This window comes from Rattus norvegicus, chromosome 16 (genome assembly GCF_036323735.1).
Source record: "Rattus norvegicus strain BN/NHsdMcwi chromosome 16, GRCr8, whole genome shotgun sequence".
Taxonomy (NCBI): domain Eukaryota; kingdom Metazoa; phylum Chordata; class Mammalia; order Rodentia; family Muridae; genus Rattus; species Rattus norvegicus.
In genome coordinates, this window is record NC_086034.1 from 38,992,410 (window position 1) to 39,064,498 (window position 72,089).

Consider the following 72,089-nt stretch of genomic DNA (forward strand, 5'->3'; position numbering starts at 1 on the left):
TCTTAGTGCTAGGTGAAGAATCACATTTGACACAGTGACCTCTTATGCAGACCCTGGATCCTGGCCTCTAGAGACTGACCTCATGGTCAGTTTTTTACACATTTAAACATAATAGAATTTGGAATTTACCACCTTTACACTAAGAATGGATTTTATTGGCTGATGAGCAGTGTTAAGGGATAAGAAAGACCTGTACCAAGAAGGAGAGATTCTCTGGGTGGAGGATGAAAAAGGACAGGGGCTTCTTTTATATGGATGTGCCCCATTCACTGCAGGCACAGGGCTTGACCATTGATCAGGATATTGGCAGGGTGGGAGAGGGGGCGTTCATCTGGAGGTTGGCTCCTAAGGGACTAGCAAAGAATCACCAGGTTGACTGGCCACTTTCCAATCTGGCATTCCAGATAAATAGGTGGCCTTCGTTTTCTTCTGCTGAAGAAAATCAGCTAGTGTGATTAAAAATCTGCATTTCTCCACTGCTTATTTTAAGTTGTGCCTGCTACAGTGTATCCCTCTTAGGCTAAAAACTGTTTGTTCATTGAAAGATGACAAGTCAAGCACTGTCTACATTTGTTTTCTCTTCTGACTATTTGTAACTCTGTTTTATTCCTAATGGACTCATCTACTAAATGTTTTCTATCTCATGCTAGATAGAATTTATTAATATAGTTTATTAATATTTAATATCAATTATGAATATTTGTTTTTTTTCTCTGTGACCAAGTCATAGACAATAAACAACATCTGGAGGAAGGCTGTTTTTCTGACTCTGGTCGTGAGGGTCTGTAGCCCACCATGTTGAAAAAGCACAGGATCAGGAGCATGAGGTGTCTGGTCAGAAGTCGTTAGCAGTCAGGAAGCAGAGAGGGGTGGTTGATGTCCAGCTTTTTCTCGTCTTTATTTTTTACAACTCAGTCTGAGACCCCAGTCCGCACATGGTGCCAAGCATGTTCAGAATGAGTTTTCCCTTTTCAGTTGGTTCTTTCTGGAAATGTCGTCACAGACACACAGCAAGCTGCGTGTGCCTCTCTCGTTCCTATCCTGTCAAGCTGAAAATGAGCATTCACCATCAAAAGATAGTAGTGAACACAAGTACCTTAGAAAACGTAATTTCTGTTTACACCGGTCTGCATTTTGTGCTCTTATATACTTCAGTTCTATGGATATTGTATTTCCTAAAAGTCATGATTTCCATGACTTAATCTTAACCTTGTTATTCATTTTGATTTTCTTCCTCATTTCCTTCATTTCTCTGGGTGTTTTCCTTGATCTAGAGATTTTTAAATTTTTTTCCTTCTATGTTGAGAAACTCTCCTCAATTCTCCTCTCCTCTTCCTTCTCTCCCTCTCTTCCTACCTTTTGACCTTTTCATGGAAGGAGCTCAGCCAAGTCAGGTGGTACTTGGTGATTTTTATGTTACTTTACTATGTTTTACATATTTTCTTTTGTTTTAGGATTTTTGTACAATGTTGTGTGCTGTCTTATTTCAGACCTAGTTTCAGGTAGCATCAGCTGCATAGCAAAGCACATCCACATTATGGATTCAAACAACAGTCTATTTTTTAAAATTTTTACTTCCGTATGTTGATAATTTGGGTTGTGTATAGTGAAGAATGTTTTCTGCTTTGAGTCAGGCTTGGTTAACTTTGGATGAGATTCACTCATTTTTGTGTAGCAAATTCCTCCAATTTGTAGAATTCCATATTGGAAAGAGGCTAATACACACACACACACACACACACACACACACACACACACACACACAGCACCACCATTACCACCACCAACAGCATCAATAATGAAAGGAAGTGAGGTCATGAATTTGAAAGGGAGCATGATGGGGCAGTACATGAGAGAACTAAAATTTGCAGAATTCATAAAGCTCCTCCCCAAGGTTACAGACACAGTAAATACAGCCAGGGTGGGAGACTGACCAGCCAAGCTGTCTAGAGGAGACTCCCATGAGCAGAATGGCCTAGAAAACATTCCTCTACCTGCTGAGGTGAGAAAGACATGTACAGAGTGCCAGAACCCCAGGTTTCTTGAGTTGTCTCCCATGTTGCAGTGGATTTTTCAGTGATGCAGTTGCCTTGGAAGCACCCCTGCCTCTGTGAGTCACTTCTCAGCCATATTCCTGGAAACAAAGCCAGTATACTCACTGGTTTACCAAGTTGGACACTGGGGTAATAGTTACTTCTGCCTGTGATGAACTGATATGTGTTTCATGTTTCCCCAGGAAGTGTCTAGTGCCAAACTATATGTGTTTTTGAATGGGATGGTTGGGAACTGTCTGAGGAGCTATTTTAGAATGAGTGGTTGAATGGTTTAAATGTCCTAGTATGGGAAAATGCTGTCAAATGCTTTTTCTCTCAGGTATTTGCCACATCAAGAAAAAGCTAAGGCAATGATTTAAACTAGCATTATATTTAAATTTAAAGGACACTAGAGGAATGCTAGATACTTTAGCTCTTCCCTGAGAACCAATGCCTCATATTCTCATTCCAAATGTAGAATTGTTGCTGCAGTGACTTTGCAGGTAGGGATCACATTTCAAAACATCATACCATGCCACCTTTGCTCGTAGGTGGGACTGTTTGTGTTGCTTTTGAAATTACCCTAGTATAGAATGAAGAAGATAGGAAGCAGGTGTGTCCAGGTCCTGTCTGAATAATATAGAAGACTTTGAACCAAGGTGGAGCTGTGGACAGTAGGTGATATGAACCCTTGGACCATTATCTTGATACCATTACCATATACCTACATTGTTAAATACTTTTGTTCAAAAGGAAGTTATGATTCTATTTTGTTAAGACTCTGAGATGTGAGAATGCATTTCCTACAGTATAGTAGTCCTACATTATCCATGGTTTCAGTATTCATTGCCACCAATAGTCTGAAAATATTAAATGGAAAATTCCAGAAATAAATAATCCATAACATTTAGGTCAGTGTCACTTTAAGTAACATGAAAACATTGGGTCTTCTCATTGGGTCCTAAGTAGCATTGTGTCTTCTCATTTTTCTCTTGCATGGGACATGAATAATGTTCAGTATGTCTATACCGTATATGCTACACACTCATTATCACTCATTAACCATATGGCTATCAGCTTGGCAGTCATGGTATCTGAATGCTTGTGTTTATGTAATACTCTTTTTATTTTTAGTTTTTATTTAAAAAAATTAGGGTGGCTGAAAATTTTAATTTTTTTTCAAGTTCTCAAACTCTCTTTTCATGAGTTGATATCTGTAGGTTTTCTGTGCTGAAAAATCTAATTCTATTTTTGAAAAACCTATTTTAATAGTTAAAATTACATATAATTTATATGAGGATTTTCAACGAAAAATACAATTAAGGGAATCAAGGTCCATATTCCGTATTCAATTTAATTATTTCTCCAACTACTATATAGAGATATATTAACAATTTATCTAAAGCTACTTATACAACATAAATTTTAAGTAAATAAAATGTTTAATATAATGTCATAATATTTCAGCTTTGTGTGGTATTTGATTTTAAATGAATTTATAGTTAAATTGGATTTTTTAATTCAAAATATAACATACACAGATATTTAAAATTACAAAATAAATATCCATAAGTACAAAGTTTAAGTTGTAACTTCACTTCATAAGGAAAAAGACATAAGATGATAAAGCACACTACACGTATGTACAGTGCTTGCTGATTGGTCCCTACTAGAATATGCATATGTGTTTATATCTATTTGTAAATCATTTCTACTAAGTCTTCCCGGTTATTGATTGCTGGTGCATGTCAATATATTAGGTGAAACTTCAGACTAATCATTCATACTCAAATTACTCCTTAAAATTAAGCGAATATCTTCATGGAAGAATTAAAATGACGCCAAGTATGCTAATACTTCAGTGTTTGGGAATTGCTCACCAATTTCAAATAGGTGTGTGGGGGGGTGAAGGGGGTGGGTCTTTCTCCACAGTGAGTAGCCTGGACTTTTCAGGCACAATGAATCATTTGCACAACATTTCTTTGAGGAATTGTCTGATTTGAAAACCGTGTACTTTGACTTTTATTAGGGTTAATTACTGCTTGTAAATGGTATTAATCAAATGGTATACATCTAATGATTCTATCTTCAAACATCAGACAATAAGGAGAGCAAAGCAGAACTAGTTATCACTCGAAGTTATAATGAATTTTGAGTCCATGTACAAATACATTTTAAGTTTTGGCTTTGGCAGAATTGCTAGGTTTATATACAAGACTAGGCAGGACAGGAGAGATAGCTCAGAGGCTCTGAGCACTTGCTCTTCTAGAAGACACTGGTTTAATTCCCAGAATCCACATGGCAGCTCATAATTGTCTATAACTTCAGTTCCCAGACATCCAACACCCCCACACAGACCCCAAATCATCACCAATGCACATCTTAAAAAAAGGAATTTAAAAAAAATGTTAAAAACCGAATAGGCAATTTATGTGAATTTGAATACAAGAGTTTTATTGAAAGAGAGGCACTTTTGAAATTGGTATAAATCAACAGAGAAATAATCTGGAAAATACATTTGTATCATTTTATAATACGCATATTATATATATATATATATATATATATATATATATATATATATATAAATTTACATCCACCCCTATTTTGCTATGACTGTTAAAAGTTTCATTCCTGAGTGTTTTGGAGTCCATTACAAATTTTAAATTCAGAAATAAATCATCTTCCTTGATTTGAGGCTGAACTGTGAATTTCCAGTGTTAATAACAGGATCATATTCCCATAGAACAGACTTGTCACTGGGACATGGCTACACTGGAATTCATTCCCTAACACTGGCCCACAAATACAGCACTACTTCAAAGAGTTGAAATGTTTAGCTTGCAGAGCGAGTGCACACTTTCATTACTAAATATTTCCATTGTAAAGGAGCTTCCCCCTTTTGAAGTGCAAACACACAAAGTGAGTCATTTAAAGTCTGCTTTGACTTAAATAACAATTCAAGTATCTCCTTTAAGAAGACTTCCTGAAAACCATTAATATGTATGAGGAACTGTCATAAATATGTTTTCTGAAAGGCAGAATGTCTTTTGAATCTCCTTTGTTTTGTCTTCATATAGGTTATAACCCAGTTTTGGTTTGCACTGCGCTTTTTGCTAGCTTATCATAATCTTTAACTATACATTCAACTAATCATTTGGAAGAATATTAACATCAGATATGTGAAGGTAGATTTCATCCTGCGTCATTCCATTGAAAAAGCTGTATTAGTAGAGCTGCAGTCTGAGTGAGTCACTTGTGCTGATTGTCAGTTATGACTGATGGTGAAGAAGCTCATGGGGCTTTCGAAAAGGATGGAAAGAGGTCATAATCTTGGAAATGAATTCCTTTCGAGGCCGTGATCTTCATAATGGCACCATTGAGAGCATCATCTTCAATGAGATTTATTAATCCATTGGCAATGGCTGATGGGCTAAAAATGAAGGTATTTGTATTTTGAAATTAAGAAATCAAACTAAGTAACTTCACATTATTTTTTAACACACCCACCTCCTATTCATAAGGAAACATACTTCATTAAGGTATTGTTACCTCCACTTTTTATCCATTGAGATAATAAGTAGATTATATAATATATTTAGTGATCATTTGGGAATGTATTTGAGGCCATTAATTATATTGGTAAAAAGCAATCATGTCCTCATTTATACTAGATCAGTAGACATCAGACGTACCAGACAGAAACACCATTGAGGGAGGAGGAGAATCAATTGACAGCATTTATGGAAGATCATCTTATTTGTCAATTGGAGATAACTTCTGGGTTAGGGATGGGGCTTTTGTCTACTTTCCCTCTCAGTTCTGTGACCCCATCTGACCCAGAACTGCCCAAGCCACAGTTTCCACAGTCTCCGTGAGTTCATATTTCTGTTGGTTCATCTATTCTAACTCAGACACAGTTCTCCCCCCTCCTTCCTTCCCTCCCTCCCTCTTCCCCTCCCTCCCTCCCCCTTTCTTCCTCCCTTCCTCCCCCTCCCCTCCCCTTCCTCCTCCCTCTTCCTCTTCCCTCACCCACCTCTGTGTGTGTGTGTGTGTGTGTGTGTGTGTGTGTGTGTGTGATGATCAATTGCTTTTATGAAAGTGGTTAAAATTTTGGGACCATACAACATTTTACAGAGAGAGGTTTTATGTGCTTATTGCTTGAAGTTTTTGGCATGTGAACTATATAATTGCACTGGAAGGTCGCATATAGAAAGGAAATCAAATACAGGCTGATGAAAAGTAAATTCCATAATGTTTACATATAATTCTATTATTTGTGCCTGGTTTTTCTTTTAAAAGGTTTGCCAATTCAAACTTTGAGGTATATACTATTTTCTAAAACTGAAACCTTTAAGAAAATGATTGCTTGTGTAGATACTGCTTTGTTCCATCAAGGAAAGAAAGTTTTACTTACTCCAAAATTCCATAGAATTTCATCATAGCCTTGATCTGGTCCGTATATTCTATATATTGCCCCATATTTTCTTCTTTTTCAATGGATTCAAGGATGGGTGTTTTCACAAAGCCTGGACAAATGACATTCAGTCTCACACCGCTTTTCATAAGGTTAGCAGCCATCTGCCAATCAAAAGAACAGGGTCTCAAGCTTCAGCTTTTGCAACAGTATAGCACAAGACAAATTGGAATCAAAAGTTCTTTAAAAGGCTAATGTAACATAGAACTCTGAACATAGAACAGTTGCCAGTGGGCAGTCACATAGAGCATAAACACATACCTGACACACAGAATTCCTTCATGATAGCTTCACTGAATTAATTGTGTGCAAAGCAACAACACTAGACAGCTCTGAATATTGAAAAGTTATGTAAGGTGCTATTTTTATTGAACTGTGTGAGGACCTGAAGCTAGCCAACTGAGGCTTTATTGAGGCAAACATCATAACAGAAGTTTTATTGCTTGTGAATTCAATATTTCTACAATACATAAAGGGTAACTTTTCTTTAAACAGAAATGCATATTTAAAAAGGCTAAATATTGAGCGGTTGACTAAAATGTGAACCCACGCTTCACTTTTTATTTACCAATTCAAGGCTTACTAATTCAGCATCTGCACGTAACTTTAGAAGACATAACTGCCGGGAACAATGACAGCCAACTGCAGAAATATTCTGCCATAGAGTTAAATTCCTGCTTTGTGATGGTTTATCTTGCTCTAAAACATTGAAATAGTTTCAAATTAAGTACTCGTTTCTAATCAATCCAAATTAAGAGTAAAGGCTGCTTTTCTTCTCAGGATGATTAACACTGACGGTGCTGTTTACTTTCTCCTTGTTAATGGAAAACACTGCACCTCCCTAGCCCTTCCACCCTATCCCGTATCCTTCAGAGACTCCCCAGCTATTCGGGTATTTTTTCTGTGTTAATGTTTTGTAATACATTTTCCAAATAGCAGGCAAAATTCTATTTAAGTGTTCTATTTAAGGACTCGACATTAATATTATAGGAACTGTGTACAATTTTAAAGAATATTTTCCCACTATTTATAGTTAAAATATTCATTAGTATCATCTCTTGTCTATTTTTCAATGATCTATTATTGATGTGGTCTTTTATATGATTGAAAATGCTTTTATAATAAAGATTTTAGTAAGACCTCTTTTACATCTTTTAACTGGATATATTGAATTTTGAACTTCTGTTCCTCTACTCTATAAAATTTGGGTTTCATTTATGAATGCAAGGAGGAAACAAGTTTTTGATATGATTTCCTCACCGCTGCTGAGCGTGTGAATCCGATTATGCCATGCTTTGAGGCACAATAAACAGGTTGCTGTGCAACAGGCATGAGCCCTGAAACAAAGAAAAATTCTAAATAAGTTGATGTTTTTCAAAGTGGACTGTATTATAAAGACTTACCAATGGTGTTTCATGGTCACATCAATTTAATGTTAATCTTTAGAATATACTTGTGTGAAAGTATACACTTCTGTACAATAGCAAAACCCAAAGCCATCTCAAATAAACCAACATCCTTCATAACCTCTTTATTGCAACCATGATTATTGTCAAGCTTATTCCTTATATCCATCAAAGCCAAACAGACAAATCTAGTCAGTTATATATTCTGTGCCTAATAAGTTTCTTACCTTAACTTAATTTTCCCTTTGACACCCTCTCCCTGTACAGCTCAGTCTGCCTTTGAACTTGTAATCCTCCTGGTTTAGCCTTGCAAGTACCAGGATGATGGATGTGTACCACCTTGCCTGGCTTAGGTGATCTACTTTTAATTCTTATAAAATAATGTAATTTCTCAGTCAAGAAACAGTGGCTGACCCCTGGTTACTGTGAGATTCATGCCAAATGTCATATGAGTGTTAAATTATTCTGCTGAGATGTGACAATCTCCACCCAGCTAACTAGTCATCACACACCACAACCACACATCCGTGAGTGTCATGCCAAAGTTCAGCAATAAACACAGACCTTAACTGCTCCCTGAGTGCCTTCCAGGCTTCAATTTCTGAAGCATGTTTGCTCAAGAGCAGTTTAAATCCCCGACGATGGTAGATCACACCTAGTACACAGTGATCTCAAGGTACTAGAGCATGCTGGTCCTCTTGTTTTGGGTCGGGGAACTTGCAAGTTAATTATGTATATCAGTGACAGTCAGCAACAATTTACAATGTCAACGGAGGGTACACAGGAATTTAGAAGTGTAAGATAAATGAACAAGTGGGCATAGCTAGTTGGTATTGTTTATAACCCCTGTCTTACCTTCTTGTTATAGGTTTATGGGACAAAGGCAACTTGTGGAGGATGGTGTTCACATCTTGCAGGAGTCAACAAGTGCATCTTAGTGATAGGTAAGCTAATCGACACAGCCATGAAAAGGTTAAGGATATTACTCATAATATCAGTAAAGATGATGATGGATTTTTGTTGACAAACTTACGATCTATAGTTATTTCAATAGAAGAAATATATCTAATAGTGTTTTGTTGTCTGTGATCATTAGCAAGCAGAAAATACTAATATTATTTCTTTAGAAGTAGAATTATAAATGCCATAATCAGAATACCAAAAAACTTGTTTGCCTTTATATATATATATATATATATATATATATATATATATATATATATATATGTTCTATCTAGACATACAACCAACCAACCAACTAACCAACCAAACAACTTACCAACCAATCAAATAACCACCCATCCAACCAACCAACCAACTAACCAACCAAGGTTCTACTATGTACTACAGATTGGCCTCAAGTTTTCTATGTAGCATAAAACTTGCCTTGAGCTTTCAACCTTTTCTGCCTCAACCCTGTAACTGCTAAGTTTAAAAGCATGAGATACCATACCCCAGTGGACTTCTTCTTATAAAAACAATAGTATTGGGTTTATGAATTTATTCTAACATTCTTAAGTTTTCATTGTGTTAAAATGTTTACAGTTTTACTGTGTTATAATTGAGGTAAAATAAAACAGCAAATTATTTTTTCAGGTATACAATATTTGGTAACTTTTGACATATTTATAAACAAATGAAGCTATGGCCACAATCAAGACAATGAACAAGCCCATCACCCATGACTTTTCTAATCCCTTCCTTCTACACTTTTCTCATGACCCAAAAAAACTACTGATGTGCTTTATGTCGGAATTTGCATTTTCTAGAATTTTATGTATATGTAATCATTGAAGTTGTTTTTGTCTGATTCTTTTGCATTTACGATAATTATGTTGAGATTCATTTATCATTATTCTTATGATTTTTCTAAAGAAAAATCCACTGACTGATATAGCATTTATCTATACATTATTCTACATTCATTTGACAATAAATATTTAGGTTCTTTCCAGTTTTATGGTAATAAAATTTAAAATAAAGAGGATTCTACTTTCCAGTAGGTCAGGGTCCTGCTTCCTCACATATACTAGTATCTGCTCCTAGCTGCTCTCCTTGGCTAGATCTGTAATGATGCTGAACAACTCTCGACTTGTCCCTGACCCTGTTTTGGTGGATGTTCCTGTTCTGGATGACTTTATCAACTTTTTGCCAAAATACAGTCTTTCAGTTTCTCTCTTTTTGTTTCATGTGCATGTCTCTCTATGTGTATGTATACACAGACACATACAGAGAGAGAGACAAAGAGACAGGGACACACACACAAACACACATACACACACACACACACACACACACACACACACACACACACACGGGGGTGGGTGTGTGTGTCAATTATTCTCAAATTTAAACTGCAGTTTTCCAGCATGACTTCTCATCTGCTATGCATTCCTGACAGAACCTTTTCTTAATTACTGTGACCTCTCTTGCCAGTTTTCGTTACTAAAATTGTAAGTATACTAATTTAAATATTTGGGTTGCCCTGAATTCATTTCCAGTACATTCATGAGTAAAATTAAGCTCAAATAAGACCATATGCAAGTTAAAAGGCATATAACCAATGGGGTATATTAGATAAAATGTCACCTCTTAACTCTATTTTATCGTTTAGATATGACTTCTTCCCTTTTCCAAAATCTAACAACTTTCACATAGACTGGGAGACTTCTAAAAATACATATCTGCTAAAGAAGTGGTAGCTAAGCATACCTAACAAAACTTAAAACTGAACAGAAAAGAAATAAACAATTTTTTAACACGGATGGAAAGTACCTTTTTGATGAAGATACTGTGTGTGTGTGTGTGTGTGTGTGTGTGTGTGTGTGTGTGTGTGTGTGTTGTGTGAAAGGGGTATATGAAAATATGTTCAACCCCATTCAATTATGAAACTGCAAACTAAAGTGAGCTACCCCTCCACTTCCCAGTGTTGTCTCTGCTTCTCTTTGTGCACATGGTTGCTGGATGACATATTCTCAATTTCTTTCTCCTTGTCACGTGCACACAGGCAGCCACAAATTATTTTTATACTTAGATTTTAGTTCACTAGCCAGAACGAATTAAAATAGCCCAAACACACACCAACAGTTGTGAATGCTGGTGAGATAGAATAGAATAGTAGGATTTCCTATTCATTGCTGGTGGGAAGGTAAAATGGTTTAGGCACAATGGAGTGGGCTTGGCAGTTTTTGACAAAATGTATTTTTGCAATACAAATGTTTCTTGACACTGACCCAAAGAAATTGAACACTTATGTCCTCACAAAATCCTGCACCTGGACACTTCCAGTGGCCTTATTTGCAATTGCCCAGACTTGGAGGCAAATGAGATGTCTTTTCACGAGTGAATGAATAAATAAACAGTGTACACTGTACTCAGCACTAAAACTAGATGAGGTATTTAGTCATGAGTAGACGAGACAGAAACTAAACCATTGGGCAGAAACAATGCTGAACTGCAAAAATGGCACACACTGATTCAAGCTATGACTTCCTAAAATAGGTAAAATGATGGAGACTGTGAAAAGGTCAGTGTTTGCCGGTGCTGGATAGGGGAGGGATGAATGGGTAGAGTGAAGGACCATCATGGCCATGAGTGGAGTATTACAATAAGGTAATAGCCAATGTAAGAAAGTCATTGCTTATATGTTCAAGTATTCACCAAGAGTGAGCCACATAAGAAAGTCACAGTACCACGTTTCCATTCATGATCAAGGGAATGCTAAATTTCAGTTAAACTTGGAAAAAGTTCACTTCCTGGATCTCTTAATCGAATCAAACATGTTTATGTGGGTGGTGTTGGTGGAGGGGATGGTAGGGGAATGAATCCTAATATATGTAATCAATGGTAAGTGATAATGTATCAGGATATAGTTATCTATTATAACAAATGTACCACTAGAGTAAAGTTGCTGATAGTGAAGGACACTGTTACTAAATTGTGCTGGGAATGTATAGAAATTCTCTGTATTTTGTGCACAAATCTGTTTTTTTACCGAACCCTTCTCTATAAAATAAAGCCTACTGAAAACAATGTTCTTAGTTTCACTTTATGTGACACAGATTCTAGCTACATATACCAGCTTGACCTGGATCTCGCTATTTAACACAGGTTGAATTCAATATACTCCTGATTAACCATTTGAGTGGTGGGGTTATTATAATGTACCCCTTGGTTAGGCAACAATATCATTTTAATTAAATATATTAAGAAATGTTACTAGCACAGTGGATTGGATTGTGGGTGTCAGGCACACTTAGTTTAATTCTTCAATATAGAATTATGAGCCCATGAGACATGTCAACCTTGCAGAGATAAAGTGTTCCATAGAGTAGTGCTTTCTTATGTATGCTAGGATCACACGATAGCTATTGTGAGTCTACAATAAGGCAATACACAGAGTATGCTTAATATGATGTTCCACACATAATAGCCATAACCGTGAGGGTTAATCTTTATTATCAATTTGATTAGACCTAGAATTAGCCAGAAGCTGGAAAGAACCCAGATGTCCCTCAACAGAGGAATGGAAACAAAAAGGTGGTACATTTACATAATGGAGTACTACTCAGCTATCAAAAACAATGACTTCATGAAATTCCTAGGCAAATGGATGAACTAGAAAATATCATCATGAATAAGGTAACCCAAACACAAAAAAACACACATGGTATGCACTCACTGGCAAGTGGATATTAGCTCAAAGGCTAATACCCAAGATGCAATCCACAGACCACATGAAGCTCAAGAAGAAAGATTACCAAAATACAGATACTTCAGTTTTTCTTACAAGAGGGAACAAAATATTCACAGGAGAAAATACGGAGATAAAATTTGGAGAAGAAACTGAAGGAAGGCCATTCAGAGACTGTCTTATCTGGGAATCCAGCCCATATAGAACCACCAAACCCAGACAATATTGCTGATGCCAAGAAGTGCAAGCAGACAGGAGCCTGATACAGCTGTCTCCTGAGAGGCTCTACCAGAGCATGACAAATACAGAGGCAAATGCTAGCATCCAACCATTGAACTGAGAACAGGGTCCCCAATGGAGGAGTTAGAGAAAGGATCAAAGGAGCTGAAGGGGTTTGCAACCCTACAGGAAGAACAACAATAACAACCAACCAAAGTTCCCAAGGACTAAGCCACCATCCAAAGAGTACACATGGACAGACCCATGGCCCCAGCTGCATGTGTAACAGAGGAAGGCCTTGTTTGGCATCAGTGGGATTTGAAGCCCTTGGTCCTGTCAAGGCTGAATTCCCCAGTGCAGGGGAATGTCAGGGTGGAGAGGTGGGAGGGAGTGGGAGTATAGGTGGGGGAACACCCTCATAGAAGCAGGGGGAGGGGGAATGGGATGGGGGGTTATGGACAGGAAAGCAGGAAAAGGGATAACAATTGAAATGTAAATAAAAATCCAATAAAAAAGAAAAGTTTTAAGTTATTGATTTATAGATATATTTACCCATTCATCAGTTTGCATTTTAAAATGAAATGATCTTTTTTTTCTGAAATGTTACAAATCTAACACATCATACTGATTAGGAAAACATGGACTGATATAAAGTCCTCATTTATGGAAATGGATTCATGTAAGAACTACAAATTTAGTTCCCTTTAAGAACATAATATAATGACATCATATTTTAAATATATTTAGCTGCAAGAACTGAAAAGCAATGAGGGGTGAGTGAATATCCAGTTGATTTCAATTTAACATTACAAGGAGTTTTGATAATACAAGGACTCATAAGGTCTTATTGCTGGGTTGAATATTGTTTTAAAATATATTACATGAGCCAAATAAATTAGTTTGTCCTTTGGTAAAGGTTTTAAAAGCAACAACAACAACAACAACAAACGGTTATGCTGGGACTGGAAGATGGCTCTGCATCAGAGAGTGTACTCTGCTCCTGCAGAGGACCAGATTTGCTTGCCAGCATCCATATCGAGCACCTCACAACTGCTTACAATTTCAGCTTCAATCTTGCTTTTGCCCCTCTGAGCGCATCTTCACTTATATGTGTGTAACACACACACACACACACACACACACACACACACACACACAGATAAACTACACGTATATACATAATGTATGAACAAGCGTTTAGGACATGAGCAAGGCCATGTCAAGAACTCTAAAACCTCAGACCTATGAAATGGCAGGACCTTTGTCAGGTAGGACTTGGGGAATGGCTCAGTCTTCTCCTGAGTTGAATAATAACCTCAACAGTGTGTGCAGAAAGTATCAACCCCAGGTTCTTCCTCCCTGAGAACTTCACTTTTGGCTGCTCCCTTGCTGAGAGACTCTCACACACCTCCTCTTTCAGCTGCATGTAATAAACCTTCCATTTCCTGGCTGCTGGTACATCTCTATCAGAGCTCATGGTCCACTCAATCACAATTTTTCTGTACAGGTGTTCATTTTCCATCTCCCAGTCAGGTCAACCCCAAAGCTGTGCAAGTCATAACACAGCAGAAAGAAAAACTCTTCACACAAACAAATATTTTTTATGACCATTCAAGAAACTGATAAATGATGCCTAACTAATAAAATACTTTATACTATATAAGAAAAATGAAATACTTGAAATTACTGATGTATGTATAAATTCATTTAGAACCATAAAGTGAAAATTTTATCTTCATATTATTCTTTTGTTAATATTTTTTACCCATACTTGTTAAAGTCAGCCTTAATATCTACATCTCCCCCCAAAATAAACAACTTATTTTTTTTTAATTTGGTACAAAATTAACAATTTCCTTCACAATTTGAAAAATAATCTTGTAGATTTTTCCACAACAGGAAGGGATCATTAAAATGGACTATGTAAAAATATTTGAAATAATTCAATTTATGGATATAAACTAAGAATACAAGTAGGCTAGTTTGGAGGTTTGAACAGCAGGATCTAAATCTTCAGCATTTCATATACAACCCCTAAGGAAGCTAACCATGTGCCTATCAGTCTAGTCTCATCTCCACTTCCTTTATGAGGGGCCATGGAGAAGTAGTGGTAGTCTATTTATCAATGTTTATGCCTAAAAGTGACTAAAGCAACTAAGGACTTCCTCATTATCATTTTCCACAGGGCAGTACTTTTAAGGCAGTTTTGCTGGTTTATTTTGTTTGACTTGATTCTGGGATAGAACATAGAGACTGATGCACGCACACACGCAGATAAACTACACGTATATACATAATGTATGAACAAGCGTTTAGGACATGAGCAAGGCCATGTCAAGAACTCTAAACTGTCCTCTCGCTGAGTTAGCTCCATTCTCAGCTCTCGGGTGGCCTTTCTCTGTAGTGTTAGGCTTACTGTGAGGTTATACTTGAACGTGTGGAATGGCATAAAAAGTGACAGAACCTTTTATAACTATTGCATATTTTTAATAAAATATCTTGCCAGGATGATAAATCTGAGGATATGTTCCAGTGATTAGTTTTCAGAAATTTCCTCTTAGAGCTTCCTAAAAGTCCAGCCCTACTGTGATGTCAAGAAACAGAAACAGAGATGGACTATAAGCAGCCAGTTGGTATATCTACACTGGAAGCTGGCTTCTTAAAGAGGTAAATATACCTATCTCTTGTTACCTAAGAACAGAGTTTAAGGATCACCAAAAGTCCTCTTCCTAAGTTTGAAGTGGTGATGTTTATACACATTAAAACGAGAGCAGCACAGCTCTAGAAGACATTTATTTCTCATACTATCAAACAGTTAATCTGTTCACTCCTTAAAAACATATAACTTTCCCTAACAGATCTTTCTCATATGTGTTTTCTTAATTATTTTATGACCAAATAAAATAATCGATACTAGTCTTTCTGGGCTAGCAGGAAGAATTTCAGCTGTATCGATCAGGAAGTGTGGCTCATATAGTCATTTTGGCAGTGTGTACCTGAACAGCTCAGTTCCACAGAACAGGAAAACAGTTCATACATTTCATGACATTCACTAAAATACTCCAAGATGAATTTTCTTTTATTATCACAGATTCTTAAAATGTTATTCATGTGACGTGGTTCCTTTGCGATTAGTGGTTTCACTGAATTTTGAGGATAATCCCATGAATTATCTGAATTACTGAAACTGAAGCTTGTTCTTCTGGGAGAGGCTGTCTGGTTAGTGAGCGATTATCAGCCTCCTATTTCCACCCTTCGGTACTGGAGTCACAGGCATGGGAAGCCATGCCTAGCTTCTTTGCATGAATGTTGAAGATTTGAATGCACATCCTCATGTTTGTACATCAAATGGTCTTACTCTGTGAACTATTTCCCCATCCCAAGAAACCCACCTGACTAGTTGGGCTGTCTTATCCCAGTACAGTTCTCTGTTGTTCTCTCCAACATTGTTTTATGTGCTGACGAATGAGTATGACAAAATGAATGCTTGTATGTCTTGTTTAAAGAAAAACTCCTTTAGAAGAGTACATGTGGTCAACCAGGACCAGAGTCTCTTCTGAAGATGCAGATGGGGCATATTTATAACTCCAGTCAGGCTCACCTGGCTTTGCTTGTTAGATCCATTAACTGCTTTTGAAACTGCGTCAGTGGGCATTACTCATTAGGTTCTCTGCCCAAGCCAGTATGACAACTTGAGGCTTTGCCCTAGCAGTGAAGGACTCTACAATTCACTAAGGAATCATAATGACCTGAATGTGGCCTGCAACTCTGCCCTGGAGTGACCAGAAAAGAAACCAAAAACAAAGATCCTGTAAAAGGAAGCTGGCAAAACAGCTGGCAGGAAGCAAATGTTCAGGGTGTAATTCCTTTTTTTTTTTTCTTTCTTTTTTTTCCGGAGCTGGGGACCGAACCCAGGGCCTTGCGCTTGCTAGGCAAACACTCTACCACTGAGCTAAATTCCCAACCCCCAGGAAGCAAATGTTAAAAGCAGTTTTAGTGGGAAAAATCCTGTTCTCCTTTCCGTTGCTTAACCAATACCAAGGGGTTAGACCTGAACACATAGATACAGGCGACATGACACAGGATGAGCAGCTTACATTTAGAAATTATATGCATGTAATTACAATTAATAGAAAAAGAGGTCATGAACTTAAAATTGAACAAGAAGAGGTATGAGGGAGAAAGGAAAGGGACGGAAATGGTATAATCACAATATCAAAAACAAAATTTGAAAGTATTTTCTATTTAATAATTCCTCTAAGATTTTTTTATTTAGTTTGATGACCTGAATCTGTGCACTGTGCCTCAAGGTCATACAGTTTTTGATAGTTTCTGGGAAAATTACAAGGAATAAGGGGTTCTCCTTCAGCTTTTATCATTCTAAAATTCTGTTTGTGTGTACTTATGTGCATGTGTGCGTGCGCAAGCATACATGTGTGTGCATGTGTGTTTGTGTGTTTGTATGCCTGCAAATACATACATACACATGTGCGCACACACACACACACACACACACACACACACACACACACACACACACGTGCGCACACATTTATTCATGCCAGGCAAGTATTCCTCTACTAAACTATAAGCTCAACTTTTTTTCTTGCAGAAAGAGTCTCCGATGAGCTCAGACTGTCTTCAAAGTGTCCATCGACCTATTTTCTCCTCTCTAAGGTTGGAATTAGACTCTGAAATTTGAATCAAGTTAACCTACTCTGTCTAAGTTGGGCATTATTTGATAAAAATACAAGGCTGCTTTAAAACTTCCGTGATGACATCATGTCAATGAAAACTCTTGGTGGGAAGAGTGCTAGAGAGAAGACTGACTAATGAGAAGGAAAGAATGATACCAAGCAAGGTAGGTGTGGAGGCTGCATTGTGTGTGCCATGGAATCGGAGCAGGGTGGGCAGAGAGAAGCTTAGCCCACTGCTTAGCCTTTTAAAACAGTGTTACATGTTAGGATGAACATCAAAGAGAGAAGGAATTTTGAACAATGCAATAATCATTATGGTAATAGTGCCAGGTGGTTAATTAAAAATTCAAACTGAGTTTATCACTGAATTTATAAAAATGCATAAGGAAACATTTTACTGTTGAAGTATTTGCCCCTAGCTAGCTCCCCTGGCTCATTTATTTTTATAAAGACTCATTTGTGTGTGTGTGTGTGTGTGTGTGTGTGTGTGTGTGTGTGTGTGAGAGAGAGAGAGAGAGAGAGAGAGAGAGAGAGAGAGGCAGACAGAGTTAAAGAGAGGAGGAGGAGGGAGGGGGAAGGAGAGAGGGAGAAGGGAAAGGGAGATGGGGGTGGGAGAGAGGGAGCTGGGGAGGGAGAGAGAGCAGGAGTAGCAATCCAGAGCACATGCTTGTTTTCAGATGCTCACAGAGGATAAAACAGAGCATCAGTTCCTCTGGAAGTGGAGATGCCTTTGACTGTGGGCTGCCTGATGGGACTCCCCTCTTATGCAAGAGCAGCAAGGGTTTAGCTGCTCAATCAGCTCTCCAATTCACCTCTTTTATTTAAAAATAACATTTGAGACAGGGTCTTGCTTATTTACACAGGCTACTCTTAAATGTATCGTCTAACCCAGGCACAAATTGATATTGTGATCTTTCTGTCTTAAACTCACTGCTAAGAATAGAGGCCTATACCATGAAGATATACTTATCGATTATCAATTATCAAAATTATCAATTGATCATGACCTCAGGTTTCATGTGTTTGTAATTTCAAGAAAATAGGAAATATCCCTTTTCAATTCACTAACCATTTACATAATTTTCTTATAATTTCATCTCAATAAATACAGTAAAATCAGTTTTGCCAATTTGTCTTTAGGGTTTAAGCCTATATACTAAGATTTGTGTCTTTCTAAAGCATGACTACTTTTTTTTTCTTTTTTTTCGGAGCTGGGGACCGAACCCAGGGTCTTGCGCTTGCTAGGCAAGTGCTCTACCACTGAGCTAAATCCCCAACCCTAAGCATGACTAGTTTTAAGTAGGGTTCCCAAGCTCTCCTTTTAGTGTATTCATAGAAGTGAACCATTGCTATTTATAGGTAGATACCATAGGAGAAAAAGTAACTCAATTATCCTTAATGCTTTATAGAATTAGCTTGTAATCATGTTAGACCTGACATTCTGTTTTTAAGTAACCCAGAAAATAAGATGTCAGTCTTACTTCAGAGTTCCTAAAGAAGGGTATTTACAAAAATAAAAGTGGTAGTTTCCTAGTGGCTCAAGGGTCACCTGATAATAAATGTTGGAGGAATTAGAAACCTTCTGAGAATCAGGGATTGACTGAGTCATAGATAATTCCAAATACTACTGCTGGCCACTCCTGCCTCACTGATAGTGCTCGAGAAAGAACAGTTGTATGGTCTCTCTCTCTCTCTCTCTCTCTCTCTCTCTCTCTCTCTCTCTCTCTCTCTCTCCACCCCCACCAACGTGTGTGTGTGTGTGTGTGTGTGTGTGTGTGTGTGTGTGTGTGTGTGTGTTAATTCTTACCCTGAAGTTATTATACTGAGACAAAGCAGGTACTTTAAGGTCTTCAGTGTTGTAGCTTTGACTTGCTATCAACAGTAGTCAGGTTTCTTAAATCTTATGACTCCACTAGTCCCCTTCCTTCTAGAAGCATTGATGGATTTTCCATAGAATTCTTGTTGCTTGTTGGTTTGTTTGCTTGAGAGGGGACACTGTTGCTGGCTAAACTGACCTCTAACTCTTATCCCCTCTATCTTAGCTTCACCAAGTGCTGGTGTTATGGGTACAAAACAACATATCCATCCCTAACTGGAGTTTTTACAGTATAGTTTCTTGACTAAGTTGCTCCAGATATTCCTGGCTGTTATTGAAGAACACAAATATTTAGCTGATAGTAAACCACTTTGCTTTGAATGAAAAACACATTTGGATTGCTTGTATAGTGTTTATTCTCCAGTCTTTGGTGTGGCAAAAAGTCATTCTGCTGAATGATCGTGCTGAAACCATTTTTCTTATATGTACAACTGGAGTATACTTTCCAGATTTTCAGGTATCTAGAACCGTTGCATCAAATTCTACACTGTAACTTGAGCACAGTGAGGTCTTCTGAGGCTTGGGTGGTTTTAGGGTAGGGGTTAGAAGAGCTGTAATATGTTCTCCATGTGCCCTTCTGCCTTTTACTGGGCAGTAAGGAGTCTACTCATTGCAGTGCAAACCTAGAAGCTCCATTGTCAGCTAGGATTTCCAAATTGTCCATATAGAATAGTTACTCAGGAGTTCTATAAGAAAGCAGTTTGAGCAAGCCATGACAAGCAAGCCAGTAACTAGCACTTTGTGATCTCTGCATCAGCTCCTTCTTCAAGTTTCCTAATCTTTGCGAGTCCCTACCCTCACTGCTTTTGAGGATGAACTGTTACAAGAAAATGTGAGCATATAAACCATTTCCCCCAAAACAGAATAGGTACCCAGGGATAAGGATCTTACCCTTGATAATATACAAGTGTTTTCTAAACTTATTATATTTTGAAACTAGGGTGTGTTTGGCTCTTTTCATTTTACCAGTTTAGCATATACCATCTAGTACAAATGCCATGTTTTTAAATTACACACTCCTACTAAATTCACAAAGGAATAGAAGTCACTTCATATCACATTCTTAATTTTTACCTTGTCTAAAGTTATTTTACATACATTACTATTTGGAAATGTTCCAATAACCTTTGAAAATTAGTAAGTGGAAACATATATATATATTATATACGCACACACACACACAAACACACATTCACAAAACACATACACAGAAAGACACATACACACAATCACACACACAGACTCACATATACCCACATACACACAAGCACACATACACAAACATGCACATACATGCAGACACACATATACACATACAAACACATATAGACCCACACATACACACCTAAACACATAAAGACATACAAACACACACACACACACACACACATACACACAGGCAAACATATACACACATACTAAAGAAATACCCACAGTGAGAAAACTTTGAAAAGTATCAGATGCATTGCTCAAAATTTTTGTATTATGTATAGAAACATCTAAAGAATCATTAAGGCAATAAATAAAAAATTCAGATTTAATTCAATCTTCTCTTGAGGATTCATAATATACCTCACAGATTTACTTTTGTGGTCCAAATGAGCATTATGAAAACTTCCAGTTCAAATAGGAATTGCCTTACCTGCTATTGAAGAAATATTGATGATGATGCCACCTTCACCTCCATTTTGCTTACTCATGTAATCCAAACCAAGATAGGTCCCACTGATAACAGAAACCTAATCCAGAGCATAAATGAAAAAGTGATACATCTTTATCATACCTTTATCATATGCCCACATACCAAAGACATTGCTAAGTCAGACATATAGGGAGATCTTTAATAATTAGTGAGAGATTTCTTGTGCCTGCCTAATATTAGTGTAGTTATCATATTTCTGCATACTTTCATTTAACTTAGTTGCCCAAAATGTAGTACTTATGATAATTACTCTTGCAGTGTTTTCTTCTTTGATTCACCAGTCTATAACAACTCTATTCATTGTTTTCTTTTCTACATATTAAAGACATATAAAACTTTCTTTTCAGCATGTGCTTCTCACACTGTATAATTATCACTTTTTTGCATTACAGAAGAAGAATGGACGAAAATGATTATACACATATGTTTTGACGTCATATACATATGTATGTATATATGTATGTGCATACAAACTTCCCTCATATATATCCATGTTTCTATAAATAATTTAGGATTTCCCAAATAAGAGAAAACATGTGGTATTCTTTCTGAGCTTTTTGTATTTTCCTCCAAGGACATAAATTCCTTTTTCTTACTTATTGAATGCATTGCATTTAGGTATTACATTTTCTTTGTTCATTCATCTTCTGCCAGACATCTAGGCAGGTTAGCTAGCTATTTTGAGTAATGTTGTAATAAATGGGTGGTGGCAGGTATTCTTGTGGGATGTTGATTTAGAGTACTTTGAGTATACAACCAGAAGTCATAGGAGTAGGCCATCTAGTAGCTCTACTTTTAGGGTATTTTGTTTTGCTTTTTTTTTTGTTTTAAGAAATCTACACAATGATTCCCATCATCTTTTCCTTGTTGAATGGACGAACTATTAGTTCATCTATTTAAATTAAAAACAGTATTGTTTTTATTCAAACCAGTATGCAGGTCCTACATATGGCTGCTTACACAGGCCCTGATAGTTTCAAGATTATGTATGGAATGAAGACTATTCAAAGATAACCTACTATATGTAGAAGAATAGTAAGAGAGAAAGTTTATATATTCTTAATTTCATACACGAACATACTTTCAAATATGTATATGTTAGGTTATTAATTCATTAGTTTAATCTTAATAAATTTAATGGATATTAAATATATCTATACTTTAAATATTTAAAGACAAGATAGATGATGTATCTGTGGCATTTATTTCATTTATTTTCTTCTTATATACCTCTATGTAACTTAGACAATATTCCAACTCTCCTTCAAACATATGACTTTTGCTTATATTCATCTAGTTTTCTTATACAGTGCTGGACCACCTGCCCAGGCATAGCATTGCTCACAGTAGGGTGGGCCTGTCTACTAATTAATTGGAAAAAAACCCACAGATATATCCACATATCTGCTCTGATCAAGGCAGTTCCTCAGATGAGTCTTTCCTTTCAAAGGACTCTAGGCTTAGTTAAATTAATTGTTAAAGTTAACCGGCCAAAACTTGATGTACATTTTAAGGCATTTGATCTGCACAATACAGTAATTCAATGCTAGCAATAGTGATTAAAAATTATGGCCTCTTTTTCACTGTTATTGTAATATATTGTTTTCCTTTTATTGAAATCAATTTTCTTCTCACACAATGTATCCTGCTTACAATTTTCTCCTCCCTCTATTTCCTCACCACCTCCTCTTCTATCAAGATTCACTCCCTTTCTGTCTCTCATTAGAAAACAGGATTCTAAGGGAATATAACATAATATAATTAATATAATATAATGATAAAAGAACAACTACTATATCAAAACAGGATGAAAGAAACAGAAGAGAAAAGCCCAAGAAAAGACACAAAAAACAGATATGGACTCAGAGACCCACTTATTTATATACTCAGGAATCACATAAAAACCACTAAACTGGAAGCTATAATATATGCTGAAAAACCTGTAGGATAAAAAGAGAGACAAATGTGTACACATACACACAGAGAGAGAGAAAGAGAGAGAGAGAGAGAGAGAGAGAGAGAGAGAGAGAGAGAGAGAGAGAGAATATAGTACATGGCACGTGTATATACTATAAATTATAAAATAAAATTAAAATTAAGATATAATGTAAAAAATAAAATTTAAAAAATTCCTGACAAGGCACTATGAGACAAGGAACCTCCAAAAATGTCATTGAGTTTGTTTTCTGTGGTCCTATCTACTTCTGGGCATGCAGCCCACCCATCATCAGTTTCTTTAGGGAGAGTGCCTTGGTGAAGACTAAATTGTCCTTTGTGAGCATATACATTCTTATCAGCAGAGTACAAGGGCTCCCTGTTCCCTACATCCTTGTAAACATTATTTTATTGGGTTTCTTTTTGACAGTCATTCTGACTGTGGTGACATGATGGAGTCTTAGTGTAGTTTTTATTCACATTTTCCTGGTGTTTAAGAGTGCTGAATGTTTGTTTTCTGTTTGAGAGTCATATTTGAATTTCATCTTTTAAGGATTGTTGGTTCACTTCATTATTTTTGTATTTTACTTGTGGGTTTTTCTCTTTGAGTCCTTCATATACTCTGGTTACTAATCTTCCATTAGATCAGTGGTTCTCCACCTTCCTAATGCTGAGACACTTTAATGCAGTTCCTCATGTTGTAATGTCCCTCAATCATAAAATTATTTTTGTTGCTACTTCATAACTGTAATTTTGCTACTGTGGTAATTCTTAATTCAAATATCTGATGTGCAGGGTATCTGATATGTGGCAATTGTGAGAGGATCGTTTGACTCACAACAGGGACCATGACTCACATGTTGAGAACCACTGCATTGGATGAATAATTAGGAAAACATTTTTTTTTTCAGTTCTGTAGGCTGTCTCTTCACTTGGTTGTTTACTTTCCTGTGAAACGTTTGGTTTTTACAAATTCTACTTGTCAATCATTACTCTTATTTTTGAAGGCTTGGAGTCCTTTTTCAGAGAGTTCTTGTGTATGTGTGTATCTCAAAGTATTTATTCAGTTGTTTTCCTTTAACAGCTTTAGAGTTTTAGGTCTTAATAAGGTCTGGGATACATTTTGCATTGGTTTTTGTACAGGGTGAAAAGCAGAGATCTAATTTTACTCTTCTAAATGTATACACCCAGTTTTCTGAACATAACTTGGTGAAGAGGCTTTTTTCTCCAGTGTATGTCTTTAGCATGCCTGTAAGAACTCAGACAGTTTCAGCTATGAGGGTATAAATATGACTTCTCCTATTCCATTCCATTCCATTCCATTCCATTCCATTCCATTCATCTACATACCTGTTCTGATTTAGGTTCATTCTGTTCTGTTACCATAACTCCATAGTGTAACTTGAAATCAAATAATGTGATACCTCAACCATCATTCTCAGGACTGGGATGCCTGTGCAGGGTCTTGTGTTCACTACGTAACCCAAGCTTACTTTGAACTCAAGGCAGAAGAATAGGACCTCCCTAGAACTAATGTAGACACTGACTGCTATAATTCAGTCTGGTAAATTCCATTCTCCCTTATAGTGTTCTGTTTGAGAACAAGCCCAGTTCTGTCTAAGTGAGACCCAAGGTTGAAAAGTTGGAGGTAGAAGTAAAGAATAGGATCTGGTGCCATTTTTGTTGTTGTTCTTAAGAAAGATATAAAGAAATGGCTACATTATCCCCTTGACATTGCTAATAAGTGTTCAGACACTGTAAGCACAGACATGCTAACATCATGTGTAAAACAATATGAAACAAGACAGGTTGGTACGGTAAAAGAAGACTGGATTGTACTGACAGCAGTGATTTTCAGTATCAGATAATCCTATGGCCTTCAGAGTGAGGAAATAACATGACTCTTTTCTAGTTCTAGTTTGAGTGAAGATTTTCTGCCATGTGGACATGGTCTCTAGACGCATCTAATACTTTATGTCCTTCCACGCTGAAAAGGAGTCATTCTCGTAGTCTAATATTTTTCTACCCACATCCTGCAGTGGAAATGCTTTCCACATACATTCTGACTTGAAAAAAGAGTTTTACTACTATAAGAAATAACTTGAGGGAAGATTGATGATACTTTTCCTCTCCCTTTCTCTTTCAGGTCATGCCCTTAAAACATGAAAACTCACTTTTGATACCTTAATTGTTGCTTTATTTATATAGCAACGGATAGGGAAAGGTCAATAGTCTGAGACTGAGAGTCCAGGTTAGTGTGTGCCTTTTCATTTTAAAGCATCCTTTCACAGCAAGTGCCCAGGGACACGCCCCTTTCCTAATAGTACTTTTATGACACAGTTGAAAATTCAGTTCACTTAAGGTATTTTCTAGTGAAGTTTGAGAATGATTAAATTGTCACAGTTCCAATTTAAAGGAAAAAGAAAACTGCTATTGGATTACATAAGAAGGAAAGTCTTTTAAAACCTCTTTATTTTATTTTATTTTATTTTATTTTATATGTATGACTGTCTGTCGACAAGTATATGTGCACTACGCAGGTGGCTGGTCCCTCTGAAGGTAGCATCATATCCCTGGATCTGGAGTTATATAGGATTGTGAGCCTCTATTTGGTGCTGGGGAACAATCCCATATCCTCTGTAAGAGCACTCCAATTCTCTTAACTGTTGAGCCATCTCTCTGGCTGCTTAGTTTTAAAATTTTACAAAGAAAGATTCATTTCCATATTTTCTAGGTGGGTAGAATATTTTCCTCAACCATGTAATTTTAAGAACTGAATAATTTTTTAAGCAAAAGTGTTGTTGGAAGAAACATTAAGTGATATTTAATGTTTGGGTTATACATAAATGGTATTTCGCTTAAGTATTGTAACAATATTTTCCTAGTTCCAGATTACAAACACACACATGCGTGCGCGTGCGCGCGCGCGCACAGACACACACACACACACACACACACACACACACAATGAAAATTTAGAAAGATCATAGAGTAAAATATTTCTTGTTAGTATTTCTTAGATTTGAGCAATACTTTCTGTTTTGTATTGGACCATTGAATCAAATATGTAGATTAAATTATACATGTCTACATTGAATGGAATATAAGTTAGGTTTGTAGTATTATTTAAAGTACATTTTGAATATGGTTAAAATTCTGTTTTTGACTCCAAGAAAAACATTTTCTTTAAATAGAGAAAAGAGAAATTCTTTAATTGTTGACAAAATGATAATGTTCATTCAATACTTTTGGTTGTGAAGAGACAATTTTTATGTATAATCTAAAATTGTAATCATAACCTATTCCAAGTATTAGAAGTTTTTCCTAACTTCAGTATTCTTTAACTTAAACTGTGATTTTCAATTGCCTTTTACTGGGAATAATTCTCTAACAAAGGAAAATTGACAGGTGGCAATATCCTAATTGTGTACTTCCTTTCTCACTAGCCATTGCATATTTCTACAGCACACATACATGATACACATATATGAACATTCAGAAATACAATTTTTTTCACTACTAAAATTCCTAATGTGTCATTTATCTCATTTTCATTCACTCTGAGGTAGTTCATAGTTTATGGATTTTATGCTACAATGTAATGAGAATATTCTGGGCTGAATCACACAACTTTGCTTTTTAGGGCCCATGTGTTTTCTCTAGGCTAGTTCCCAAAGAATATTAATAGAGACAATTGTTTTTCTGAAATCCCCTTTACTGTTTAATTTTTCATGTCTAACTTTTTTGATTTAATCTTTCCTGGTCTCAGTGCTAAACACTGTCTTCTGCTTTGCTACAGATATTTATAATTTATCAAACTCTTTCCAGTATACTTCAACACAACTCTCATTGTTATAGAGTATCAATGGGAGCAAATAGTTACTTGTTTCATTTGTCTGGAGTCAACAAAAGGAAACACATTAAGGACAATGCTTCTTTAGGTCAACTAAAGAGAGATGATGAGTAATTAGCCCTTTAATAAAACTATTTTTGCCTCCCCTAAAGTTCCATCCAAGTGCAGCCCCTAGAAGCCACCATAAGTTTCTTCTGGGTCTACCCATGTCTCTGAATCCTGACTCAGAAAGAAGTAACTTTTCCTTTTTTTCTCTTCCACCTTTCTATTTTGGGTGTTGGCTAAAGTCTAGTCTGCTTTGTCTGATTCTTTGAGATTTTCACTCTTTAATGATACTCTTCCCATCATTTGTCTGGTGTCTGCCATATAGCTGACCTCCACCTGGACTTCACTCAAACAGCATGGCATTTTTCTATTTGTTAAGTTCTCATTGATGGATCCATAATAAACTTATATCTAAAGGTTTTTAAGCAACAAAATTTCTACCTATCCTCTCAATTCATTTCCTTATTAGAAGCATGATTGTGGCAGAGGAATCCACTTTGAATGAAGAAGAGACAGTGTACAAATATGTATTCTGTCACTTAGATGGAAATATGCTTTATTGAATGTCTATGTCATAACACTGGGCTGTATTCACAAAGACTGTGATCCATTTAAGCTTAACTGTCCTTAGAGGCAAGGGGTTTAACTTCTTTCACCAACAGTAAATTCAAGGTCAGATATGTAAATCAAGAGTTCATGAGTTGTTAGATGTAAGACTAAACTTAAGTTTTGACTAATTCCAAATGTGCACCTACCCTCCTGGGGGAGTAGAAACTAGTATTTCTGGAAAGAAAATCACAATAGCTTTCTATTTTGTTTTTTTTTTATTTAAATATACTAAAAGCTTCAGTATATGTTAATTAAACATCTAAATTAGATTGTATTTCTCATCTGCAGGGAGGTGAATAGTTTATGTTTACTAAAGCTTGAAAATGTTAAAAGAATCACATTATAGAATGGCTCTACCAAGAGTCAAGGTTATGACAGATTTGATCAATAGATTGATCTATTTCTAGAATGAGCTTTTGTGCTTCTGAACATACTCACTCTATCTAGAACCTTTCTGGTGTATTCTTGGGCGTAGGGGGTGTTGTAAATGACACAGCTAAATGACAGTATAGAGAAGCTCAAAAATGACTTGTAAAACAATAGACTGGAAAATGTTTGAGTGTGTTGCTTGTATGTGAAAGCCAATGAGATTAGCAGAGTGAGGAATGAGAAGGGTGTAATCTTGGCAAGTAATGGGAAGTGCAAGAACACATGGGACAGTTTGGTGGATCACCAAAGAGTGTACTAAAACACAGAGATGTACACGAAACTGTTACACAGTAATTCTTAAAGTATTCCTTGAACTTCTATTCTATAAGAACACACAAAAAATAATTTTCTGCCTCCAATGAACTTAATTTGAGCTAGTGTTAATAATACATCTAAAAACAATTCTAATAGTATTATCTACTACAGAGTTCTGGGAAAATGGTAGAAATGAAATATGCTGTATGATATTTCTTAGGAGGATGCATTGGAGTAGAGGTACGCAACAATGATATAATGTCTGCTCAGTATATATGAACACTGAACTCAGTCCTTAGTCGGAGTTGGGGGGGAAGGAAATGATGATGTAGGAAAAGAAGGAGGAAGGGGAGGAAAACCTAGGTGATGAAGTTCTTTACCTCAGAGGGTCCTCTCTAATATGGGAGCTAATGGGGGAAGCATTCAGAAGGGAGAAATTTCCTAAGACCAAGGCAAAGAAAATGTATCTAGAGCAGATTTTTTTTTGAGAATGTGAATCATAAATAAATATTTACACTTACACTAGCAGTGATAATCAAGTCGGAGAAAAAGGGGTTGGTCAGGGTGTTTGCTGTCTTGTGAGTGCAAGTACAAGAGAAGTAACATATTTTAAAGTTCTGTGTGAGTTTGCAAAGGTCACAGCAACAATACCTGGAGCTAAGAAGATAGATTATGCCAGCAGGGCCAATGAACAGTTCAGGATGGCTGAATTTCAATGTGGTAGAGTACAGAAGAGTTAGCTGTATAGTAAGGGGCTTAATAAAAATGCCTGAGTCTTCCTGAATTTCCTATTTACAGCTTAAAACATTTTTTAAAAAAAAAAGACACAGACCCGCGGATCCCGGCCTGCAGCAGCTCTCTGCTCCCAGACCCGGTGAGAGAGAGACCCAACCGCCTGGTCAGGTGGGCACTCCTGAGGCTGCAGAGCGGAAGAGACCACCAACACTGCTCACCCCTGCCCACATCCCTGGCCCAAGAGGAAACTGTATAAGGCCTCTGGGCTCCCGTGGGGGAGGGCCCAGGAGCGGCAGGACACCAGCCTGAGACAACACCGGAACCTGAAAGAAACAGACCAGATAAACAGTTCTCTGCACCCAAATCCCGTGGGAGGGAGAGCTAAACCTTCAGAGAGGCAGACAAGCCTGGGAAACCAGAAGAGACTGCTCCCTGCACACACATCTCAGACGCCAGAGGAAAAAGCCAAAGACCATCTGGAACCCTGGTGCACTGAAGCTCCCTGAAGGGGCAGCACAGGTCTTCCTGGTTGCTGCCTCTGCAGAGAGCCCCTGGGCAGCACCCCACGAGCGAACCTGAGCCTCGGGACCACAGGTAAGACCAAATTTTCTGCTGCAAGAAAGCTGCCCGGTGAACTCAAGACACAGGCCCACAGGAACAGCTGAAGACCTGTAGAGAGGAAAAACTACAGGCCCGAAAGCAGAACACACTGTCCCCCATAACTGACTGAAAGAGAGGAAAACAGGTCTACAGCACTCCTGACACACAGGCGTATAGGACAGTCTAGCCACTGTCAGAAATAGCAGAACAAAGTAACACTAGAGATAATCTGATAGCAAGAGGCAAGCGCAGGAACCCAAGCAACAGAAACCAAGACTACATGCCATCATCAGAGCCCAATTCTCCCACCAAAACAAACATGGAATATCCAAACACACCAGAAAAGCAAGATCTAGTTTCAAAATCATATTTGATCATGATGCTGGAGGACTTCAAGAAAGACATGAACACACTTAGGGAAACACAGGAAAACATTAATAAACAAGTAGAAGCCTACAGAGAGGAATCACAAAAACCCCTGAAAGAATTCCAGGAAAACACAATCAAACAGTTGAAGGAATTAAAAATGGAAATAGAAGCAATCAAGAAAGAACACATGGAAACAACCCTGGATATAGAAAACCAAAAGAAGAGACAAGGAGCTGTAGATACAAGCTTCACCAACAGAATACAAGAGATGGAAGAGAGAATCTCAGGAGCAGAAGATTCCATAGAAATCATTGACTCAACTGTCAAAGATAATGTAAAGCAGAAAAAGCTACTGGTCCAAAACATACAGGAAATCCAGGACTCAATGAGAAGATCAAACCTAAGGATAATAGGTATAGAAGAGAGTGAAGACTCCCAGCTCAAAGGACCAGTAAATATCTTCAACAAAATCATAGAAGAAAACTTCCCTAACCTAAAAAAAGAGATACCCATAGACATACAAGAAGCCTACAGAACTCCAAATAGATTGGACCAGAAAAGAAACACCTCCCGTCACATAATTGTCAAAACACCAAACGCACAAAATAAAGAAAGAATATTAAAAGCAGTAAGGGAAAAAGGTCAAGTAACATATAAAGGGAGACCTATCAGAATCACACCAGACTTCTCGCCAGAAACTATGAAGGCCAGAAGATCCTGGACTGATGTCATACAGACCCTAAGAGAACACAAATGCCAGCCCAGGTTACTGTATCCAGCAAAACTCTCAATTAACATTGATGGAGAAACCAAGATATTCCATGACAAAACCAAATTTACACAATATCTTTCTACAAATCCAGCACTACAAAGGATAATAAATGGTAAAGTCCAACATAAGGAGGCAAGCTATACCCTAGAAGAAGCAAGAAACTAATCGTCTTGGCAACAAAACAAAGAGAATGAAAGCACACAAACATAACCTCACATCCAAATATGAATATAAAGGGAAACAATAATCACTATTCCTTAATATCTCTCAATATCAATGGCCTCAACTCCCCAATAAAAAGACATAGATTAACAAACTGGATACGCAACGAGGACCCTGAATTCTGCTGCCTACAGGAAACACACCTCAGAGACAAAGACAGACACTACCTCAGAGTGAAAGGCTGGAAAACAACTTTCCAAGCAAATGGTCAGAAGAAGCAAGCTGGAGTAGCCATTCTAATATCAAATAAAATCAATTTCCAACTAAAAGTCATCAAAAAAGATAAGGAAGGACACTTCATATTCATCAAAGGAAAAATCCACCAAGATGAACTCTCAATCCTAAATATCTATGCCCCAAATACAAGGGCACCTACATACGTAAAAGAAACCTTACTAAAGCTCAAAACACACATTGCACCTCACACAATAATAGTGGGAGATTTCAACACCCCACTCTCATCAATGGACAGATCATGGAAACAGAAATTAAACAGTGATGTCGACAGACTAAGAGAAGTCATGAGCCAAATGGACTTAACGGATATTTATAGAACATTCTATCCTAAAGCAAAAGGATATACCTTCTTCTCAGCTCCTCATGGTACTTTCTCCAAAATTGACCATATAATTGGTCAAAAAACGGGCCTCAACAGGTACAGAAAGATAGAAATAATCCCATGCGTGCTATCGGACCACCACGGCCTAAAACTGGTCTTCAATAACAATAAGGGAAGAATGCCCACATATACGTGGAAATTGAACAATGCTCTACTCAATGATAACCTGGTCAAGGAAGAAATAAAGAAAGAAATTACAAACTTTTTAGAATTTAATGAAAATGAAGATACAACATACTCAAACTTATGGGACACAATGAAAGCTGTGCTAAGAGGAAAACTCATAGCGCTGAGTGCCTGCAGAAAGAAACAGGAAAGAGCATATGTCAGCAGCTTGACAGCACACCTAAAAGCTCTAGAACAAAAAGAAGCAAATACACCCAGGAGGAGTAGAAGGGAGGAAATAATCAAACTCAGAGCTGAAATCAACCAAGTAGAAACAAATAGGACCATAGAAAGAATCAACAGAACCAAAAGTTGGTTCTTTGAGAAAATCAACAAGATAGATAAACCCTTAGCCAGACTAACGAGAGGACACAGAGAGTGCGTCCAAATTAACAAAATCAGAAATGAAAAGGGAGACATAACTACAGATTCAGAGGAAATTCAAAAAATCATCAGATCTTACTATAAAAACCTATGTTCAACAAAATTTGAAAATCTTCAGGAAATGGACAATTTCCTAGACAGATACCAGGTATCGAAGTTAAATCAGGAACAGATAAACCAGTTAAACAACCCCATAACTCCTAAGGAAATAGAAGCAGTCATTAAAGGTCTTCCAACCAAAAAGAGCACAGGTCCAGACGGGTTTAGTGCAGAATTCTATCAAACCTTCATAGAAGACCTCATACCAATATTATCCAAACTATTCCACAAAATTGAAACAGACGGAGCCCTACCGAATTCCTTCTACGAAGCCACAATTACTCTTATACCTAACCACACAAAGACACAACAAAGAAAGAGAACTTCAGACCAATTTCCCTTATGAATGTCGACGCAAAAATACTCAATAAAATTCTGGCAAACCGAATCCAAGAGCACATCAAAACAATCATCCACCATGATCAAGTTGGCTTCATCCCAGGCATGCAGGGATGGTTTAATATACGGAAAACCATCAACGTGATCCATTATATAAACAAACTGAAAGAACAGAACCACATGATCATTTCATTAGATGCTGAGAAAGCATTTGACAAAATTCAACACCCCTTCATGATAAAAGTCCTGGAAAGAATAGGAATTCAAGGCCCATACCTAAACATAGTAAAAGCCATATACAGCAAACCAGTTGCTAACATTAAACTAAATGGAGAGCAACTTGAAGCAATCCCACTAAAATCAGGGACTAGACAAGGCTGCCCACTCTCTCCCTACTTATTCAATATAGTTCTTGAAGTTCTAGCCAGAGCAATCAGACAACAAAAGGAGATCAAAGGGATTCAGATCGGAAAAGAAGAGGTCAAAATATCACTATTTGCAGATGACATGATAGTATATTTAAGTGATCCCAAAAGTTCCACCAGAGAACTACTAAAGCTGATAAACAACTTCAGCAAAGTGGCTGGGTATAAAATTAACTCAAATAAATCAGTTGCCTTCCTCTATACAAAAGAGAAACAAGCCGAGAAAGAAATTAGGGAAACGACACCCTTCATAATAGACCCAAATAATATAAAGTACCTCGGTGTGACTTTAACCAAGCAAGTAAAAGATCTGTACAATAAGAACTTCAAGACACTGAGGAAAGAAATTGAAGAAGACCTCAGAAGATGGAAAGATCTCCCATGCTCATGGATTGGCAGGATTAATATAGTAAAAATGGCCATTTTACCAAAAGCAATCTACAGATTCAATGCAATCCCCATCAAAATACCAATCCAATTCTTCAAAGAGTTAGACAAAACAATTTGCAAATTCATCTGGAATAACAAAAAACCCAGGATAGCTAAAGCTATCCTCAACAATAAAAGGACTTCAGGGGGAATCACTATCCCTGAACTCAAGCAGTATTACAGAGCAATAGTGATAAAAACTGCATGGTATTGGTACAGAGACAGACAGATAGACCAATGGAATAGAATTGAAGACCCAGAAATGAACCCACACACCTATGGTCACTTGATTTTTGACAAAGGAGCCAAAACCATCCAATGGAAAAAAGATAGCATTTTCAGCAAATGGTGCTGGTTCAACTGGAGGGCAACATGTAGAAGAATGCAGATCGATCCATGCTTATCACCCTGTACAAAGCTTAAGTCCAAGTGGATCAAGGACCTCCACATCAAACCAGACACACTCAAACTAATAGAAGAAAAACTAGGGAAGCATCTGGAACACATGGGCACTGGAAAAAATTTCCTGAACAAAACACCAATGGCTTATGCTCTAAGATCAAGAATCGACAAATGGGATCTCATAAAACTGCAAAGCTTCTGTAAGGCAAAGGACACTGTGGTTAGGACAAAATGGCAACCAACAGATTGGGAAAAGATCTTTACCAATCCTACAACAGATAGAGGCCTTATATCCAAAATATACAAAGATCTCAAGAAGTTAGACCGCAGGGAAACAAATAACCCTATTAAAAAATGGGGTTCAGAGCTAAACAAAGAATTCACAGCTGAGGAATGCCGAATGGCTGAGAAACACCTAAAGAAATGTTCAACATCTTTAGTCATAAGGGAAATGCAAATCAAAACAACCCTGAGATTTCACCTCACACCAGTGCGATTGGCTAAGATCAAAAACTCAGGTGACAGCAGATGCTGGCGAGGATGTGGAGAAAGAGGAACACTCCTCCATTGTTGGTGGGATTGCAGACTGGTAAAACCATTCTGGAAATCAGTCTGGAGGTTCCTCAGAAAATTGGACATTGAACTGCCTGAGGATCCAGCTATACCTCTCTTGGGCATATACCCAAAAGATGCCTCAACATATACAAGAGACACGTGCTCCACTATGTTCATCGCAGCCTTATTTATAATAGCCAGAAGCTGGAAAGAACCCAGATGCCCTTCAACAGAGGAATGGATACAGAAAATGTGGTACATCTACACAATGGAATATTACTCAGCTATCAAAAACAACGAGTTTATGAAATTCGTAGGCAAATGGTTGGAACTGGAAAATATCATCCTGAGTGAGCTAACCCAATCACAGAAAGACATACATGGTATGCACTCATTGATAAGTGGCTATTAGCCCAAATGCTTGAATTACCCTAGATCCCTAGAACAAACGAATCTCAAGACGGATGATCAAAATGTGAATGCTTCACTCCTTCTTTAAATGAGGAAAAAGAATACCCTTGGCAGGGAAGGGAGAGGCAAAGATTAAAACAGAGACTGAAGGAACACCCATTCAGAGCCTGCCCCACATTTGGCCCATACATATACAGCCACCCTATTAGACAAGATGGATGAAGCAAAGAAGTGCAGACCGACAGGAGCCAGATGTAGATCGCTCCTGAGAGACACAGCCAGAATACAGCAAATACAGAGGCGAATACCAGCAGCAAACCACTGAACTGAGAATAGAACCCCCGTTGAAGGAATCAGAGAAAGAACTGGAAGAGCTTGAAGGGGCTCGAGACCCCAAAAGTACAACAATGCCAAGCAACCAGAGCTTCCAGGGACTAAGCCACTACCTAAAGACTATACATGGACTGACCCTGGACTCTGACCCCATAGGTAGCAATGAATATCCTAGTAAGAGCACCAGTGGAAGGGGAAGCCCTGGGTCCTGCTAAGACTGAACCCCCAATGAACTAGTCTATGGGGGGAGGGCGGCAATGGGGGGAGGGTTGGGAGGGGAACACCCATAAGGAAGGGGAGGGGGGAGGGGGATGTTTGCCCGGAAACCGGGAAAGGGAATAACACTCGAAATGTATATAAGAAATACTCAAGTTAATAAAAAAAAAAAAAAAAAAAGACACAGCTCCGTTTAAAGCAAATATGCTCCTCTTCGATGAATTATCCAAAACCTGGCACTTTGCGACAATAGCTTTGTTATTTCATGTTTTTTATATTAAGTCTTGTCATTGTGTATTGTTTCTCACTGTTGTTTTTTCAGATAAAGGACACAATAACTGTTCATTAGAAATGCACTGAAGATAAGATGCCCATTCTAAAGTGATAATAATATTCATAGCATTTATGATAAGATTATTAAAGACATCAGTGATGTTGAAAGAACATATCTGGTGTATTGTTTGTGTTTTCTTATGAGGATATACAGAAAAAAAAGTCCTTGAGTTTAGTTGTGAATGGAAACTGGCACATGTTTATAAGAAGATACTCTTAAAATTTTCCAGCTTTCACGTCTTTGTATACTCAAAACTTCTGTTTTATCAAGTAGCAAATGAAGTATATTTTTAAGTAAGTTTTTAACAGAATAAAAATTTACAGATATCCAATTAATTTACAAAAGGAATAGAAAACTAGTAGAAACACTTATTAATTATAAATGCATAAATAAATGTAAGTGGCTTAAATTTACAAACACTAAAAGAAATATTGTTCCTGGACATAGTTTAATAAACTAATATCTCACAGTATAATATCAAGAGAAGACATTTACCTTGAAAGGTTATTTACATTCTCAAAAGGAAATATGGAAAAGGAGACTTACGTAAATAAAAATCAAAAGAAAATAGCACAGAACTAATTTTAAATCTGAAAATAAAAGTTTAATCATCACTCTTCTAGACAGAAATATATATGATCAAGGTATAACGTAAGGCCAAAGTATAATTGACACAAACTTGAACAGAACCATAAATTTATAACTCTTAAGAGCAGAAGCAGAAATATTAAATTTGTGTTTTCAAGAAAAAAATCCCAATTGTATATTGAATGTGAATATTACAAGATAAAGTAAGATTTTGAAAGAGAGTAGTATTTTTCTTGATCATAAAATATTTTTTATTTTTACTTTTTTTTTGCCTGGAGCAGAAGGAAATCATATTGATTTTTTGTTGTTTTATTGATTTTGAGTATTTGCTTGCTTCAAGAAAGGGAAGCATACACATGCCCTCAGGCTGCAGAAGAGTAGGAGGGTTTTGGGTTGCTTGGAACTGGAGTCACAGGCAGTTGTAAGCTGCCACTGTGTTCTGGAACTGAATTTGTGTCCTCCGGGAGAACAGCACATACTCTTAAGTGCTGAGCCATTTCTCCAACTCCATCTAGTTCCTGTTTTTAAGTTTGTTATCTCCGAGAAGACACTCATGAAGTAGTACTCTATATTCTCACACATGAAGTGGCCATGTTGTACTTGACAGCTGGCTGCTTTGGAAATTTGTAAAAATAACTTGAGCCAGGCAAGGGTAAAATACATCTGACATTTTGTTTTAACTACACACTTCTTATGTTTTATGTTTTGTTTTTTATTTTTTTTTATTTTGTTTTTATTTTTTTTGCAGTGCTGGAGAAAGGTTTAAGTTTAATAGCTTTATGTTGAGGGTATTCATAAAATGTTATAATCAACCCATTTGTGCTACATTGTTTGAATTGTAAACGTCATCTTAAAATTATACTTATACTTTACTTCAGAGCTAACTCATCTTCAAATGTTGTGGAAATCACACACAGACACACAGACACAGACACAGGCACAGGCACAGGCACAGACACAGGCACAGACACAGACACAGACACAGACACAGAGAGGAAGGGAAGAAGGCTGGGAAGGGAAGGAGGAGAGGGAGGGAGGAAAGAAGGGAGAGAGAAAGGGCAGGGTAGAGGGAGAAAGGATGAATTTCAGTCTTACTAACTATGAAGTTCAGTTGTCTCTTTAACATTGTTTTATGATCTATTTCCCAAAATTCGAGACTTGTTTTTTAAATAAGTAAGTTGAGTCAGAGTTTAGCAATCTTGACTTAAGGACCAGACAGTGAATACTTCTAGTGTTGCAAACCATAAGGTTTTTGTTACAACATTAAATTCTGCCATTATTACAAAAAGCCAGGCACAGAAATACGTAACAATGACTGTAGGGTTGTGTTCTAATAAAACTTTATAGACACTGAAATGGCAGTTTCCCTTATTTTTGTTTTTCTTGTTATTAATTGTTCAGTCACTTAAAATGGTAAAAGTAATTTTTTGCTTAAAGGTTATATGAAAACCAGTGGCAGGTCATTTGCGCCTACAGATTGAGAATGCAATGAACTGTGGTTTTTCCTTATCTCTATTAAATACTTTAAGAGAGATTTTCATAATCACAAACATCAAATATCTTCATATTCACATATTCATATTCATGTCTACTTTCTACTTTTCTGTAACTTCTACTTTTCCTTGTCGAAGGTTATTATTGTTGTTCTATGACTATCATAATAACCTTTTATGTGAAAAGAAGTGATGCTAAATACTTTTAGACAATAAACGAGCCTAATATAGCTTACCAAGTTAATTTGTAGAGTCTGTTCCCAGTTTTTCTCATTGTTCACTCCTGCGTTGTTGACCAAAATATCCAATCTTCCAAAATGGTCTACAACTTTTCTAAAAGTATCTAACAAAAGAAAATGAGAGATTTTCATTTTCCATATATGCCTTGAAACCATTTCATGTGAGAGGAAATGAATTTTATTGGTTTTATTTTATGATTTTATTTGATTTTATTTTATTGTTGTACTAGAGCTCAAACTTAGGATTTCTAGGCAAGAGCTTTAGGACATCCCAGGCAAAGAGCTCTAGTAGTTAGCTGTACCCTGGTCATCCCTTAACTTTTATTTTGAATCAGGGACTCATTAAATTTCCTAGATTGTTCCTAAACTTGGAATCCTCATGCTTTAACCTCCCTAGCTGAAATTACAGGCTTGTACCACCAGGTTTGACTAGATTTTTAAAGTTTATTTGACCATACGGTAAGAATTAACCTCATAACATGGTTCTTAGTAAGTGATCTGTAGACAGTTTTGTTGCTTAGAGTTACCTGTGTGTTAGAAACATGATATGGTCACTGAATGCCTACTAAATCAGAAACTTACTTCAGCAGATCCTTAGATGATTTGAATGCACATAAGAGTTCTATAATTAATAAGTCGATGGGGTAAATACTAGAGAAGTGAGCATCCCAAACTAGGAACTATCTGTTTGGGCAGCAATTATCTTTCTCTTCCTAAGAAGTAATTGGAAGTCTTGGATATAGACTATACACTTTTTGTGTTTGTTTACAGTAAGGGTCAAATCCAGGGCCTTTCACATCTTACAAAGTGTTCTAGCACAAGAGCTATGCCTCAAACCCTTCAAATATCCCTTGTTAATTAGCTATATTTTTTCCCTTTTGAATGAATTTTCTTTTTTTTTTTTATTAACTTGAGTATTTCTTATATACATTTCGAGTGTTATTCCCTTTCCCGGTATCCGGGCAAACATCCCCCTCCCCCCTCCCCTTCCTTATGGGTGTTCCCCTCCCAACCCTCCCCCCATTGCCGCCTTCCCCCCAACAGTCTAGTTCACTGGGGGTTCAGTCTTAGCAGGACCCAGGGCTTCCCCTTCCACTGGTGCTCTTACTAGGATATTCATTGCTACCTATGAGGTCAGAGTCCAGGGTCAGTCCATGTATAGTCTTTAGGTAGTGGCTTAGTCCCTGGAAGCTCTGGTTGCTTGGCATTGTTGTACATATGGGGTCTCGAGCCCCTTCAAGCTCTTCCAGTTCTTTCTCTGATTCCTTCAACGGGGGTCCTATTCTCAGTTCAGTGGTTTGCTGCTGGCATTCGCCTCTGTATTTGCTGTATTCTGGCTGTGTCTCTCAGGAGCGATCTACATCCGGCTCCTGTCGGTCTGCACTTCTTTGCTTCATCCATCTTGTCTAATTGGGTGGCTGTATATGTATGGGCCACATGTGGGGCAGACTCTGAATGGGTGTTCCTTTAGTCTCTGTTTTAATCTTTGCCTCTCTCTTCCCTGCCAAGGGTATTCTTGTTCCCCTTTTAAAGAAGGAGTGAAGCATTCACATTTTGATCATCCGTCTTGAGTTTCATTTGTTCTAGGCATCTAGGGTAGTTCATAATTAGCTATATTTTATGTGCGAAGCATTAAACTAACTCAAGAACTCGTGCACTTAAATCCATTATGGCCCTATTTCAGGCATTTCTGGTGTCTACTAAGTAAAGGCTTTTTATTCAGTTGATTTCATTGTGTTAGTGCTGCTCTCACGTTTACTATGTTGTTCTTCTCTCCTATTGTCATTGCTACTTTACAGTAAGGCTTTGTATAAAACAGCATTCAATTGGGAAAATTTTTATTGGTTCCCAGACCTGAATCGCATTCACATCAGTATCTAGCCATATAACAAAGTCTTGAAAACCCCCTATAGCTAAAGTTGTCTTTACTTAACCTTGGGAAACTCGGACTGCTTAAAGCAGCCTCTTATAGACTTCTGTAGAGTACACAAGTTCCATGGGCATTTTTACTCTCTGTCTATTACGTCAAACTGTAGACAACTATGTTTATTCTTCCCTGTGGAAGGTATGTATTCTCAGACCTGCAAGGGAACACATGGGTTCTTTGAAATAGACAGACCAACTCAAATTTTATCTTGACTGAAATAAATTCATAGAGCTATTAACAACCATCAGGACTATTTGGGGAGACAATTACCATGAAAGATGATTGTTAATTTTAAAACCATTTCCTAAGTTCCTAAGTATTAAACTTGTTCCAGAAAAAGTCTAGGTTTCACTCTCATTCCTCTGCACGGATACCACAGTTTTATGGGAGATAAGTTACTGAATACATATATCTGATTTTCTTTAATTTTCTTCCTTTCTGGATGCCACTGCTTAGATTTTTAACCAGTCTCCTATGCCATCTGCTGTCTCATATCTCATTGAGATTTCTGCTCAAGTGATTTAAAAGCTTAGCTCCTTCTGCCATTTGCACGGTGTGATACTCTTTATAATTCATCTGAACGTTCTATGCTGTTTTGGTTTGGTGATTTGCACAGTAACATGTCTAGATGGGCTCTAGGAACCCTTTCCTCTCTGTGTTTTCATGAATCCAATGTATCTTAAACCGTTTGAGAAGTTGTGGGAAACCTTAAGTTCTGAAGTTTCAAGAATCCTTTCCTTTTATGTATGTAGGCCTCTAAACAAGGTATGATCATACCCTTATGATTGACAGATCTTCTGAACCATTTACTATGGGTTTGAGGTTCCTTCACAATCACTTATGTTTAGGGAATATATTCATAGCTGTGATACTCATTTTAAATACTGGCAAAATAACATGTTAAATACCATGTGTTAAGCCATGTAAGTTATCTATACTGGTTCCTATTCCAGCAGCATGAATGCTGGGACTGGACATGACTTTCACTGAACCTAAAGGATATGTTATCACTAAAACTTTCCTCTGGCAAAGAATATTCTTTTATGACTGCTCTTAAAGATCTGTTCTACTCATTCAGGCTATCTCTACTCTATCACAGATTAGCATTTTCAGATTTTAATGTTATTCTCTTTAATCCAGTTACCCTTACCTTTAGGTTCACTGTCTCTTAATGAAGCAATGCATTTTTATTCATAGGATATTCTAAGATATAAGAATCCTAAGATCTCAGTATCCCACTGATAGAAATTCCAGTGTGGGACTGGGGAGGTTTTCTGACTTCTGGATTAACAATTCACTTAGTTTCTTAGGACAATGCCTTATGAAGCACTTTTTTTTCTACTTTTTTCCCTGGGGAAATTATCCATAGGAAAATTCTTTGAGCCCTCTATATAGCCAGTGTGTATTGCTAATGACAATATTCTTCCTGATGTTTCACAAGCAGATGGATCTATTTTAAGAGATAGCAGAAAAACAGGAAAGTACTGGGAGAAAGCGATAGAGCCTTTTCTTCTTTAATTCTAACGTCACACAGTTATTATTTTAAGTGTCATCTTAGAGTAGAATCCCAGAGCAAAGATCTGGCTAAAAGCAATTGGTTTGCCTGGGACCATGACCTGGAACTTGGAGTTTGAAGTGTTTAAGAGAAAGGCATGCTGAATTTGATTGCCATTGGTTACTTCTTCCAGCTCTCTGCTAGCTGCTTGCCACAGTTCCTCAGTCTGTCCCCTCACTGGGTAATTAACTGTAGCGGCACTGTCTTCCAAATACACAAAAGACTTGATTACATTCTGTGCTGCCAAGCGGCTAAAACAAAAGGATTTCTTAGGCAGTCCTGTCTTCTTTTAGTTTTTATGGTCATTGGGTTGTAAGAAAAAAAGAAAAAAACAAAACAAAACAACAACAACAACAACAACAACAAAAACCCACAACAGTTCGAAAGTCATTGGAGTTAGAAAGCCACAGCTTTCCCTGGGAGCTCGAAGCTGGCTCTCAGCCTTCTACCTGGCAATCTTCAGGTTGCTGCTTGCTTAGGGTGTGTTCCGAGTCTATGGATTGATTCCCCATGTCTTACCTCTCAGTTGTTTTTGGTCAGCCACATCACACTGGATGAACAGTGTCTTCTGAGGTTCGAACTGCTCATCCAGGGCCGCTTTACATTTTACACCTGTCTCAAGATTCCAATCCACCAATGCTACCTACAAACAAGAAAAGAGGGAGCGGGTCTTGGATGAAGGAAACACCAGGAACCAAGCCGCAGGCACAGAAGCAAGGGATAAACAAGACGCTCACTTCTAAGACTTCAGAATGTGCTCAACGAAGTTCGGGTTCTCAGCTAGCAGCGTTGGAGGTCTGCTTGCGAGTCTGGGGCTCGGCACCCCAGGGTCTCCGGCGGCGTGAGGGTGGACAGGGAGAAAGTCCTTACCTTGGCACCATGGAGCAGCAGAGCCTCAGTGAAGGCTTTGCCTATGCCTTGAGCCGCGCCGGTCACCAGGGCCACTTTGCCGTTCACGTGCATGGCGGGTCGTGTCTCTGCGGGTGGTGGGTGAGCTCCGCTTCTGGGCGCCGCTGCAGCTTTTATGGCCCCCTCCGTGCGCGTGTGCAGCAGCCCTGGGAGCTCTCTAGCCAGTGGGCGGGGATGAAACTGTCAAACCAGCGCCTAGGAAACCGTCATTGTGTCACCTGCCCCTAAGCACCCGGGTTGGGTCGCCACGAGGTGATCTTTGCCTTCTAGGCTTTCAGCTGTTGTTGATTCCCCAGCAGGATTTGTTCTCAAGCCTCTGACTGCGTGAAGACGGTGAGCTAACAGAGGAAGAGCTGAAAGGAAGACAAACTTTCTAAAACAGTTTCTTGAACTACTCAAAGGCTAATCCTATAGGAGAGGAGAGGCTTGGAAACTTGGATTTCTCCTCACACCCTTAATAAATAGTAAACTACAAGCAAGCAAAGGAAGGAACAAAACCAAAGTTTTTAAGGATGTCACTCTGTGTGTGTGTGTGTGTGTGTGTGTGTGTGTGTGTATTAAGCTTTTTCACGACTTCTCATCTCATAAACGAATATTGTTATGGGATAGGGGTAAGCAAGGATAAGCCCTTTTATTTACTGATGTTTTGTACAAACATTGAGCATGAGTGTTTAATTTTGCTCTGACCCCAAAAACCTGACTCATATTCCAACGCCAGGGTTTTAAGAGTCTTCTTGGTGTTTCTGTTTCAGATCAGTGTCAATTGTGAGTTATCTTGAATTGTTCTTAGTCATGCCTTCCCTTAGTCTGTCAGTATCAGTGGTAGCTTTGCATATTGTGACTTTGATGGATGCTTACTTGCTGGACACACCTTGGCCCTTAAGGCTCAGTATCCAGATTTGGATTGGGGTCCCCAGACCTGCAGGCACTGGGGCACTGACACTATGCCAGGGTGACTGTTTACTAGGACACAGGTCCACTGATAAAGCACCCTTTCTCACGTTCACTACACGGCAGGCTTCAAAGTGCATTCTGTCAGTTTAATTCATTGGCATTTATTTTCATACACAAAGAAATCTGAGCACGCCCGGAAGCCCGAGATTAACATCAGAATGAGTTCTTTGTGTACTTTGCCTGCTTATAGAAGGAAACCTTGGTGAATGTGCCTGGTTCCTCAGGAAAGTATTTAGAGAGACTACGGAGTTGGTGTTAAGCCAACTGGTTTCAAAGTCGCCTTGAAACTAGATCTTGAAAAAAAATGCTGAGAAGATAGGAACATATTTATATCCAGCATTGTATTGAGAAGAGGAAGTAGAGGCACTGTATTTTCATTTTTCTTTATTCTTGAGAACGCCATGAATGTATATAAGGAACTATGACTTGCTCCCTCCAAGTTTCCTCATATGCCCCGACAGCCCCTCCTCTTATTTCTTAAGTAACCATCCTGCCAAGTTCAGTTAGTCCTACCCATACGCAGTTGGGTGTGGGACTCCACACTGAAACTCACTAGTGGCCACATTTGAGGGCTTAAGGTTGAAGGAGAATAGCAGAGATAAAAACAATAAGGAGAAAGATAAATAGCAGAAAACCAGGGCTGATGACATGTACATCTCCCAGGAAAAGAAAAGGACTTGCACATCTCCACCAGGAAGGATCAGAGCTGGGGGTGGGGGGGACCTACTGAACTATGAGTGAAGATTTCTGAAGAACAGCAGCTTTGCAGCGCTCAACAGAGAGAAAAAGTCCAAAACAAAGTGGTTCCTAATACCTAGTGCTTTCATGGGGGTAACTGCAGCGTTTGGCAAAAAGGTCCTGAGTCTGCTAGAGCAGTAAAGCCCGTATGAGTAAATTTAAAAGGCATAGCACCTGGTGCTGAAGCTTTGGGAGAAAGTGATGAAGGGAAAGAGATTGTTTTAGAGTCAAGCCCATCATTACAGAACATGGGCTGGGTAGTCATTGGGGAGGTTAGAAGGAGACTAAGTTTTTCTTTTAAGGAAGGATGAGATAGATTCAGACTAAAAAGACTGGTATCGAGGAGAAGAAAACAGGAGTTTGAGGGTCTATGGGTGAGATTTAAGGTGACCCAGAGGGTGTTGCTCCCTCTATCGTGCCTCAGATTCCTGATTTGTTAAGTAAGAATTAAGCAACACGTGTGAAGCATTACCACAGGGCCTGGCACAGAATAATAGCGCAATAAATATTAATCTTAACAAATTGTTTCTAGATTGGTCATAAATCATACATGTGGGGGTGGGGTGGGGAGCGGGAACTTTTTTTTAAAAAGCACATAAGAAGACCTAGGGTTTCAAAATCAGTTCCCCTTAACCTTCCTTACCAATCCCCACTCCCAACTACTTCTTTCAAACCTTGTCTTTTGTGATAGCAATGGCACTTAGGCTGCTGAATTGATCTGCCCTGCAATTTCTGCTTCCCTGCTCAGACCAGAAAAAGTTCTAAAGTCATAGATTGACCCATGTCATCCTACTGTGGTGATTAAAATTCTTTAACTCCAGGGTACTTTTTTAATGATGTAATCAACACTGTGCATCTATCCAGTAGCCCCTTGCTATATTCCCAGAAGCAGTATCAGTTACAACATATTCCAGTCTCCACCCTCAAGGCCCTGCCCTGCCAGGCTTGCTCACCTCCTTTCTCTTCACCTGCTTTGGTCTCCAGCTACCAAATCCCTGACCCGGAAAATCCAGCTCCTGAATGACTGTAATTACTTTATAATCTGAGGACCTTCACAAAATCCTGGCTCCGTTTCTCTGTCTGCCAGTATCTGGCCTAACTCTGTGTGTGTGTGTGTGTGTGTGTGTGTGTGTGTGTGTGTGTGTGTGTGTGTGTGTGTGTTTTCAATGCATGATAGAAGAAGAGAAGCAGAAATAAACAAGAGTTATGCCAGGAGTAGATGGAAAACCTTGCCTAAACATTGTGATTTCAGCGACTGTGGTGATTTTCTTTGCATATTAAGATCAGAAAAACAATGATATATTTTTAATATATTTTGCAAGAAAGGTACACTGTTTTTATAAATATCTTCTAATCATTGTATATTCTTTCCCAAAAAAATAAAAGTGCCCAAACATTCTTTATCCTGTTGATAAATGTTGTTTCCGCTTCCCTGTGACTTGTGAATTGTGTGAATTGTATAATTAACTTTTATTTACATGAGCCACATTTGTCTACCACCCCAGCAAGTTGCTACTAAAAATGTGATTCAAGGCTAAAAAGATGAGAAATCCAAAGTTTATCACTAGTATAACTTTCTGAGAACATTTTTAGGATTGCCTTAGCTTTTAAGCAAGACTTCCAAAACCAAAATACTATGAAATTTAAGAACGGATAATTATTCCCTAGAGAAACACAAGTATTGAATATTTATCATTTACTGGAGGTAGGGTCAGGTAGACATCTCAAAATAGCTAATAGCTTAAACTTCCTGGGGCCACATCCAACACCTATTGCCCCATGACCTACAGAAAGTTGTTTAGAATCCCCACCAGCTTCCTCACCAGCAAAATGAGAATAATAAGGGTACTTACTTCATAAACCTGTTGTGAAGACCATAATAAGTTCAATAAATACAATTCAAGGGCACAGGCCAGTGACTGGTGCACAACACATAAATGCTATTATATTTAAGTACCATACATGTCTAATTGCATCCATTATTTATAGCCAAACTCTGAGGTAGTTATTATTGTAAGTTATTTTACAGAGAGAGAAACAGGTTTGGGGAGTCTGGAGAACTTGGTCCAACATGTGCATCACTTACCTAGGAAACTGAAGGAGACAGAAAGCTTGACTTCAGTCTGGCTAATTTTTGAGTAGGACTTTATTTTTTAAAAATAACCATTTCATTTTGATAAAATTATCATGAATGCATTTAACCATAACTAAATATGTTTGGTTAGTTTTATTTGTCCAATGTAAACAATGTAAAATGTAAACAATTTATTCACTGAAATGGACTGCTGTTGTCAGTAGAAGCAGCAACATGAACATCAAAAACAATAAGGCAATTTGGGATAACTTTGAGGTCTTGACTCTTCTACTTACAACCATCTGCCTTTCTAGAATTCCTGTGCTGGAAACTTAATTCTTAGAGTCATATGCTAATGGCATCTGGGGGGTAGTGCCTTTAGAGGTAATTCAGTTTCAAAAGTCATGAGGGTGGGGCTCTGTAAGTAGAGGAAAGTACTTCATTATCCGCACCAAATTCTGCCTGCTTTAAATACAACCTCTCAACCTTAGACTTCCAAAGGATGAGCTTAATAAATGCACCCAGGGCAGTACATTGAGCTCCATAGAGACAGCGCCGGGGCAAGCGAGAGCCTGACGGGCACTGGGCGACTCTGTGCCTCGCGGAGGAAAATCAACTAAACATGGGCAAAGGAGATCCTAAGAAGCCGAGAGGCAAAATGTCCTCATATGCATTCTTTGTGCAAACCTGCCGGGAGGAGCACAAGAAGAAGCACCCGGATGCTTCTGTCAACTTCTCAGAGTTCTCCAAGAAGTGCTCAGAGAGGTGGAAGACCATGTCTGCTAAAGAAAAGGGGAAATTTGAAGATATGGCAAAGGCTGACAAGGCTCGTTATGAAAGAGAAATGAAAACCTACATCCCCCCCAAAGGGGAGACCAAAAAGAAGTTCAAGGACCCCAATGCCCCCAAAAGGCCTCCTTCGGCCTTCTTCTTGTTCTGTTCTGAGTACCGCCCAAAAATCAAAGGCGAGCATCCTGGCTTATCCATTGGTGATGTTGCGAAGAAACTAGGAGAGATATGGAACAACACTGCTGCGGATGACAAGCAGCCCTATGAAAAGAAGGCCGCCAAGCTGAAGGAGAAGTATGAGAAGGATATTGCTGCCTACAGAGCTAAAGGAAAACCTGATGCAGCGAAAAAGGGGGTGGTCAAGGCTGAGAAGAGCAAGAAAAAGAAGGAAGAGGAAGACGACGAGGAGGATGAAGAGGATGAGGAAGAGGAGGAAGAAGAGGAAGACGAAGAAGATGATGATGATGATGATGAATAAGTTGGTTCTAGCGCAGTTTTTTTTCTTGTCTATAAAGCATTTAACCCCCCTGTACACAACTCACTCCTTTTAAAGAAAAAAATTGAAATGTAAGGCTGTGTAAGATTTGTTTTTAAACTGTACAGTGTCTTTTTTTGTATAGTTAACACACTACCGAATGTGTCTTTAGCTAGCCCTGTCCTGGTGGTATTTTCAATAGCCACTAACCTTGCCTGGTACAGTCTGGGGGTTGTAAATTGGCATGGAAATTAAAGCAGGTTCTTGTTGGTGCACAGCACAAATTAGTTATATATGGGGACAGTAGTTTGGTTTTTGGTTTCTTTTTTTTTGTTTTTGTTTTTTTTTTCCTTTTGGTTTTTTTTTTTCCATCTTCAGTTGTCTCTGATGCAGCTTATACGAAGGTAATTGTTGTTCTGTTAACTGAATACCACTCTGTAATTGCAAAAAAATGGCGGCTGTTTTGTTGACATTCTGAATGCTTCTAAGTAAATACAATTTTTTTTATTAGTACTGTTGTCCTTTTCATAGGTCTGAAAGTTTTCTTCTCAAGGGGAAGCTAGTCTTTTGCTTTTGCCCATTTTGGGTCACATGGATTATTAGTGTGTATCTTCATATAGTTGGAAAAATCTTTTGTCCACACACCCTGCATATTGTGGTAGGGGTAACATTTTCATCTACAGTTGAAGAATTCTCCAAAATTGTGATCAGTTGGATAAGAGATACTCTACTTAGCAAAGTAAGGAGTGATCAATTCTGTCACACCATGGGATTATTAGATCAAACAGTCTGAAAGTCTGTCCTTGAAGGACTAATAGAAAAGTATGTTCTGCTCCTTACCTGAGGACTCCTTTAACTGCCATTACTGTGTAATGACAGTTATATTTTGCAGTTTCCCCTACTAAAGACCTGAGAATGTATCCCCAAAAGCGTGAGCTTAAAATACAAGACTGCTGTACTATTTGTTGACCTTAGTCCCAGCGAAGGCTATCATGAGAAGCTGGCTGTAATGCCTTTGCCCTTCTATCTAAATACGGATTGCTCAGGAAACTTGACTGTTTAAAGGTATACTTAATTAGTTGAGCCAGCTTTTAAAATTATGCCACATTTAAAATGAAGGGTATATTTTCCTATATTGTGGTTTGTCCCTTTATAAATCAGATACAAGGAAAGCGGATAAACTTTGCATATTAGTACCAGTTGTCCAAGCCATTTGCTTTTTCTTTATAAAGCCCGAACTCATTCATTAGTCATGTTTAATCTGCTTAGTTTAGGGAACAATTTGGCAATTTTGTGGGTTTTCTTTTTTTCTTTTTTCTTTTTTCTTTTTTGAGATTATCATTCTCTTAAAGTGCCAGTGTTTTAAAATAGCGTTCTTGTAATTTTCCGCACTTTTGTGATGGAGTGCTGTTATATCATTTTGACTTGGGTTCTTTACAGTTGCCTTTGTTCTGTAATTTGAGGAGGAATACTGAACATGAGTCCTGGATGATACTAATAAACTAATAATTGCAGAGGTTTTAAAAAAAATAAATGCACCCAGATTCTTCTATTTTATTACAGCAAACTGGACAGAAATTGGACAACATTTTAAGCTATCTAGTTTTATTTATTTATTTTTACATTTGGTTATTTTACTTACTTACATTTCAAATGTTATTCCCATTCCTGGTTTCCCCTCTACAAACGTGCTATCCTTTCCCTCCTTCCCCCTGCTTCTACGAGAGAGCTCCCCTGCCCACCCTCCCACTCTTGCCTCACCACCCTAGCATTCCCCTATTCTGGGCTTCCAGCCTCTACAGGACCAAGGGTCTCTCCTCCCATTGATGCCAGATAAGGCCATTCTCTGCTACATATGCAGCTAGAGCCATGGGTCTCTCCATGTTGCTGATGCCAAGAACTGTTTGCTGACAGGAGCCTGGTATAGCTGTCCCCTGAGAGGTTCTGCCAGAGCATGACCAATAAGGATGCAGATACTTACAGTCAACCATCTGACTGAGCACAGGGACCTCAATGGAGGAGTTAGGGGAAGGATTGAAGGAGCTGAAGGACCTGACCTCTCTCATCCATCCACCCCCTCACACTCCCCCACCAACCAAAGCTGTCTACTTTTCACTGTCTAGTAAATTCCTGTGCTTTACCTCACTTACTCTACTTACCAACCTTATAAGGTAAACATTACTTTTATTTTCATTTGTAGATGAGGAAGTTGAGGCTCAGGGAAGACAAGTTACCTAACCCAAAGTCACCATGAAGTATGGCAACAAATCTGGCTCCTTATTCAAGCCATAAGGTCCCAAAGCTATTGTTTTTCTGTGATGCTCAGCTGCCTTACATCCAGGGTTTTATTTTCTACTTTATTTTTAAATTGTTTCAGTTTTTAATGTAGCCTCTTTTCCCTTTTCTAGTAACAGAGAGCTTAGGTCATTAGTTAAGCATCTTGGATTCTACTTCCTGAGCCATTGAAGGGAGAACAAGTTGTTTTTCCCTGATTTACCCACTACTACCCCTGGCAGTTACTCAGTGATAACTAATTGTTTACAACAGGTTTCTCACTTGATGGTCACATTTCTTTCTGGATTACGAAGACAATAATTAGTTGCAAGCACTAAATGAATGCCTGAGCAAATCACAGTGGTAGATTTCACTTCCAGATTGCAACTTCTTTGCTAGACTCTCTATAGTAATGGTTCTCAAGCTGTTGATAGAGATCCCCTTGGGGAAAATCAAATGACACCTCCACAGGAGTTGCATATCAGATCTCCTGTCTATCAGATATTCTATTCATTACTATTCATAAGAGTAGAAAATTTGCAGTTATAAAATATCAATGAAATAATTTTTATGGTTAGGGGTCACCACAACATGAAGAAGTGTATTATAGGGCAGCAGCGTTAGGAAGGTTGCTCTATAAGAAAGTACTATAGATTTGGGGAGTTTTACATTTCACAGTTCTGGAGGGTCTAAGTTCAATATCAAAATTTAATAAGTTTGATTTTTTGAGGTCTATTACATAAGCAGTAGCTGCCTTGTACAGTGCATATGTTTGGCCAATTTCTTTTGTGGTCAAACGTCTTCATAAAAGGAGATAAGGCTGATTGGATTAGGGTCTGACCTAATGTTTTCATTTTTAGTTAATCACCTTACAAAAAAATCTTAAAAGCCAGAGGTTGGGAGGTAGTGGAGAGAAACTGTTTTCTAAAGCAGTCAGGGTGTCATGATCTTTGCAGTAATTGGTCAGAGAAGCTACGATCTTATTGTACGGAGTCCAGCAGTGAACAGAAGGGGACCCACCTCTGAAGGAGGAGATATGGACAGGTAATAGATTCTAGGAGAGAGACACTTAATTTTCTTTGAGGGTAAGACCTGCCTTAAGTTGAATCCCTTCTAGTTTTTGACTCAGTACCCAGAAGTATATGGGGAGCACAAAATGGCCTTGATGAGGCTTTTTTTTTTTTAAAGAAAACCAGAGTAGACACAATTAAGGATTAGGGATGGGGTGGTGGATATGGGAGAAGTTTCAGGGAAAAATGGGGTATGAATAAATCAAAATACTTCATATAGTATTCTCAATGAATTAGTGGATCACTTTATTAAGAAAATAAACAAAGGCTCCATCTTAAATATTATACTCATGTTCTATGTTTCTGAGATTTAGTCTTCAAATTTGGTGGTAGCAGGCACAAAATTTCTCACATTCCAATCTGGAAATAGAAGTCTGATTAATAATTCAAATATGTATTGGGAAACTTTGTAGTCTCATTACTGATTAAGCCAGTGTCGTGGTTTGAAACTAATGAGGCATTCCATAAGTCTATGAATAGCAAGTAGTAAGAACTAGAAGGTTTGGGAAACAGAAGAAAAACTGAATGGTCAAAATTACTCTGACACAGTGGTTTTGTGGTCGTAATCTGCTCACAAGAAGCAAGAGAAAAAGCAACCTACCTCTTATAAGTAACCTTAAGAAGAATCAGAATAATTTCTTTATCTGTTCTTGTATTGATTGACATCCATTGCAAACAATGACTCTGTACCAACATCTGTTAAGTATATCACGTATAAGTCATTTGTACAACTTACTCCTCAGGTGTTTCCCAAGCATCAGAACACTAACCCTCACTTGCCTCTGGGGACATGTGATTGGGGAACTGGATGTTCATTTGGAAATAGAAATTTGTGTGAGTTGCGGGTCTCCTGTGGAAGTGGTGGATCTCCTATGGAAGTGTTATTTGTGCTTAAACAGGAAGGATAAGGAGAAGAGATGTTAGTAAAGACAGAAAGGAGGTGGTACAAGCAGGGATCTAAAGTTACAGTGCTGGAAAGAGTGAGAAGATCATTTTCAATGAAATAAAACAGAAGAAAAAGCTAGACATTGAGCTATTGTTGGGGGATGGGAAAATGGCAGAAGAGGATGCTGGGGAATTAAACAAGCACCAGTACACTGAATAGTGTAAGCTAAGAAAATGGGTTTCAGATTCACCCTCCCCCCAAATAGCTGAATACCACTGCATAGCTATTAAAGCCAGAGAGTTTTCTCATATTTGGTTGTTTGCAAGTTTATGTTGGTGGCTCTCAGGGAATGAATGGCTGTCTGAGCAAAGGCAGCAGGCTCACTTACTGACTTAGTTGCATTGCTTATGAAACATAAAGTACTGGGAAGAAGCAAAGAAATTCAAGCAAAGTAATGAAAGATGCCAACATGATGCTGACCGCAAAAATTGACTTGACAGGACAGAGGCAAGGAGGAACATCAGCTACTCACATCTGTGTTTGCTGTTCTTGAGTTCGTCATATTTTTCACAGTAATGGAAACAGTATGCTGTGCATAATACAGTGAGCTTGTCCATTTGCTTTTCAGATCTAAGGAGGAAAACTTCTTTGTGCTTGGCTGAGCTGGTCCATCTTTGGGTAGTAATTTATTCCTTTTGAACTGTTGGGCAGTGTCCTAGAAAAATCTCTTTGGATTGGCAGTTTTTCTATTTGGCAATTCAACCGTCTTGGTCAGAGATGTGTAATCACATTAATCTTTTCAAATTTCACAGTAGATGAGGAGAAAAAAATACATGTTTTCCACACTTAAGGCATTGCATGTAGCTTTTGCAGACTTTTTTATGCTTGGTAAAAACAATGGCTTCATTCATTCTAAGGGTGTCCTGGAGCCTTTATTAGACATGAAGGTCTCTGAAGGTCCTAGAAAAATTGACCCATAGTTCAGCCTCCTCAAGTGAACAATCAATCCAGAATGAGACTCTGTTGTTGATGGGTCATTAATAATATGAAAATTTTTCCAGAAGCTATCAATGTCATCCTAGCTCTATAATATTCAGTAATGGAGAAGGACACTTGCGGTATCCAATTGCCTAGACTTTGAAGAAATTCCTTGAAGTTTGTTTCTATCATTTATTCTTTAGATTTTTGGAGGTAGGAAATTCATAAACTAATTATTTCAAAATTATAATTAAGGCCTTCAAATACAATTTTGGTTGTAAAATTCAGAGTACATGAGAGCCGTTTAGAACCAGAAGCTGTCAGGAGCTGTAACTTGGTATTCTGGCAAATTTGCTGTCACTTCAGCTGAAATGAATGAGTTACCTAACATTTACATCATCGAATATTGTTTTCTCTTTCATTCTATTAGGCATTGGCTGCATTGGATCAGGTTGTCCTCTTCTGATGTCTCGTACCCATCTTTTGCCTCTGCTTTCACCTCTCCTCTGAATTTGATGATTCATGATGTGCACATCAGAGGATTTGAAATCCTTGCTTCAGTGACCAGTGAAAGAGTGAACACAGATAAAGGGGCTGAAAAGGGCAAAGTTTATAACTTAGACTGCATCTGCCCATTCCATCTATGATCAATTCTCTGATCTTGAAATACCGATGGCGATCAATGAAGCCTCATAGTTAAAGCATTAGAATACATGGCAGTGGTATATAGCATTGGATATGAGGCAGTTTCCAAATGGGTGTCTGTTACGTGGCATCAAATAGCACTAAATTCAAAAACTGATATATTTGTATATGTTATATGGCAGGATTGTTTTCCTGGGGAGACACAATAGGCACATCTACACACCTTAGATAGGGAGCCAACAATCCAGCAAAGTGCAGATACCATCAAAAACCGACTTGCTAAAGCAATGAGTTTTATAAGTATTGTTTACAGGAATGTGGGTAAAGGATTACCTAGGAACAGAAGTAACGTAAAGACAGTTGCATCACCAAAGCCCCACCTCCTCCCCCAGCATATGAGTGACAGATGACTAAAGCTGGGAGTCTGGAACAGACTGCACAGCCTTCAGGCATCTCAGCAGACTGGAAAAATGTCTTCTCCAAGTGACTCAGTTGATCTAAACCCTTTCCAGGAAGCTGTTCCCAGGCAGCTGATCTGGTCTCAGAGTGTTCTTTGCAGCTTGTCTTGTCTGACAGTGACTCCGGCCTGTCGGCTTATTTACTCTTGGGAGAATCTGGTCAGTTTCAGGACTTTACTGAAGCTGTTTTCAGTTGTTTACCCTCTGGTTTAAGGAGCTTCCCTGTAATGGGGAATATTTCAGGCTCAGAGAAAGTTGTTATGCAACGGAATATGAGGAAGCTGAGCTTTATGTAGTAACCTCTTTAGATCAGTGGCTTATGAAGAGTCACAACATAGTTTTTTTTTTGTTCCCAAGAGGAGATGATTAGATTTAACGTTAAAATAACAAAGAACTTGAATATTACTTTCTTTGAGCTGGAACTTATTTGTGTTTAAGAAGTGGAATCTTCAAGGTGATTTAATGATATGCAATGCAATGATGTGTGCTCTATAGTTTACTTGGTATATGCTGTGAGCATTGTGTCATTGGGCTTGGAACATGCTGGATCCTAGGAAGCTATCTATAATCAAAACTTCCTGTCATCCTTTCTTTTGCTTCATGGCTCACGATAAGCCACGTTTAATTGAGGGAGTCTGGGTAAATATATTTTTTAAGATTATTCTTAAAAAACTGAAGTATTTGAAATTTAAAAACATATACACACATCAAAATAGTAACTTAAATTTATTCATCTGAATCTTGGCACTGAAGCTTTTGAGAATTCTGCTTTCATGTAAAAACACTGGCTGGCTTGCATACTTGCTCCACTTTAGAACTGTTTTTCTAATTGACAATTTTAAATTTTATGTGTGTATGAATCATGGTGCAGAGGATTAAACTCAGGGTCTTAGGCATTCTAGCCCAGGACTCTGCTACAATTATACCCCTAGCTCCAAAGCCTTTTCAAAGTACAAAAGTGATAACTTACTGTGCAGGATAAAAATAAGAGGAGAGGGATTGCAACCCTATTAGAAAAACAACATAGGCTGGCCTGACCACCCAGTTCTCCCAGAATCTAGACTACCCACAAAGGAGTGTACCTGGAGGGATCCATGGCTCCAGATACATAAGTAGCAGAGGATGGCCTTGCCTGATGGCAACTGGAGGGGAGGCCGTTGGTCCTGGGGAGCCTTGATACCCCAGTGTAGGGGGATGCTAGAGCAGTGGGGCAGCAGAGTGTGGGTGGGGGAGCATTATCATACAGGCAAAGGGTAGGGGGAAGGGCAGATATGTGATGGGGAACTGGTGGAGGGGTAACCAGGAAATGGGATATCATTTGAGAAATAAATTAATGGAAATGATTAATAAAAAATAAGTAAACATACAAGTTAATGATAGACAAATCCTTAGTGCTGGGTCCTACATCTTTTAACTATAACTTTATCAGTAATCTTAGATGTCTTATAGAATTGGAAGTAACAAGAAAGAGACTTAGACTAGAATGGAAAGAAGAGAAAAAAGGCAGAGGAGAGAAAAATGAAATGGAAGAAAAGAGGAAAAAAGGAGGAAGAGAAGGAAAGAAGGAAAGACAGAAGGGTTGAGGTATCAATATTTCCGAAGACAGCACCTTCTTGCCTGGCCAGAAAATTAGTTCCCAGCTTCTCTGAAGCACACTGGAGGAATAATATCTCTAAGTATATAGAGTTGATCTCATCTGTGTTGTTTGATAGGTAGATCAAATATGAATAAAGCCAAAAGATATCTACTACCATGCTATTTCTTAATTTATAATTAAATTATAAACACTTAAATAATCTGATATGGATGCTCACCAAATCAGTTTCTTCTATAGACTCTCTTCACATTACAAGTAATATTATTACAACTGTACAAGTTCCTTATATTGCATAAGCTTTTCTTCCTCTTGTAAGATAATAATGCTTTGTTAAATCCCACTTATGCTTAATAGAAATGTCAGGATTTATGATGGAAAGATAGTGACAGGTAAGAACATTTATTCAACTGTATGCATTAATAGGCCTATTTGGCATTACACTAATATTTTCAGAGCATTATCAATTTCTACTAGACAACAGAACTACTTTGTATTTGTGATTTTTGGAATGAAGACTATGTCAGAATTACCTCTGATAACTAGAAATCAATGTAGAAACCTGTTGCCAGAGAGTAATTCATTCCTTTTTACCATAGAAGTTATTTGACATAAGGCAGAGCTAGCCCAAAGGAAACCTAACAATTTCAGTTTCAGTGGTGACATCACTAATTATGATCTCTTCCAGTTACTTTATCAATGAGTATATTAAAATGATTAATAATTCAGTGCTTTTGGGGGTACAATTCATTAAAATTTCATCTAGAAGTTAGATTAACTTTCTCAGAAAGTTATGCGTATAAGAAAACTATGAGTCTACAGTGACTCAGTTACTCAGAAGTCTCACATTAAACAAGGGTAGGTTAACATATTTTAAGTTATCACTTTGTAATAGGTATTATCTTTAGAGGGTTACATATTATCTCATTTTTATCCAAAACATAAAACATGGTATAAGTCCCTTTGGGGTTTGACAGCTATTTCTTTACTATGAAAGTGAGGATTAGAGACTCTGGTCACACCTAACACTAAGGATTAAAATTTTGTTTATTGAGCACCTCAATATTCCTATTTCTCAAACAGATACTAGAACAGACCAGTGCCAGTTTCAAAATTTATTTCAAAATCGATGTTATATAAACTTGTGTTTCTTTGACAAATAGAAATATCATAGGAAACAGTGAATATGAAATACAGCAGGCATGGAAGCTTCTTCCCCAGTGGCTAGAGCCCTCATGGTGTTAGAAGGTACTATTCAGACTGCTGAGAGAATTGTTGTCACCAGTTGTATTGAACTGTGCCCCGCTCCCAATGAGCAGCAATACTAGCTAGCTCAAGACACACTTGATATAATAGTTTCAAGTCTGTCATGGTGGTAGCCAACCAATTTAACTTGATGATTACATCACATCTAGTACTCAATAAAGAGTCCATGGATGTGGAGGTCATAGGTCTTAATGGTGGAAGCATCATTTTTACTAAAATGCATGTGGTCTCTAAATTGCCTTTTAAACATCAGTGTTTATGGCAATGTATTAGTAGTAGGTACTTTCAGCTTTGGTCAGTGGTAACTACAGAGATTCAAAACTGATCAAAGTACTGAAACAAATGCGTGTTACACACCTAACCATAAATATGACATTGGTGTCATTCCTTTATGATTCAAAGAATGTAATAGAAGAAGGGTTGCAAAAGAATCTTAGGATTTAGAAGCAGTGTAGCGTAGAATGCTATTGCTAAAACATTGACTTCTGGCTATGACATCTTGAACTTCTGAGGGCTGTGATTGCAAGCGCAAGATTACATAAATTAGAGATGGAAGAGGCTCATGAATTCCCACCCCTAACTGAAGATTCACATGCAGTTAATTGTTGACGAGAGATAGAGACATTTTCTAGTAAGCTATCCCTGTTCCTGCTATTTGAAGCATGCTGGCAAACAGTAATGAGACAGTACAGTTGCTAGGTTCACTTGATAAATTTTTCTTTATTTTCTTTTAAATTGTTTGACTCTGTAATATATTACATAATACATTTTAGTCATTTCCACACCAATTCTCATCTGTCAATCATCTTTGTCCCACTACACCTCACATCTTTCTCTCACTTTCATGCCTTGCCTTCTTTTCAGGACAATCCACTCAAGTTACAGTGGTGTTTCTTATTTAAACACAATTTTAAACTATTTTATTATTCTTTTATAGTATCTTCAAAGTTAAAGAAATATTTTTAAAATATTACAAGGAACTTTTATTTCTGACTATTTGAAGATAACTAACTTCAGTATAGTGTTCTATCATCTCAAATACGTTGAGCCTGATGAAAGTGCAGTCTCTTTCAAGATAATCATCACAATTCAGATATAAGGGGACACAAGTTTAACAGAATAGTTGCATAATAATAAAAGCCCATGTTCTTTCTCCTCCATATTATAGATACCTTATTATTATTTTCTTCATATTTCTTGCTTTTTTGTAAGCACATACCATTTTTAGTATTTTTGTTATTTCTAGATTATAAGTTTAGAACACAATTAACATATTGATTTATTTGTAATTCAATTGTCAAATTCTGCCAAAATATGACTTTACTAACAATATAAAACAAAGCTTTACATTTAAATGTGAATACATTTTATTGTGTCTATATAATAGTTAAAATGTGTGTATTATATATTATATAGAATGTTATATATAATATTATACAATATAATAGTCAATAAAATTTATTTTATGAATTCTAATAGTTTTGTTTATGGTAAGTAAAGTAATTTATAAGATTTCTTTTAATTTAGCTGTGACTTGAGATGTGTTTCTTTAGTCACAAAATTACTTTAAGTGACAGTAGTATTCCATGAAAAAAGTGTGTCAAAATGTTCATAAGCTAGTTTTCTAAAACCTCGCACCTTGACACTGATTTTTATCTGCAGTTTTACTTTTATCATTTTGTCATTGTTGTTTTGCATTTTGTGTGAGACAAGGTTTCTCTGTGTAGCCCTGGCTGTCCTGGAACTCACTCTGTAGACCAGGCTGGCTCAGTTTCACAATTTCTTCAATTATTTTCCTTTAATTACTAAAATTACACTTTCAAAATTGATAGAATGCTAGATTCTTTATAAAAACAGTTGACACAGATGTATACATCTAACAAATCATTGAAGAAATCTATATTCTTCCTAGGTAGTACTGTCCCCTTTTAATTTTTTCCAAATGTGGATAACACAATTAAGTAGTATATATTTGAAACTTTGTTGTTAATAAGTCTGACTATTTTTCATATACTTGTTGCTTGTGCTTACATTTTTACTTAGTAAATTGTCAGCTTGTTTACTAGTTCTACTTTTTCACAAGCATATTTATTAGAGTTGTGAAAGAGCACTTAGATTTCAGATATGCATTTTGAAGGTACTATATATTCAGTGACATGTTGTCTGGTATTGTCAGCAAACTACCCACCAGGTAGTATGCTGGAGGTAGATATAAAATGCTCCTGGCAATGAAATTATGGATATTAAAATACTGAGCAAGAATTCATGGAGCTTCATAATGTATGTCTTTTCATTACGTTGTATTAATTTTATATGCTGTCTTGAGAGTGTAATAATACATTAAAACATTACATTGACTATATAAACATACAGGTTTTTTTTGTAATGGCACAGAAGTATTACAAATATCCATTAGGAGATGAATCGATAAACAATGATGTATCATACAGATGTCTAACATAAAGCTGTGCATTTTTTTTGAGGGAATCCCATTAGGATGCAAGGTGGTATAAAGTGAGGTGAAACACTTAATGCTGCAGGGAAGTTCCTTAATCTTGGGGCACAAACAATTCAAAGGCTTCAGGAAGTCCCTGAATCTGATGAGATACACTAGGCTCCTCCTTCTCCAAGCATATACAAGCAGCAAGGGCCAGCAGAGCTGCCTGAAAGAAGCAGTATTTTCTCAGGTGGATCACCTGAAAGAAGCTTAGACCCTGAGATGCGTGAAAGAGACAGTCTCCAATCCTTTGAGCTGTATGTGGGTTGTTCATGACATTACAGGTTTCCAGCTTTTGTGAGCTATCACTGATGTTGAAGTAAGCTTTTGGAGTTACAGGTGTTTTTTGACTTATTTCTACTCTTGTGAGAAATCCCTCACTCATATTCTTGTAAGTAATCCCAATAAAAGATAAAAGTCGTTGGTGCATCAAGTTGAATTTTGGTGGTATTCTTACTGTGATCTCTTGTTGGTTCACTATCTAGGAAGAAAATAGCCTATTTATAAATCTCTCCAAGAATACTGTCAAACAACAACAACAACATCAGAATACTAATTAATAGAATTAAAATACTCATATGAGCAATGCTTATGTCTTTTAGAATAATTTTTAACATTTTAATCATTCTCTATGAATTTCACATTATGTAATCCAATTTTATTAATCTCCTGTCTCCTCATATATGTCCTTCACACTTGAATCTCTCCCAAATAAAATAAAACAAATGAACAAATGAAATCTCTTCCTGGAAACTGGAGTTGCATCACAGTGTGTCATTCAGTATACACTTTTGTCCACAAATCTTTACTTGCAATGAACCATTGCAATTAGTCATTTGTTTGAGGTTTCTGGCTTCTGCTCTCCCATCAATACTGATTCCTCATCAGGAATCCTCTTGGATATTCTGTTGTTGCCCTGTGTCATGGAGATCTGGCTGTTTTGGATCAGCAGGATCAGCCCCATCACACACTCCAGCAGCTCAAAGATGCGATAGATAATGAGGTGTGTCAACTCAAAGCCTTGAATTTAGGTCTGAGTGGTAGCTGAGATGGTCAGCATGCTCCCGCATCCAAATTACCAGGGTGAGATCTCCATCACTGTCCCTGCTAGTTCACCCAGTGATGCAGCTGGCAAGAAACAGGGCTAGATATTCTATTGTTATGTTCTCAACGCTGGCTTACCCACAGTGATACCACCAAGGCTACCAGCTCTACTGAACTTCCTAGGTCCATTCTCTCAAGTGTGGCAGCCAGTGAAGGGTAAGGTGAGCTCTCCTATAACCTTTGCACATCAACAAGGTCCCAGGCAGCAGCCCAGACTAGAGATACCTTTGGTGGTAATATGAACCATAGACATTGACGCAGAACCCTGCTGCTGCATGATCATAAACACAGACATGACTTTCAGCAGCAGCACAGGCTGGGACTTCACCATGACCTCAGGTGACTTGGCTGGTTACTCACAGCAGGTGGTGATTCCTTCCACTTTCAGGTCTCTAGTTCTTTTTTTTTTTTTTTTTTTTTTTTGGTTCTTTTTTTTCGGAGCTGGGGACTGAACCCAGGGCCTTGCGCTTCCTAGGTAAGCGCTCTACCACTGAGCTAAATCCCCAGCCCCAGGTCTCTAGTTCTTAAATCCTTTTCCTTCTCTTTCACATCTCTCCACCACACACCCACACACTGTAGTTAGGTTTAGATATATTATATATCCAAGCTCATCCAGCTTCACACATTAAATATAGTTAATCAGCTTTTCAGTTATACTTCAATACAGCTTTAAGAGAAAGCGTAAAGTCCACATTTGCCTATTTAGGAACTAGAATATTTATTTGATAACTCTGAGTTGACTCCACCAAGATTGGCTTGGGGAAACCAGGAAGCGCTAGCAGGAAATACTTGCAAACAATAAGAATAGTCTCCCTCCCTTCTTCCTTCTCTCTCTCCCTTCTCTCTCTGTCTCTCTGTCTCTCATTCTTTCTCTCCCCCTCTCTCCCCCTCCCTCCCTCCTTCTCTCTGTCTCTGTCTCTGTTTCTGTTTCTCCATCCTCCTTTCCCCCTTCCCCCTCTCCTCCCCTCTCTCTGTCACTCTTGCTCTCATTCTCATTCTCTTGACTGTCCAAGAATGTCTTTGATGTCATCACAGGAGTAAACAAAATCTATTGTTTTGACACTGATACATATTCCAGGGAAAACACCAGTATGAAGCACGCCTCTTTATCTAATGTAGCCATACGCCATGGGACACTTATGGGCATGTTTTCCAGAGTACATCTTTCTTATTATGATGCAGCCCCTTCCAGGTCATCTCACTCACCCAAAGTCTTCATGCTAATTTTGACTTCAGCCCAGCCACTGTAGCCTTACTATAAGTGACACACTCAAACAGAATTTCGGGTATCAGTATACTTGTTTCCAGTGGTGCCCTGAGTCATTGTGGGTGTTTCCTCTAGGGAAAAAGGCTATTAATTTATGATTTCCCCAAAGTTCTCACAATGGCTTCTCAGTCCTCAGTGAATCTCTCAGCAGCACTATCTAAAAATCAAGCACCCAGGGCACAAGCTAGTACCACACACACAAACAAAAAAAGTAGTATTTTCTTAGGCAGCTTTCATCAGCAATGCAAATTAGATAAAAACTGAAAGTAGCTAAAATTATTTACCAGTAGGGCTTCAGTCTGGGGCTTGATCAAAATTGTGTCTTAACTATGCCTTAACTAAGTAGAGGAGAAGGTCCGACTGATACTCTTCTGAGGGATCAAATTTTCTCCAAAATGAATGAATGAATGAATGGAAAGAGAAGAGAAACATCTGCTTTGTTATTACACTGGGTCATCCACACTGGAAAGGATTTGTGCTGATAAAACTAAGCTTGTTTGCCACAATGTGGCAGTGATTTAAACTTGGCAAAGACCTTATCTTCCACATCTAATATGTTGCACAGTTCCTTAAAGCCTATCATATAAGTTGAGACTTCCCAGAAATGTTTCCATTTTGGATATTCAGACAGGTGCAATTCAGGTCACAAGACAGTCCCTCACAATGACTCTAGTCCTTAGACTGAACATGGATGGCTTTCACCAGTGTGAACGGCTCTGTCAAAGGGATTTCCCGTATTTCCTCCATTTTCAAGAATCCTTGCTTCACTGTGGACTCTGGTGAATTTTAAGCAGGGGGCCCTGGCATGGTCGAAGGTTTCCTTGCCACTTGGAATCTGAACAAAGGGTATAGTGTCCACATTTCCTCTCCATTGTTTGTTCTGATTCTGGGTCAGGTGTTCAATGAAAGAAAATCACTGCCAGCACGCCTCATAAGTGTACAGCTTTGACTAGGATGATATTCCTTGGGACTCTGGTCAAGCACGTGTCATTCAGGGCCAAGGCACACAACTTACAAGGATGAACTCTCTGGATAGGCAGATGCCACTGTGATACTATCTAACAAAGTATAGAAAATGTCTACTTGCCCATGGCTCCTTGTCAACAACCCAGGGAAGATATGCAGGGAAAGAACTCCAGAATCTCACAGTACAGCCCCCTCTCTACTTTACCAAGAAACCCCATTCTTTCCACAAGTTAGTAAAGGTCCTCAATCTTCTTCAAGTCCACACAGACAATAAATTTCTCCATTTATTGCTGGAGGAAGTCAGGAGCTTTGGCTTACCCAGAAGAGCATACTAGAAGTACAACTGCAGTTCACTGCTCTTGTTATCCACACCATTGGGAAGGAAGCTCACCAGAGGATGGAGCTGACTTTCAGATCAACTTTTCCACACTTACCACCATGGGGCAGACTCCTAGGCCAGTGAATGTGAGGATAATTTATCCCACTGTTAAAGATTGCTTCCCCCCTCCTATTGATATTAAAGAATTCATAGCTAAATAAATAGATTTGAGGTAATTTAGTTTGGATTCAGAATTGCATTAGTTTTAATGGAACTAAAGCCAAGTTTGACTGTCTTTTGGAACATCTCTTTTTGCCAGAAAGAAAACAGTATTTTCATTTGGGCCAATGTGATTCAACAATGGAAGAATGCATGTAGAGCCGTTAGCCTGTCTGATATCAAATTGTAATAATTATTTATTTACATTTTGTAAAACTCCTATATGTTTTAATGACATTCGTCTGAATGGCAAGTCTTAAATGCCATAATACCATACTTGGTGGTAATATACACAAAGCTTACAAGTTTTCGTAGTCATTTTCTTTTCAATTTCAAAGTGAGAAATGTACAAGGATCCCAGAGGGAACTTCAGATCTTTATACTTGTCAAAGATATTCAAATGAAAGTGAACCATATTCTAATTAGACTTGTGCTCATATTTGGTAGCTTGTCTCTAAACAATAGTGGGGATTAGGAAAATGATTAAATGGAACTGCACACATAGAAGGTAGTCCTGTATTCCTCGATTTCTAAAGTAACTGTTCACAATTCTGAATCACTTGAGAAATAAGTATAATACACACATATTTCTATTTTTACATGGATACATTAGTATGGAAATGGAGGCTCATAAGGTTTATATTAGTCACATTTTAAAAATCAGTAAATGTTTGGGTTTGATTATAGTTCTCTGAGTACAAATTTCACATTTCCATGACACCATCCTGAATGGTGCTAGGCAAACAAAAAAAATACGAAGAAATGCTGGGACCCTCTAAATATTTGAGCAGTTCTTTCACTGTGAGAGTGAAATCTATTTGTCTTTTAAAACATATAATTAAAATGTATAAAATTCTAAAGTAAATTTTTTGCAGAGAGAATAAATTCTATAACTGATTGCTAATTCATATAAAATTTCTAGGTCTATTTGATAGGCACCATTTGACATTGAAACTTGTTTATTATCTTAAACTCTGTTTAATCATATTTAATTTGTTCATGAAAATAGTAGAGTACATAATCAACCACAATTGTCATCAACTATAATTTTGGCCATTTCAAAAATAGGTTCTTTTGAAGTTTGAGATGCCATGTCCAACTGTCCATGCACAATTGTAAAAGAATGTGATATAAAATTATAAAAGTCATAAAAGAAGTTTATTTAAAATATCATAAATAGTTCTAGAAGGTCTAGTTGTGAGAATGGGTTATTGCTTAACTGTCGTTAAAAAGTCACACTGAGCAGGTCACTGAAACTGAATAATAAAATCTCATGATATGATTTAGGTTTCAAATTAATTATTCTGACTGTTATGAAAAATGGATATAAATGGAATAAGAGGCATCAATTTGAAAGTTAAACGTGCACAGCACAGAAATATATACATATACATCACATATATATGTTATAACTTGAAAAGAGTTAAAAAGAGAAAGAGATGGGTTGACATGAACTTTATTCACAGTTAAAGAGAACTTAATAGTACTTAGAAATATAATGTGTCATGCTAGTAGCAGTGTTTATTATTTTGAGGCAGAAAGAAATATTGAGAATAAATTTCAGGTTATTAGAAATGAGGAAAGTAGTCTTAGTAGAGATGTCTTAGTAGTTAAAAGCAATAATTACTCTTCCAGAGGACTTGGGTTCACTTTCCAGCACCTATGTAGCAGCTCACAATTATCTGGGTCTCAGTACTCCAGTCCCAGGGGATGCAACTCTCTTATCTGGATTTCTTGGATACATAAACATGATGCATGGACATATAAGCAGACAAAACACTCATACATGCAAAATAATGAAATAAAATATTTAAATTAAAAAGGAGGAAACTACAAATGCCGGCATTAAACTCTCTTCACAAGTTTGAAATAGTGATTGGGCATCAATACTTATCAATAATATATCCTTAAATGTTTCTAATGATATTAACTGAAAAAAAGAATAACTCATGGGAGATATTGGCCTAGTGCTTAGAGTGGTGTGTGATTCACAGTACCTATTATTCCACAAGTGTTAGGATGTACAAATGGTTAGGGATCATAAGTTACCACGTGGCTGACACATGTCAGTTAAGGACAGAGCTATAGAAAGTGAACAGCAAGAGTTGTAGTCCAGCATGCAAAGAACTTGGAAGTCATTCCCTTCCTAGAAACAATGAAGACACAAATATACTGAAGAAGCAATAACTTTTCTCATGGCAAAGAGAAAATGATGCACCAGAGAAAGACTACAGTTCCCGAGACAAAGAGATAGGCAGATATAGATTTTTACAACTACTGGTAACCTAAGCCACTGAGCCTGAATCCCCAAGGGAAGCAAGACAACATAGGAAAATCTAAACAGTAATTCATAGCTTGCTACAGAATAAGTCTGGATATTCCCAGTTTTGAGCTTTAGCTCCCTAGTTTCTAACAGGTTCTCATAGCATCAGGTCATTCATATATGTATATGGGAGAGTAGCCACTTTGAGTTATAGCAAAGTTGTTTTTAACAAGGTCAGTGATCTGTAGAAACTAATGTGGATCTAACTGTTAGGCTTTAATCAGAGCATAACTGACTCCAGGCAAAGGAAATGCTCAATCTAGTCCACTGTTGCTGGTCTGTACCATCTACAGGGATGGAAAACTGAAACTCAAACAACAACCAATGTAATACCCACTAAACAAACAACAACAATAATAGGAACAAAACAACAAAACAAAATCCCATAGCCAGACAGATGGGAGGGACTCATAAAACAGCAAAAAGCTAGAGTCCTTAGCACACCAAGATCTAAAATAGGACTTGGGATGCTTCTCCCTAGAAACCATATAATGATATTGTAAGATCTAATTATAGGACTGTAGAATGTTTCTCCCCAGACTCTTTATAATGGTATCATAAAGATCCTATTTATAGGGTCCTTTACCTACTACCTCATATCCAGCTCTCAAGAAACAATTACAAAGGAAGGAAACAAACACAGTTTGAAGAGAGAACTAAGCATTAATTAGTACCAGACTCTGAAATAGCAGGGATGCTGGAACAAGCAGACTTGCAAACTCAGGCAGCTATAATCTCTGTGTTAATGTTTCTATGTATGTAGTAGAGAGTGTGCAAAAATGTAAATGTTCTAAACAGAGACGAAATGGTAAAAATAAATAGCTTCCAACTGTGAGAAATTATAAGTAAAAATAAATATAAATTGTAATTTGTATCCATGTCCAAATATGTAGATTTTTTTACTTATAAATATAGATACAAAAAATAAGTACAAATTCTGTGGATAAAAATATTATAACAGAGTTGAAGTATGCCTTTGATATCAGTAAGTTATCTACAGAGGTAAAATTCTCTGAGTCCAAAGAAATCTCGGTGAAATGAGACCCAGCTACTGCCACTGTCTTGAACCAGTGAAATTCCTAACTTCATCCTAATACTTTTGTGTGTGTGTGTGTGTGTGTGTGTGTGTGTGTGTACATCTCCTCTGTTGTTAAGTACTAGTGTTTTACAAATATTGTTTTATACACATACATATATATGTACACATATATAATATATACATACAAACAAATACTACACAGACACACACACATACCCACAACACACACACAAACACTATATGTATGTGTGTATATATATATATATATATATATATATATATATATATATGTGTGTGTGTGTGTGTGTGTGTGTGTGTGTGTGTGTGTGTACTTAAAGAAAGAGGCCATCAATTTGATGGAGAATGACATGGGAAGGTTTGGAGAATACACATGCATGTGCACACACACACACACACACACAGAGAGAGAGAGAGAGAGAGAGAGAGAGAGAGAGAGAGAGAGAATTATAAAAAAATAGGTAAAAGAAATAAAGACAACAAAACTAGTAACAAGTGTATAACAGTAATCAGTCCAAATGTCAGTAAACTTAGTGTGACTAAAGACTGTCAGCTGAACCAAACAACAAACAGGTAAACAGAATATGCATTTTATTGTTAACTGAACATTTACTTTAAATATAAAGATGGAGTAAAATATAAGTCCTATGATTATGTTGATTAAATCATAGTTATATGATTTCAAGTGAGATAGACTTCATGGTTAAAAAAAGTCATCAAGGGCAAAAGAGGTTTTTATGATTAAAGGGTCAGTTCTCCACCACGACATCAGAGCCTTCAATATGTCCTCATTCAACAATAAAAACATCAAAGCACATGAGGGAAAATCTGAAAGAACTGCAAAGGCAAAGAGATGATTTTTCTATTAAGGTTGGAAACTTTAGTGCCACCCTCTCAGAAATAGACAAACAGATCCAGCAGTCAGAAAACCTACAAGCAGAACTGAATTCAACACTGCCTCAAATCAACAGGATATAACTAACATTTACAAAGAGATATATCCAATGAGAGCATAGTGCATGTGTTAGCCAAACTCACATTTAACAGTCTCCAAAAGACACTACAAATTTGAGCCATTAAACTATTGCCAATTGAAAATGAATAAAAATGGTATAGACAACCTTAGAACTCAGCTAAATGTGAGTAGAAGGGTGGGTGGAAGCTGAGAGTTAATACTTACTGTTAGATGAAACAACTACTTTAAAAATGATATACGTATAGTGAAAGAAGGAATTTCCAGAGGAATTAAAAAACAGAGCTTATCAGAAAATGTGGAATGTGCTGAAAGCAACACTTAGAAAGGAGATTAATTGCACTGAGAACACAGGTGAGTACTCCCTGATTTATGATGGATAGACCTACAGTTTATTATCACTGTACTGGGGAGCAGAGGCAATCTGCATTCAGTAGAAACAGGACTCGAGATTTAGAATTTTGGTTCTTCCTAGGCTGATGATGAGCTATGTGATAACTTCTCTTGGTTCTTGGTAGCAGCAACAAGGAGAGATGGAGAAAAGATATTTTAAGCAGAAACTTGTGCCCTTTGCATGGTCTACCAGACGACCGAAGTAATGGACCTCAGAGAATTAATTTCCCTAGAAATTTCATGCACAGAGAAAGAAATGACCAAAGACCTGGTACCAGGCAGAAAAGGTACTTGCCTCCCAGGAAGAGATTTCACAGAGTTCTACCAACTTAAAAGACCACCCTGCAGGACAGCCTAGAGCGAAAACAAACAGTGGATAGATGATGGGAGGGACCACACAATGATCAGTACAGCTTGAAGTTTGATTATACATCCATGTTAACCTCTATTTAGAACTGAACCTTATGTCATTACTCTGAAAATTTGGGGCTCTTTGCATTCCTTTACTTGCTCCTCTTTGCAAAGTGGCTACATTGGATAAATTTTCTCTGTTATCATTTTCTTTAATTAGGATATTGGGGATGTATGACTGGTCCTAAATTTTTGAGGTTGCCAGTGCTGGAGCTTGCACCATAAAACCTTCCATAACAGCCTCTCTCATTTAATGCTTGCTCTTGAGGACAAACATTTGGACATTTACAATGTATCGTGTTGCCAAGCTGTGATAATCTCACATAGAAGAATCACATTTTTTTTCTGGGTGCGTATTCATTCCTCACATTCATATCTCATTCATTTTTCAACATATTAAAGCTTGCCTGTCCCATTTTTTCTTGTCTGCTTTCCAGTTTCAGGATGGATGCTGCTTCCCTAAGGCAAAAAGGTTTTACTATGTTTTATGTTTTGACATATTCCAAGTGTCCCAAAGAGTCTACTTTCTCTTCCTACACTAGTACATTTACTTGACAAAATAAAGCTATTTAATTGATTTTTTAATGGAATTAGGTACGGTGGTACATTGCAGTTATTCTAGCTATTGAAAAGCTGAGGCAAGAAGGTGGTGAGCTTAAGGTTGTCCTGAGCTATAGAACAAGCTCTAGCTTCTTTCAGTACACAAACTAAACACAGAACAACAGCTATAACACAACAATACCATAACAAATATGCAGATGATTGTGTTGTTAGTTTTGTCAACTTGACACCAATTTAATTCATGTAATAAAAGGAAACCTCAATTGGGCAATCAGTTCTACTGAGTACTCTGTAGTGGCATTTCCATAATCATGCTAATTGATTGCTAATTGACATTGCAGGCCAGCTCCCTGTGAATGGGAGCACCCTTGCAGAGGTAGTCCTGGATTACATAAGCAAGCAAGCAAGCTAAACAAGGCATAGAAAGTAAGCTAGGAGTGAGGATTCCAATTCCATGGTGTCCAGGTTCCTGCTTGAGTTGCTGCTTTGGCTTTCGATGATTATGGACTGTAATCTGTAAATCCAATAAGCTCTTATAGAACCGAACTGATGAACCTCAGTGGATGGTGAATGAGAGTCTCTGAAGGAGTAAGTTGGTGTTGGAGAGAGGAAACAGTATTGCATTAACCTTTGCTCACTCTAGCTCATTGTGACTTTTATTGTAGCTTGGTATTCTTTATGAAACCTTAATCTTCCATATTTATATTCTTCATCCCTGGTTCCTCCTTCCTTTTTCCCTCCCTTCCTTCTTTTCTCCCTCTGTCCTTCCCTCCCTCCTTTCTGTTCTTTTTCCCTCCCTCCTTCCCTCCCTCCATCCTTTCTTTCTTTCTTTCTTTCTTTCTTTCTTTCTTTCTTTCTTTCTCTCTCTCTCTCTCTCTCTCTCTCTCTCTCTCTCTCTTTCTTTCTTTCTTTCTTTCTTTCTTTCTTTCTTTCTTTCTTTCTTTCTTTCCTGTGTCCCATGTATCTCAGACTACATTCCAATTCACAGTATAGCCAGGTGAAATAATCATGAACTTCTAATTTTTTTTCCCTTCACTGCATGTGTGTTAGAATTACAGTTGTGTATGACCTTACCACACTTGGTATATGTGGTGATGGGATTGGAACCCAGGATTTGTACAGAGCTAGACAGGCACTCCATCAACTAGATTTATCCCTAGTCTTCTTTTTAATCTCTACATGACCCATTTTTCTCATGTTAAATTTTATAAAACTAACCCTAACCCTAACCCTAACCCTAGCCCTACACTATGGCTTTGGTGTTCATCTAACAGGTTAGTCTTTGGGGATTCTTTGTATGATCTACTTTTTACTACTGTTTGCCTCATCACCTAAATATTGATGAGTTTTAGAGAATTTGATCAGGCCTTCCATAAACTGTAGACTTTCTAAGTATTATATCATTTCAAGGGAAATGTAGGTGTTCCTCAACTTAAAATCTACTTCTCATACCCAGAATTCTCCTAAGTTTTCCACTCTCTCGTTTTTTTCTCCCCACTGCCCACAAAATCAAATTGACCCTCTTGCATTTCTTTGGTCTGTACATTATGGTGCTATTTCCTTCTTTTCCCATTTCACGGATCATGGTAACTTCCAACCCTTACTTTTCACTGACCATCTTTACATGGTCTTCTCTAACTCTGCCATACCTTCAGACCTGAGTAAATTTTGGGGAATTTCTATTCAGAAACAACCCCAACTTGTCTATTTAGTTCAACATTAATTCTATTATATTATAGTTGCTTCTTTGCCTTTTCACTCAAAAGTGAAATATTTTATTAGTTTTTTTGTTTTATAATAGTTGCCTTTTTCTCACATAATAGATCCAGATTACCATTTTCTCCCATCTACTATTCCAAGTTCCTCCTCGCCTCCTCTCCCATATGGATATATTCTGCTTCTATCTCTCATTAGAAAACAAACAGGCTTCTACTGGATAAAATAAAATGTAACAAAATAAAAACTAACATATTAGAATAGGACAAACAAACAAATGGAAAAAAAAAGGCCATTGAGACTTCCTTGGAGGGAACTAATTTTTTATGTGTTAATGATTACCAGTTGGAGATTGGGTTAGGGTGGGGTCATGTGCTCACTTCTTTCAACTCTAGTATCCCATCTGGAGCCGACCTTGTGGTATAGGCAATGTACATTTCACCTTACTTTCTGTGAGCTCATATGTGCTTGGATCCTGTTGATTTAGAAGACCTTATTTTCTTGGATTTTTCCTTCCCCTCTGGCTATTACAAGTCTTCTTGTCTCCTCTTCTAAAGGGATCTGAAGTAATAATTTAATGGAGGCATCCTTTTTAGGGCTGAGTGTTGAACACCTCTCACTTTTACATAATACCTAGCTGTGAGTCTATATTTGTTTGTTTCCATCTGCTGCAGGTTTTCTGATAATGGCTGAGCAATTTACACATGTAGCAGGATGCCATTTTATGGCTACATTTTTGTTTTTGTTTTTAATAGATTTTACCCTAGATCCCTGAGCTATCTAATATCAAGTTTTTAGTCATTCAAGTAGTGTTGGCTATGGTTACATCTTATGGATCGGGCCTTTGATGAAATCAGATATTGGTTGGTTACTTTCACAAGCTTTGTGACACCATCACACTAGCATATCTTAGAGACAGGACTCCACTGTAGTTCCAAGGTTTTATGTGGTTGGTTAAATTGTTTTTCTTGTTGGGAGGTAAAACTTAGGAATGGGAATGGGCTAAAAGGAGGGACTGAGAGTGTAGCCCGGGAGGGGAGAAAGCAGGGTCTTCCACCAGGATCTGCTTAGTACCCTGGGAATGGGCAGAGAGTGAGGAGAGGCCAAAATAAGTAGTCTGCTAGAGAGTGAACATTTGAAGATTTATTAACCTATTTCATTCTCTGGCCTACTCATTTCTCTTGCAGGTGTGGCTGAGGTGGGTTTCTGGAGAATGGATGCTACAGTTGGGTGCTGGGATAACAGGATGGATGGAGAGGAAAACTGGAAAAGAGGATTTGATCAAAGACTGGGGAGGCTGCAGCAGGTGGTCTGCTACTGAGATTGGGGTGAGAATGGGAGGTGGTTTGAATGAGATGGGGTGGAGGGAAGATCCAGTTCCGCTACTGTTTTTTTCCATCTGGAGATAACTGTGGGTTCCTAGGGAATTCCTGCTGGAGTTGGGGGATTGCATAAAGGAATGAGTCAAGGCGAAAAGGAGGAGGGGAAGATTTATGTAATTCACTGGTGATTGAAGCTGGAAGGGAGGCAAGGCTGGGTGGTTTGCTATAGAGCTGGGGGTGAGATTAGAAGATTTAATTTAAAGGAAAGGAGACAGGGGCAGTTAGCCCACCATTCTCTCTGGCCTGTATAGTGTGTTCCAAGGAAATGGGAGCTGGTGTTGGAGGCTGGGACAATGGGATGAGTTGGGGAAGGTAGGTTGGAAGAGACAGTCTAGATGACATGTTTGTGAT

At 37.7% G+C, this 72,089-nt stretch overlaps 1 protein-coding gene and 1 pseudogene across 1 annotated transcript; one reads left to right on the top strand and one right to left on the bottom strand.

Annotated features, from left to right (window-relative positions):
- Nucleotides 1–4,466: 4,466 nt before the first annotated feature.
- Nucleotides 4,467–42,422, bottom strand: Hpgd (15-hydroxyprostaglandin dehydrogenase). Its single transcript, NM_024390.3, has 7 exons — nt 42,311–42,422; nt 41,960–42,083; nt 37,956–38,062; nt 21,044–21,140; nt 7,771–7,847; nt 6,451–6,614; nt 4,467–5,466 (listed from the first exon to the last, which is right to left on the bottom strand). Exons 1-7 carry the CDS (start codon nt 42,401–42,403, stop codon nt 5,328–5,330), a joined length of 801 nt encoding a protein of 266 aa, NP_077366.2. The 5' UTR covers nt 42,404–42,422; the 3' UTR covers nt 4,467–5,327.
- Hmgb1-ps8 (high-mobility group box 1, pseudogene 8) lies at nt 46,681–48,909 on the top strand (annotated as a pseudogene).

Excerpts from the sequence above, each read along its gene's own strand:
- Hpgd (NM_024390.3), bottom strand. The coding sequence starts at position 42,403 with ATGCACGTGAACGGCAAAGTGGCCCTGGTGACCGGCGCGGCTCAAGGC. Across the intron at positions 7,848-21,043 it reads CAATATTTCTTCAATAGCAG|GGCTCATGCCTGTTGCACAG; the intron begins GTAAGGCAATTC and ends TCTTTGTTTCAG. Across the intron at positions 5,467-6,450 it reads AAATTCTATGGAATTTTGGA|CCCATCAGCCATTGCCAATG; the intron begins GTAAGTAAAACT and ends CTTCATTTTTAG.